Here is a 60,948-nt window from a genome sequence, read left to right as displayed (position 1 = left end):
CTCAAGAGAGTTTTACAAGGCAGCCCAGGTTAGCCTTGAACTTGTGAACCCTTGCCTTACTTGCCTGAGTGCTGTGGCTAAAGGCTTGTGTCCCACACTTGGCTCACCTTACCTCTTGTTTTATTTACCCTTTCTTAAACATTTATATTTCTTTTTTTAAAAAGATTTTTATTTTTATGTATACAGGGTTCTTCCTGCATGTATCCTACAGTACAGAAGAGGGCACCAGATCTTAATACAGATGGTTGTGAGCCACCATGTGTTGCTGGGAATTGAACTCAGGACCTCTGGAAGAGTAGCCAGTGTTCTTTACCTCTGAGCCATCTCTCCAGCTGCCAACATTTATATTTCTAACCTAAGTACTAAACCATATACAACGAGGGGTGTTGTGGGTTAGTCTTAGATGTGTAACTTCTTAGTTAAAATTGACTGGCTGGGACACTTGAAATGGTCCACTGACTGACCTCCTGAGTCCTCAGACAACCCTGCAGGGCATGTGACATTAAGTGACCTCATTTTTGAGATAAGAAACCAAGTTCAGGAGAGTCGTTTGCCTGAGTGATAACAGGGAGTGTGGCAGATGCTGCTGGTGTCAGTGCCCCCATGGTGGCGGACTGCCCTGAGTAGGTTGAGATGTTGCCACTGTCCCCACAGCCTGCGCTGTGCTCATGTCTTTGTCTCACTCTGAACCATCTCTAAGGCTACAGGAGCCAGTGTGACTTTTTTGTAACTGCAACCCGGAAGTGTGGGAGAGTCAGTGCCTACAGTCGTGACCCTCAAGACTAGGTGGAGCTGTGGGACAGTTTACAGCATCCTCCCCTTCAGTAAGACATATTTAGATGTGTTCAGTCTTTAGAGCTATGATTGGAGTTAGTTGCCTGCAGCACTGTCTTCATTTGGTGCCGTGAATGGTCATTCTCACCTGTGTCTTTCTTCCTGCTTTTGAGATCATTTCTGAGAGCCATCACTAGGTTCCAGTAGGACTGTCCAGTCACTGGTCAGATGGCAGTGAAAGGGGTAAGTGGATGGTGACAGCCTCTGGCAGGCTGTGTTAGGATGGTTTCCAAGAATCACACTTGCATTGAATTGGGATGATGGGGGAAAATCCAGAACAGTCGGATTCTAGAATAGCTTTGAATTTGACTGGTTGGGACAAATGTATTGCTGTGCCCTGACCTGTATTCCAAAGTTGGCTCCTTTTTTAATAACTGTCTCAGAAACCTTAAAGAAAAAGAATTCGGGCGAGACCAGCCAACTACTGGGACGTGCCACGAAGCCAGAGAGGTTCCAAGGCATACCTAGAGTCATGTGTTTCAGATTGTGTTTAAAATAAAACGTGTCCTGCAAGCCTGTAAGTGGCAGGGCTGCGAAAGGATACTTTACAGGTCGCTCACTCATGCTAAGCCCAGAACTAGGAAATGAAAGAGTCCCTTGGACCCAGGCTCGGGTCTCTTTTGAGAGTATCTCAGCAATGTAAACCTTCAGATTGTCCAGAAGGAGCTCTCCCCCACCAGAGAACAGCTGACCTTTGACAAGCAGCTCATCTGAGACAGCTCCATGGGCTAAGGCTTGTCCTCCAGAGAGGACCTTCTGTCCCATCCTCTCATTGCCTCTAGAGCAGAGGTTTTCAACCTGTGGGTCACCATCATCAGAAAATACATATTTCTGAAGGTCTTAGGAACAGAGACACTGCTCAGTAGCAAAATTCTGGTTATGAAGTAGCAGCTAAAGAAATTTATGGTTGGGGTTTCCTAAGACCATCAGAAACATGTGTTTTCTAATGGTCATGACCCACAGGTTGAGAACCACTAATTAAGGCCAATAATTAAGAGAAAGCCTTACCAGACAGCATCCCAGCAGGGAAAGTCAGTGTCTGTCCTGGAAAGAAACAGGCTAGTCCCTCAGCTTGGAGGACCTGAGTAATGCATACCTATATGATGGTCTAGGGAAAGATATGTAGAAGCAGGCTTTATTTTTCGAATATATTTATTTTTATGCGTATGAATGTTTTGCCTGCATTTATATCTGTGTATCACATCCATAGCGCCTACAGAGGTTGGCTTTTGTTCCCCTGGGACTGGAGTTATAGACCACCACTAACCATCATGTGGATGTAGGGAACTGAACCTGGGTCCTCTGGAAGTAGAGCCAGCGCTCTTAACTGGTGAGCTCCAGTTCAAAGAAAGATCTTTCTCAAAGGAGGTGGACAATGTTCCTGGTGGCGTTCTAAGTGGCACCTGACTGACCAATGAGCTCCAGAGGTTCTCCTGTCTGTGCCTCTCCAACGCTGGGATCATGAACACATGCCACCATGCTCAACACTTTACATGAACTTTGGGGACTGAGCTTACGCTTACAGGTCAAACACTTTTACCAACTGAACCATCCCCTTTTAGCTCCTCTTTCTAGTTTTAAGGTGAAGAATCTAACTTGTTCGCCTAGACCAGCTTTGTGCCCTTAGAGAATGTGGGAAGTTCCTTACTAGTGTTCTTAAGCTACAATCATTTACTGCACCTTGACCTGAGTTAAAGAGAGGATGGTACCAGAGAATGAATGTGCCTGTTCTCTTCTGGAAAGTCATGTGCATTAGCAAAATGATCTAAGCACGCTCTTAAAATGCGAGCATAATTGTCATGTATGCCTTTTGGATGAGTGCAGTGGTTAGGAGTCTCAACTGAGCTAACTGGGTTGAACTTTGGCATGAGAATTCAGTTACCTTAAAGAGATACTGAACTTCAGAGAGTTTGCGTCAGAGTTCCTACTTCCTTCTACTTTCCTTTCGGCTGATATCTCTGGGATGAGGTGCACCTATGTATGCTCTTTGCATTAGCAACATTACAACACCAGATAAGATTGTCAAGATGTTTTAAATAACTTTATTCTTAAATTTAACAAGCTCTTATTAGAAATGCTTTGGTATCAATACAATAAAAATATACTGGTTCCCCCAACCCACTGAGTCATGTCAAGTAACTGGAAAAGTTAGCATTTGTTTTCCCCAGTTTTGGGAGGATTTTTTCCATGAATAAAGACTTCTATTTATTTATGTGGCTTACTATGGGAATAATTATATATATTTGGACTTTGGGAAAAAGAAATAAAAGTATCCAGAAGAGAAATTTTCAGGCATTTCTTGGCTTCTCCAAAGGTTCTTCAGGTGGGCACTAAGGCTCTCAGATGACCTTTTTCCCCAGCTTTGCCATTCTTATCCTTAAAGCTGTAAATTAAAGTAAGAAATAAAGCAAGTTATAAAAGAATCACAATTTTTATTCCCTAAATGACCATTTCATAGAAGGCAGGAAAGTCGAGAACATACCTCAGATGGTTTTATCCAACAGCGTGAGCATTGTTATAGTAGCATAAAAAGATAGAAATAATGAGCTGTGGTTAACTTAGGGCAGGAGTAGGTTGAGAGCTAGGAGGAGCCTATGTCTACAAAGGTCAGAGGATGAGCAGAGCACACACAGTACAAGATGGATGTCACGTGTTTCCACCGTCAGCCTCGATATCTATTCCTTTACATCAATGCTGTGCACATTCTTAACTATGTACCACTGAACAAAAGAAGATACTAATACTTAAACTATATCTAGTGATTAAGTCTTGTAAAAAAAAATCTCATTAAGCTTGGTTGGCCAAAGGATAAGCAATGACAAGCCTAAGTGTCTGTATGAAACAGTGTGAACTAATAACTGGGCAGCAATGTGTGATTATGCTTTCGAGGGGCAGGTGTCTCTCTGAGTATGTCCTACCGCTGATGAAGTGTTGGCTGTAGAAAACATCATCAAAAACGTGGGTGTAGAATTTATAAGACTCCTTTGGCGTCCTGGTATCATGCCTTAATATTTAGGGCCTTTGAGGATAGCTGCCTCAGTCGTGTTCCAAAAGTTAAAAGATGCTTTCAAGGCACTGAGCAAATGATTATATTAATTATGTAATATTACATTCATGTGTAAAATGGCCCAAGAAGCAGCCATTTAGCTAATTGTACAATTTTGTTTTAATGAAACAATAAAAGGGAAGACCTGCTTTCCCCCCCATCTCTACGCCACACGTTATTATCTTTTAACCGAATAAATGATTCTATCTCCAAAAGGCCTTTTATAAAAATCTAAGAAGAGATGGGGACCTGCTTCTGTCCTGAGGCCATCTTCATTGCCATGCTAGCTAGTTCTGTGAGATCATTGCATTTCAAGGAAGGTAAAAGGCATGATTTCCCTTTGAAAGCAAAGAGAAATGATCACTTCTACCCACAAGACCAAGAATATTCCTTTGACTTCAGGATGTGTTGAGAGATTTTCCTTTGCTCAGTCAGCCGGCTTGGCTCTGGTGCTGGGAGCTGCTAGGTGGAGACCTCTGAGGAACAGCCTGCAATCCCACAGCAGCAGAAGAGGCAGCAGGCAAGGCTTCATGAAGGGCCGCTCTTGGGTTTTGTGGCCCCTTGCATTACCAGTGCCGAGAGAGAGCAGGAATAAGGGATTGTTTAAAGGTCTGTTTATGGCAGGGACAAGATCCTGTTCCCTACAGTTATGTCTGTAGACAGAGCCCACCCTGTGTCCCAGGACATGCAGTGAAGTCAGCTAGCACCAGTATTCCTTTTCCCAAGGCTGTGGCAATAGCCCTAATTCCAGAGAGGGGATGTGGAGACAGAGCAGACCCAGGTGATGCAGGGAGCATCTCCCTAAACAATGTGGCATGAGTTCTCTTGACCCTTCTGCGCTTCTCTTATCCCATTCCCATTCCCCTATAACCACTCAGATAGATAGTTTTAGCTGCTTAAACTTCGTGGATGAGAGATTGGTGTTCCACCCTCGGTCTTCCTTGACCCTTGCTAGCAGTTCCTGTCCTAAATCAGGTTTTTCTACCTCTTCACCCCAAAACACCATTGACGTTTTAATGGTCCACAGAATATTGATCTGGGACAAGAATAGGTGTGTGAGGTCTACCAAAGAAAGACAGTTGTGTAGTTGTTGTTGGGGGTAGTGGAATCTCATGGAAAGCTTGCGGAAGCTGCACTATAGTGGGTGTGTCTGGACCATATCAAGCAGATAGACATAAGATTACCGAAGTTTTTCTGTCATGTTTTACAGTGTTCAAATTTTTACTGAAATATACTGTCTTTAGACTATCCACACTGGACTAGTTTTCATTTTTCTTCCACCTACAAATGGTCTTTCAAGTTGAAAACTCAGTGTGTGTGTGTGTGTGTGTGTGTGTGTGTGTGTGTGTGTTTGTGATGCATGCACTGGTTTGCACAGGAGGCCACAGCAGAACATCAGGTGTTTTCCTCTAATAATTACTTCATGCCTTGTTGCCTTGAGACAGGGTCTCTCCCTGAACCAGAAGCTCACTGTTCTGGCTAGGCTGGGTAGTCTCTGCTTCTGCAATGATGGGGTTACAGGTATGCACACCCATGACTGGCTTTTTATATGGGTGAATGGAATCAAACTCAAGCCCTTATTTTATCAACCAAGTGCTCTTACCCATTGAGCTATCTCCCACATCCCTACGAATTGCTCTTGAGATATGATTTTGATAGTTATATGTATAACAAACAAAAAGAGACTTACAATTCTTAATTATTGTGTCTATCAGAGCCATTAGTATTTAATAGGATATTTGTACTTTAATAAAGAAATTGACTTAAATTGTGGTTTTTTAAAAAAATACTGTAGCATTTTTCTCTCTCTGTGTCTCTCTCTCTCCGTATGTGTGTGTGTGTGTGCAATGCCGAAAGCACAGTGTAAAATGTACTTATGAAATTGAAATTGAAGTACATAGGTAGTAGTTATGTTCTTAAAGTACATAGATGGCCCCTGAAAGCATAATATGATTAACTTATTTTTTAAAAGTCATTCATACTAAACACCTCCACTCTAATCTATGTGATGAATTGGAAGGCAGAGATGTAAAACAACATCACAATGAAACGTAAGAAATTTGGAGCGTTCTCTTTACAAGATATTTAGTTCGATAGTTCAAGACTTTGCATTGTTACTTGTCTGGAACAGGTTTTCCTGTTTTCACAATTTTAGTTCTGTAGCATGGTTAATGTTGTGTGGAAATGTTAGTCACTTCCTGCCATTTTTCTTGGGGGTAAATGTTAACGTGGTTAGGGGGAGAAAGAGTGAGGGTGTTTGGGAGGAGCTGGCTAACATCCCAGATCAAAAAGGGAGCGTTTGCTTTTGTTTTTTACAGTGGTTCACGTCAATGCAACTGCCCATAAATATGGCGTTCTTTTTCTCTGAGCCTCATGTGTTGTTTTAAGAGCCAATTTCAGAGGAAACGATTGACTGCAGACAAAGCTCACTCTCCAAATGGAAAGGAACTTAGTATCTGCAGCTGTCCATTGAGGGGGAACATTACTCCAGAGTCTGAGGAATATCCGTGAGTGAACATTTCTCAAGAGGATAGAAATTCTCCAGATGATTCAACTTACAATGGGTTCATCTAACTCAAGGACTTAGAAGAATGGAAGAATGTCCCCATTATGGGTCTATGAGCAACACAAGATTGGGCTTATGGTTCGACGAGGAAGAAACAGCTTGAATTTATAGGTTCTGCCACACTTCTATAAAACTATCAGGTTATACTTGCTGGGCTGTCTGCTACTGAGTAGTTATTGCTTTTCAATGTGCATTCTTCAATTAGCAACATTTAAAATGACCTTCCATTTCTAACATTTAGAGCCTGTGCATTTGTATAATTTGACTTAGATTTTTTTCCTAGGGTTTGTTCAGTTATTCTAATTGTTTTTGTCAGGTCCTTATTTATTTTGCCACAAGTGACAACCATTTGCTATGTTTGAGTGATAACAAGGAACTTAAAATTGAGGAGCTGTCAGTTTGTAGAAAAAGTTACAGTTACTTTCCATTCAGTGTTAAGATAGCTAGGGAGATAGATAGAAAGCCATAAAAACTTCATAGAGAATGAGAAATGTAGCTATATAGAAAATAGAAAAAATTAAATATGCCAAGTTGGAGAAGACTATGAAAGTTGAATCATAGATGATGCAAGATAAAATGACATTCTATGCTTAAAGTGTAGAAAATTGAAGAACCAAAGTTAATATAAGTATAAAAGTATAGAGAAAGGAGATCTAGCAAAGTAATAAAATGAGAGGAAAATAGTCCGTGTTTTCTATTTCCTTGCAAAATTAAGGCTACTTGTTAATTTATGAGTGAAGTGTAAGTCATGGGGAGGCACAGGCAAGTAGTTGTCATTGGATTCTGTGGGGGAAAGTCTGCTTCTGATGACCAGGACATGACATGCATTAACAACCCCAATTGTTCACACTTGGAATAGCTCCCTCATAGAAGACACATTTCCAGTAGCTAAGGGCACTCAATGTGATATTGAAACCTCATGACGGAGTTTTCACTTTCATTATCGCTTGAAGTGACTTACTCTGGCCTGATGATAATAATTTGGATCGGCGTTAAGAAAGGCTGTCAGTGAGCATTAGTTTATGAGGTGGTCATAGGAGCTGAAAGTCAGAACGTTCATTAACACAGAGAAGACGATCACATAAGTAAACAGCAGTAGCATGCCTTGTCATTTTTATTACCTGTTAAGGACGGATCCTCAGTCCCATCTCCAGCCATTGGGACACCCGGGGGAGAGTGGTGGGCAGGGCTGCCTAAGCGTTCCTCTTGCTCTTTCAGAGATATGGAATTTTTGTGGGGAGATTTATGGTTTGTGTTTTCATGAGGTCTAACTTCTGATCTCTTTCTAGGAAGCGGGGTTGGTTTGGTTGGCTGGTAAACCTGACTACAGGGAGCTACAGGATGGTAGGATGGCGTCTCGGCTTGTCCTTCATCCTCCTCCCCGTCGTCATCGATCACGACCAGCTCGGCATGGATGACCCCGTCGTACCCCGTCAGAAGCTTCTTTTCTTCCTCATTGTCGTCTGCCTGCTGATACCCCATGAAAATCATCGTCACCGGTTCTGCGTCATCCACATCAGAAGGCAGAGAATGAACGATGTTGTATCTTACATCTTCAGCCTCCTCCTGGCAAGTGGGTGAAGAACCCTGAGGTCCTGATTTCTCAGGACTCGCTCTGCGGGGACTCAGTCCTGTCCTTGGAGAAACCTCATGTTCGTTCTGCCAGGTGTTCGATTCTTCCCAGGGAGTCCCCACCCTCTTTTGCTGGGTGTGGACCACCTCTTCTGCTTGCTGAACCGTTGATCGGGGCTGAGGGGTTGGCCGAGTAGGGCTGGTGTGAGAGGGACCATTGCTTCTCCCCTCTGAGAGCCCATCGTTCAGATTGTGCATGGATTCCAATCCATGGTTGCCCAGTCCATTAGCTCTCATCATTATCCTTTCTTGAAAGTTTGGTCCAGGGCTTACTCTTTCTCTCTGTGGGGTCAGAGGCCTGCAAAACGGATTGGCATACACGGGCTCATGGTACTCTGTGGGTGACTTAGAGTTCCTCTCTGAGGCTTGTCTCAGGAGATCCTCCACTTCGACAGGGGCAAGGCCATCGGTGCCATTGTAGGTTGTGTTCTGATTGGAGCTGACGGCGTAGACTGACTTCTGCCCATCATCGTACACCTTTATTCCCGTGCTTTTAAAGTCATCTGATGGGAGGGGTATTGAAGACAGAACAACACTTTCCCCAGTCTTCAAATCTTTTTCAACTTTAATTTCCATGGCATACAAAGCTGTTAAAAGACAAATTTAATGCAAGATTTAGCACCCCCTTTCTCTTATAAACTAGTTTGTTGGCTTTTATACCCTTTGATGGTCTTTTAAATGACACTTAAAAACTTTTAATTCAGCAGTGGTGGCACACACCTTTAATCCCAGCACTCGGAAGGCAGAGGCAGGTGAATCTCTGTGAGTTCGCCGTCAGGCTGGTCTACTAAGTTCTAGGACAGCCAAAGCTACACAGAGAAACCCTGTCTCGAACAAAACAAAGCAGAGCAAAGCAAAGCAAAGTAAATCATAGCAACAACAACCCCCCAAAACCACCTTTGTGATTTGAATGCTGGAGAGATGACTCTACAAGGACAGAGTTACAGTCCTAGCACCCTTGTTAGGAGGCTCACAACCTCCTATAACTCTATCTCTGGGGGATCGGATGCCCCCTGGCCCCCACATGCCCCTACATGAATGTGGTGCAGGCATATACATATACACATAAAAATACATCAGTAATTCCCCCCCTGGGTTTACCAGTTTGTTCTAAAACAACCATCCATATAGCAACATGGTGTCTGAGGAAGTGTAGAATTTTGGAAAAGTAGTATGGAGGAGCGAGGAAGAGAAACAGGCCTACGTAGCTGCTATTTTACAGAGAACCAAAACATACCCTTTTCCAGTGACTAAAAGTGGCCAGCCAGACCTAGACACTTTTGTTTCCTTATTAAGAAGAATCTCTGCCTTCTTCTTTGGAAGACCAGCCACACTGTGGGCTGTGGCAGGTAAAACAGGCAGTAGCGGAACCTGTTGTCACATCCCTGTGGCGAGCCCAGCTGCCGACTGCAACTGCAAAGCGCTCTAAGGTCTTCACAGTGTGGAAAGTGGTTAGATGCATCCTTGTACCCAAAGAAGTTGGAAGCCTGGAGTTCCCTTTCTCTCTCTCTTTCAAAATACAGAAATACTTTATCTTACGTATTATGGCTGTTTTACCACATGCATGTCTATGTACCATGTGTATGCCTGGTGCACAACAACATCAGAACAGGGCACCAGACCACCTGGAACTGAAGTTACAGATGTTTGTGAGCTGCCATGTGGCTGCTGGGACTTGAACCCGGGTCATCTGCAAGAGTAGCAGGTGCTCTTAATCGCTGCTACTTCTCTCTAGACATTCCCTTTTATCCTCCCAATTTAACACCATTTTCAAGCTGATGAAGGGCTGAAAATAGAGCAGCAGCAACTGTACTGGACAACTGAACTGGAGGTGACTGGTGAACAGGGGGGAAGCTGACGTCTGTCTCCTGACTTAGGCAAGAGCCCGGGGATGGAATTTTAACAGGTGACAGGAACATCATTCATAGAGTTAGAATGTGTCGGCACTTGCTTTTGGTATATCTTCCGATTTCCCTTTAGCTCATCTTATACTTCTTGTGTCCCCTATTGCCTGCTGTGGCATGCCTTTCCCTGGGTACCCAGTTAAACCTGCACAGTCTCTATCCATCTTCCCTCTGCTTCACATCTCTTCCTCTTTCTTCTGCATTGTACTCCTTGAATGCTTGATAAACACCTGCCATGTGCCTAAGTGAGCTTGGTATATAGTAGTTAGTTATTAAATACCTGCTACCTGAATAAGGGACTGCTACCTGCGGATGGAGACTAGCTCCTCCTTCAATTTCAAAATTCAAATTCTTCCTCTTTGGCCAAACCTTCATTTCCCAGAGACTTTAAAGTATTAGCTTTATGAAAATCATTATCCCATGAAGTTAAATAATGCCTGATCTTTCCAAGGGGACATTTTCACTTTAAAAATATTTTATAACTCCATGTCTCCTGGATGAAAATTTTGAGCAGAGAAAGTGTTTTTTTTGCCTGTTTCAGGCCTTATCTTATCGTTCCTGCCTATTTTGGAAGGGAACAAAATGCACGGAATAAATACTTTACCCTTGTTATTCCTAACTGTGCAAGCCCTGGGAACTGTCCCATAGCCCTGGGAACTTTGTAAAATGGTCCTTTGCCTAAACTGGAAACACAGGCAAGCTGTGAAAATTAAATATAAACTCTGAAATTGAGGGGCCAGGGATACGGCTCAGTGGGCAAAAATTTGCTACCTGATGACTTTAGTTCAATACCTGGAACCAAACATTAAAATAAAAAGGCAGATGTGATGGTGTGCACCTGTCCTTAGGTGAGGCGGGATGCAGACCGGAGAACTGACTGGAAACTCATGCGTCAGCTAGCCTGCAGTATGCTGTACATTGGCAGACACAAGAGAAACCCTGCCTCAGACAAGGGAGGAAGAGGGACCAGACTCCCGAAAACTGTCCTCTGACCTCTATGTGAGCTTCCACACTCACACGCACTATACATACGTGTACCAATCTTAGAAGAGACCTGAGATAGAAAGCACGTCATTGAGAGCAGGCTCTCAAATACCTTTTCTGTTTTGTTCATCATCATCTTGGCCTTCATGTCTTTCCTTTCTTAATCTGGAAGGTACGTAGGAACTTGGAAGGTCAGGGATGTTAGCATAGATGTCCTCAATTGACTCTGGAAAGTTGATAGGAATTCAAAGTACACGTAAGATATTTCTAATATTAAAACAAGGCCAACGATCTTATGAAAATGATCTAGCTTCGACATGGAACAGGTTGCTTCCAAAACATACCTTCTGGGATTGCTTCCTTTTCCACCTTCACAGACTGTAAGATAAAAGATTTCCCTGATGAGCTTAGTTTAAAAAGTAAAGATCTAAATATAGCAATACTTTGAAGAAATAACATTTGTGGATTCTTTTCAGGGGGAATCATAGCTTACAACCGAGTTACACTCACTCTTATTATGTCTTCTGTCGTCCTCTCGATCGATTTTAGCTTCTTTAGAATTGCCTCCTCATTGGCTGAGATTTGCAGTTCAGCCTTTTCAAGGTCTTGGATCTCTTTCTCAAGCCTGAAGATAAGAAGGACACATTTCTTAATACTTAATGTGATGAACATGCAGGGGTCTCAGATGCATCTTTTTCACATAAGGATTCAGGAGCCAGACATCTTCCCAGTATACTACATCCCAGTGAGCGTCATGGCTTCACACCAACTATCACATCTAATACATAGAAGGTTCCAGACACTTAAGCAACTCTCAACCCAAGGCTGCTTACTTTTATTTTATTATTTTTAACATAAAGACTTTTCAGGTGTAAAGTTTAGTTTTGATTGCCAGTTGAAGAGTTAATGCAACACACCTTTGAGTGTGTCTGTGAGGAATCATCTTCCAGGGAGTTTAACTGAGATGAGGAGACTCATCATACCAAGGACTGAGAACCCCAGACCGAACAGAGACGGAAATAGGAAAGCTAACTGGGCACCAACATTCCTCTCTGTCTGTTTTCAGTGTGAACAGTTCCTCTATGCTGCCCCTGCTGCTGTGCCCTCCCTGCCATGACGGACTGCGTCTCCTCAAATCATGAGTTCCAATAAATCTCCCCCGTTTTAAGTTGCCCGTTGTCACCGTGATGAGAAAACTAACCAGCCCATTACTGAAGCATTTGGCTTTGGCCTTATTTTCTTCGCTGCAATGATTAATGTTGCTTCCATAGAAACCAGCATGATTTATTTTATAAAGAGACTTTTAAAGCCACATGTGGTGGTACAGCACTCAGGAGGCCAAAGGAGAAAGAATGAGGGCTTGAGGCTAGCCTGAGCTAGGAAGGTAGGAAGGTAGGAAGGTAGGAAGGAGGGAGGGAGAGAGAGATTAATTAAAAGAAGTGATACATTAGTAGTTACATTGTCATTTAAACTTTTTTTTTTTTTACTAAAGTCTCCATAGATTTAGAAAAATATTATTGTTAAATTTCACATAATAATCATAGATATTTAATGAGTAAATTCCTCGCCTTTTTTATTTTTTTAGACAGAGTCTCACTATGTAGCTGTCACTGTACCGCTGCACTGGACTCACTCTGTACACCAGGCTGGTCTTGAACTCACAGAGATCTCCCTGCCTCAGCTTCCCGAGTCCTGGGATTAAAGGAGTGTGCTGCCACACCTGGTCCTGCCATATTCTAACATCAAAAATTACATTGCTTTAAGCTCCTTGAGCACGGTGCTATTTTCTGAGTAGGGTGAAGAGATGGAGAAATGGACAAAATCCCATTTCTGTCACAGAGACCACATTTTCTGTGGAGTGATCACGGATTGGGGAGAGTTACAGGGGGTGGGCAGGGGGTAGGTATGTACAGCCTGATCATGCATCAGGGAATTAGATGAAGTTGCGTTTGAAGATGGACATTTACACACACACACACACACACACACACTCACACACACACTGAACTCATAACCAGCATTTGGATGCGACCAGGGTGTGTCACCATGGCCTCTTCTCGGCAGGATGCCATGGACCCTGGCAGTTGCAGTGGCTAAGGCTGCCCTGCAAGCTATGAGACACGTGTAGTCTTAGCCAGACACCCTGAACTCGAAAGGCAGCTGCCTCAGAGGATGACTGATTTCATGCAGCAGCTGGCCCAAGACATGACAGCTGTGGCTTTTCATGCCAGCTAACATAATCGTCAGTTCTCTTGGTTTCTTTCTTAAAGGTGGCCATGGGCCTGGCGGCTCCAGAATCTTGGGCTACTGTTATACCAATAAAAATCCCAGGATGTGATTGTCTTACCCATTCTATTCATTGCTTTAATTGTAGGTTCTGATATTGATGCTGCCTCTGGCCACCTTAGGCCATTTGTAGCTGGGGAGGTTTTCCTGTGCCTTGTAGAACTTCAAGTGCGTTATAGCACCCCTACTTTCTTAGGGGTTGCTGGGAGAGTTCCGCCATTACAAAAATTCCTCCAGGTCTCTGGTAACATTTTCCCCATCAGCAGAATTATGAACTGTGTGCTGAATTATGAAATGTGTGTTGGCCCAGTTTGGAGTCGATAATTTTTGCTACATTTTATAGTCAATTGCTTATACCTCCTCAAAACTCAGTTCTGCAATGTGCATAGTGAGAACAGAATGCTGGCCTTGTTTTGTTCAGATGCTAGGCGCAGGTAGAAGAGACAAAGGCATCGAGAGCCAGTTGAGCATGGCAGAGGCAGGCGTAAGCTGACTCGTGAGAGAGCTCTCAAGGCTTTCCACAACACATCCTAACTTTGTCTCTTTCCATCACCCACCTAACAGTGCTCTTCCTAATATTTAGACATGGTGTATAAAGGGGAACCTGGGCAGACATGAAGGAAGTTCGAATGACTGCAGCTCCTGAATTTCAGGACCAATTGTGGAATGAAAGACAAACAGGTCTGAATTCTGCTTCATCTGCCAACTTCCCATGTAACCTAACTGTCGTCATCATTTACACATCCATCTAAAAATGTTTATTTAGCATCTTCATTGTGCCAGGGACTATTCTATATGGCATGGATATGATTGTGAAAAATGAAGAAGCTGGCAATTCTAGCAAGGAACAATACATCAATACACAGGCTGGCAGGGTTGTTCTGTAAAAGACCTGATGCAAAATATTTTAGGTTGATAGTCCACAGTTTGTGTTATTCATTCATCCATTTCCCCCTTATTTTTGCTGTACAACACTTTAACTTGATAAATATACATGTGTGTGTCTCTCTGTGTGTGTTTGTTTATACCATTCCTATTTTGTGTCCATAAAAGTACAGGCCAGAGTTAGATGGGTTCTAGGCCATAGTTTGCCAGCCCCTACATTAACAAGTGTATGTATGTGTGTGTTTGTTTATGGATACACACCTACTTTCATATATATATATATACATATAATAAATAAATGTGTACATAAGCACATATAATTTATGTATGAAGAAAAATATTTCCATGAAGAAAAGCAGAATAATTGATTTACCAGGATTAATGGCACATAGTATCATTCAGGAAAATCTCTTTAAACAAATGTTATTTGTGAAACTAGAGTAGGGCATAAAAATATACTTTTCAGAGAGCAGGGTACCTAAAAATCTTGAGGTAAGAGCAGAAAGAGTAAGGAAGAAAGAGCTTATAAATGAGGGGAGACTACAGGACCTTGGACATAGGTAGGTGTGTGGACCAGAGGGTCAATTGCCTATCACTCTCAGGAGCTAAGCAAGGTCAGGCCTGGTTACTACTTGGATGGGAAACTACACTGGAGTGGCAAGCATAAAAATCAGTTGTTAATAGTCTGAATGAAGATGGCCTAATCTACGGTGTTTGCTGTTAGGAGGGTGAGAAATGATGATGTTCTGGAAATATTTAAAAGAGAGAGGTTCCAGAATAGATGTGTGTGTGTGTGTGTGTGTGTGTGTGTGTGTGTGTGTGTGTGTGTAGGGAGGGGGCACGAGAAGAAGGATGCCTTTGTTAGGACCTGAGTCACGGGAAACCTGCAAATGTGAAAGTTTGGGAGAGGAAGGCGGGAGGCTCCTGGGCTTAGCTAAATCTCATACAGTCAAGTGTGATATGGAGGTGACAGATTTAGAAGGAGTAAGTATGTATATCCATATGCCTGGGCAAGATCTCCTAGAAAGTAAAAGTGATAGATAAAAATTCCAAGCTTGAGACCTGCAGGACAGCACAGAGCATAAAGATGCTGCCAAACCTGTCAACTGAATTCAATCCTTATACCTGTACCGTGGAAGGGGAGACCTGACTCCTGCAGGTTGCCCTCTGACCTCCACAGGCACACGGCAGCACCTGTAGATCACCTACCACTTCCTCGCAAGCAAATAAATATGTATTTTTTTTTAATTATTAGAAGTCTGGTCAATGTTAAATATTCATCAAGACTTAACTGAGAAAAAAAAGAAGTAGAGAACACGGAAGATGATGTTTTCTTCTGTCTCTGCCTCTATCTGATTCAGTTCTTCGTCTGCCTGGCCAGTGTCATCTTGGTAAATTATGATGTGCACTGGTATTAGGTATTGTCTATCCCCACCCCCCACGAAGAAAAGACACTGGATAAGGTATTTCTGTATGAGTCACACGAATGGTTTTAAATAAGATGATAAGAATGGGCTTGCTAACCCCATAAGGTCTTTCTAATAAATGTTTGTGAAACTTCTCAAGTCTCGGGTGAAAGCCGCATTACTAGGAGACGTCATTCTAAGGACACATCACGACATGTTAGGAAACGAAACAAAAGCGAATGCTTCCCTCCCAGGCCTCATTCCTTGGTTTCAACCAGAACAGTAAGAAAGTGTCTTGGTGGTAATTACTTAGAAGTCTCTGGCGAGAGGAGCTTATTGATGGAGAATTTCTTTTGTAATTTTCACTGGGTGCAAACTCAGCTTTTTATTATTGTACCGTGATTTCTCATTTACATCTTTTATTTATGGATTTTACCATGAAGAGATAAATGGTCAAGATTTGTTTTTTTCCCCCCTCTGGAATCCTCCTAAAAGATCAGGAAGTTTGCTTAATGGTGGAAATCTAAATAACAGTGACCAAGAATAAAGAACTAGAAATTCTCGGAGTCCCTGCCCTTGCTTAGGACTCACCAGTATCCAAGAAGGCAGACTCCCTGTGTAGCAGGATGGTTGAGGGCAGTGTGGGAACACAGTCCCTGCTCCATCCCTTGCCACCTGGAGGGCAAAGACGGCTTGCATGCTGTCATATTGCCCATGCCACACATCACCATGAGCCCGACTCTCATCATATTCAAAGAAGAATGTCCCTTGTATGACCAGCTTCCTTACCTCAATCGCAGTTGCATAGATTACATATTAACTAAGCCTGCTTCCTCTTGGTGAAAGACCTTCTCTTTCCCTGAAAACCTTTAAGAGTAGATACCTTGTCTGGTGGGACTGAAACCTCTTGCTTTTGACATCTTCTCAATTGTTTGCTTTGTTGTTAGTAAATCATTCACCTGAAAGACAACCTGACTCAGCAGTTCCTTCTCTTGACCTCTGCTCTCTCTCCCTATAAGTCTAACAAGAGAAGGCCAACAGCAGAAAGGGAGGCAGTCACAAGGGAACCCACAGAGACAGCTAACCTGGACTCACGGGAGCTCACAGACACTGGAACCCACACGGGACCGACCTAGGCCCTTTGCATATGTGAGACAGTTATATAGCTTGGTCTACTTGTGGGACTCCTAGCAGTAGGAGCAGGACCTAATGCTGATGCTTTGGCAGGCTTTTGAGAACCTCTTCCTCATACTAGGTTGCCTTACCAGGCCTTAATAGGAGGGGAGGACCTTAGTCTTACCTCAACTTGATATGTCATGCTTTGTTGACACCCATGGGAGGCCTGTCCCTTTCTGAGCAGAAATAGAGGAGGAGTGGATTTGGGGGAGGGGGCAGAGAGAATGGGAGGAAAGGAGGGGGCGAAACCAGTCAGGATGGTTTAATTAATAAATTTAATTAAAAAAAGAAATAGAAGTAGTCTGCTATTGCTACACTTGAGAAGGTATTAGGAGCTTGAGAACCATTAAGGTGTATAACATCATTGCAACCAGAAGAGAAGAACTCTTTTTGAATATCCCGGTAGAGTCTGGAGATTCATTTTGGTTGTCATGGTTGGAGTACTGGAATGCTGTTGGAATCTACTAAAGCAGAGGCTGGGGATGCTGCTAAATGTACGGTTTCTGCACAATGTACAGAAACAGTCTTAAGAAAATGTCTGGAATAGTGTGGACTTCCTGTTACATGTCTTATGAAGGCTGTGTTCATTATTTTGCTTGGTGTTTAAAAATTTTCATCATTGCCTCTTCCTTCTCCATTTTTTTCTCTTTCCAATATACATATGAGTGCATCTGTCTGCCGCTTCCCCAATTCAATGGCCATATAAGAACATATTTATTTCTGCTTTAAAGGTTAAATAATGTAGTGCTTACCTTAGGGACTCAGGCCAAATCTCTTCCAAATATATATTTTGGAAAGAGAAAGAAATTAGCTATTCTAAATGAGGTATTGAGGGACTAGATGATGAGATGAGTTGGTGGTTAAGAGCACTTGTTGCTCTTGCAGAGGACCTGGGTTAGCTTTCTTAAGCCACATGGTGGTTCATAACCATCTGTAACTCGAGTTCCAGAGAATCTGATGACCGCTTCTAACCTCTGTGAGTAGTAGGCATGTACTTGGCACACATCTATATGTGCAAGCTAAATGCACATATACATAAAATAATCTAAAACAATAACTGAGGAGCTATATACATGTGCATATGCATACATTTATAAGCACAGATTTGTGTATAGTTATATATTCCTGTATCTGTACATATGTTTATATACATATTAGTATATATGCATAATGCACATAAGAGTTAATGTTTTTTAATAAGAAAAGCATATAGGGATGCTGCTGGGACTAAGTTTAGCTTTCCCTGACTAAGTTTCAGTAGATGGCTTAGAATTTCCTTAAGTGCTGTCTTCTAGTCTTTAGAAAGTATAACCTTTCAGAATAGGAACTGAGCTCTTTGAATTGCTGATTTGGTTTAGTGAGAGGCAGGCAGTATAGAGAAAACCCTTTCCTTTTTGGTGCTCTGGGCTGTGAGGTGGACACTGATGAGCCAGTATCTCTTGTAACCTCTGAGAGATGGTGGGCAGGCATCACGAGCCAATTTAGATAAATGGAGGACACAAGAAAGCATTCTCAATGCCACCCATTATTGGAATCTTCCTTCTCCTCGCCTATTTACTCAGGGGGAAAAGAGGGCTTTTTCCAAGAGCTCCCTATGTGAAAACAGGTGGCTTTCATTTTGGGCTCTGTGGTGGTAATAACCTCCCTTAATGATTGGGAGATAATATCCTCAATCCAATTCCAACAACTTTCTTCTTTTTTTGTCTTAGAGAAAAGGACTCCTGCACTTAAATTCTGGATATGTCAAGAAGAGGTAATTTCAGAAAGCATTTTTTTCTGCAGTTAAGGGTCCATTTACCTCTTTTAGGCTTTGGTGGTTTTAACAAGGACTAACAGTCTAAAGAAGTTCACCATTAGGGGCCAATCAGACTGGAACTCATGAGGAAAAAATAACCATCAATCCAATTCAAAAGTTTACAGTCAGAACCTTTCAGGACTGGACATGTTAGTGGTTAGAAAAATGTTCAACAAGTGCTCCATATTGACACAGTACTAACTGTGGCATAGTGAGTTCTCACAGCTACCTGTGAGTAGCTTCTTAGTTCTATTGAACATATGAGCAAGCAGGTCACCTAAATGGGCAATTGATCCTGAGGTTCATACGCAGTCTGAGGCTAGATAGAATTTAAAAGCAGATCTCCATTTAGTCTTCCTCAGTTAACCACTGTGGGAATAAGTCTTAAAATTGAAAATTTATTTCTGTGAACTCAGATCTAACATTAATTTTGATTGGCAGTATAAAAGGGATGTGTTATTGTTCATGGTAACAAAGTGAAGGTAGCCCCAGCTATCTCAATCACTGGGATTGTCATAGATGGCCCACCCTGGCTCAGCAGACAGAGGAAGAAAAAGTGGTAATTTGTCCCTGTTAAGGAATTCCTTCACCTCAACCTTTGTCCTTAAAAAAAATACTGTTCTAGGCAGAAAACTGTGATACTTCTCCAGCATCAACTTTGCTGTAATATTTGTGGTGGAGTATTTTAATAAATTTTAGCAGAAAGAACATCCAAGTTTAAGTTTTCCATTTCATTTATTTTTGAGACAGGCTCTTGCTATGTATCTCTGCCTGACATGAACTTGCACATAGACCAAGTTGGCCTTGAACTTTCTACAGTCCAGTGCTGGGATTACAGGTACACAACACCATCCCTGTTTTGACTCTTTTATGAGAAACTTATTCCCTCTGTTGCCACATCATTCCTCTTTTCTTTTTAGTAAAATATGTCACCAAGTTTCATCTGCCTTAATGGACATCTGAAGGTAGGCTAGATGCCCCATTCTCTGTTGTATTTAAATGGTGTGGCTATCTGGAGGTAGACCAGATGTCCCATTCTCTTGTGTTTTTAAATAGTGCAGGATACTAGAATATGCCTGTAGCCTTAATATCATATTCTTAAAATAGAGAAGCTTGTCCTCCATTTATCTCTCCTGCTTAATTTTGAATGCTATGGTGAGCTGGTTTTGAGCATACTGCCAAGCATATACAGTGAAACAAATGGGAAGGAGCATGCTCTCTCTGACCTCTCAAAACACTGGCATCCTCTCCTCTTGAATGTTTACCATTTCAGATTTTTCTATGTGAGATAAATGAGACTTTTAATCTGATTTTTAAAGGATTTAGATAGACTCCTTTAAATCAACAGGACTAAGGGTATACTAACTATTGTATAACTTCATGGGACAGAAGTTGAGAGGTGACAGATTTTGAGTTTCTTTTATTATGTTGAAGAATTCTTCAGTAGTATTTTCCATTTTGGGTAACGAACTAGCAGAAAAAAGAAAAACAAGTCGCTTCTTCTAGTGATGAAAAGACTTGCTAGGTTTTTTAATGATATACAAAATATGACGTGGTTTATATTGACAGTTCATATATTTTTGCTTAACTATATTTTTAATTAGAAAACAGTTAGCAACAGCTTAATTTTAAATGACTAAAACCTGATGAAAAAGACAATATTTTAATTTATTTTTTTTAAATCATAGCTTATGAGTGAATCCCTCAGGAAACTCAGTGGATATTATTGATTATACACAATTAATAATCTTAGCCAGATGGTCTTCACTGGGAACATTAGTTAATACTAGTAAAGCAATGGTTAAAGGTATTATGATGCTGGCCAAACTAAATTTTTCCAATAAAATTGAGAATATGATCTGGTACACTGGCTCATGCTGGTAATCCTAGTATCCCCAAGGAGAGGTAGGAATATAATTATGAATTCAAGGCTAGCCTGGACTATAATGTGAGACCCCATCACCAAAAGAAGGAAACAAAAATAAAATTGAGGCTGTGTTATCTAACTGAGGAGATTAAAAAAAATATTTTATTTAAAAAATCTAAGCACTAATAACATGTTTACTAAGAATGTGATTATATGCCAAATTTATTTGTTTTGCTCACTTGAGTATTTCGAAAAGATGTTGCACATTGCATACACAGGTAGTTAAAGCCACGAATTGCTGTCCATTGTGAGGAGGCATGTGTATAACAAAGAAGACTCACCTACCAGGATAATAGTCACATGCTATGGGTGTCTGAAAGCCAGAAAGAAAGGGCACTCGTAATAGCAAACATGCAGTTTGCCCTGAGCTAGACCTGTTGACTCTAATTCTGAGCGTTTAAGAACAGGGCAAGGAAAACAATGCAGCTTTCAGATGAGGACAAGCGGGGAGGCAGTACAAAGGCGTGGAAACAAGTTATCAGTCTGTGCTGAGGACGGGAACAGCAGGTGTTTAGGAGAGCTAAATAATTTATAATCATATGCAGACAGCTTGTGCAGAGGTGAGACTGGTCTCCCAACAGAACTCTGTAAACACTCTTCACTGTTGCTTAGGCTGACGCAATGGCATGGTTTCCCACTGATGTACAGAGAAGTGACATTAGAATACAGTGAGTTCACAGAGAAGCCTACTTGCTCAGTCAGAGTCAGGTTTCGTAGATTAAGAACGTCAATTGTCATAGAACCTAAGAAGCAAGACTGGCTTCTATAGAGTCATCCGTACCATGTGCAAGTTATTAGAAAAGTCATTTTCAAAGGAATGCCAATAGACGCAAACTGCTGTGGCAAAAGGGAATTGGTTAGGTGGGGGCTTCTCAAATGATCTGGCAGGACAGAAGTGGACTGGCTAGATTTTAATTAGGGCATGTGGAGAATCCAGTAGTACTTGCCAAACACTTAACAAGAGCAAAATCATGGCAATAAGAGTTAGATTTGATCTCTGCCTAGGTGTCTGGAGTTTCTGAGTGACTTTCAAGTACTGTTGCAGACAGAATACTGTTGAGCTAACTCAAGATTGCCCGGCTGAGATTCATCTACCCTAATTGTTAGAAACGTAGAGGAGGATCAGGCATGGTGGCCTTTAATCTCAGCACTAGGGAAAGAGGGGTGGGGTGGATCTCTGAGGTTTCAAGGCCAGAATAGTTTGCATAGTTAGTTCTAGCAACACCTACTTGGTAAGATCCTTTCTCAAGAACTTTTCTGAGGGGAGATGGAGGGGAAATGGATATGGCGGAGAGAGGAGTTGAGGGAGAGACTGGGAGGAGGGGAGACGGGAAACTTTGGTCAGAATGTAATATATGAGAGAATAATAATAATAAATAATCTGAGGAGAAAAGATGCTGAAAATAGTTTGAGGACAGATATCTGTTGCTCTCACAGTTTCACTTCCCCCACTTTATCTGCTTTCTTCTCTGGTTTGTTTCTTCCACAAGTTAAATTTACATAATGTTTATGCCAATAACGAAGGAGGACCTTATCACTCCGTTAAAGGTTTCTCAAAGGTATTTATTTCTTTTTAATTTATCATTCATTCATTCATTCATTCATTCATTCATTCATTCCTGAGACGAAGTCTTAATGTAGCCCTGGCTGGCTGAGTCCTGAATCTGATCCTCCTGCCTCCATCTCCAGAGACTGGCATTGCAAGAGGGTATTACCCTGCTCAGAACTTTGTTCAAATTGTAAGGACAGTGCTTCATTCTGCAAGCCCTAAAAACAATTTTTTTTTTTTTTGGTTTTTCAAGACAGGGTTTCTCTGTGGCTTTGGAGCCTGTCCTGGAACTAACTCTGTAGACTAGGCTGGTCTCGAACTCACAGAGATCTGCCTGCCTCTGCCTGGGATTAAAGGCGTGTGCCACCATAGCTCGGCCCTAAAAACAATTTTTATAGGCAACGTAAGTAGGTGTTTCATATTATATGTCAAAATTATGTATTTTGTATAACAATTTAACTACTTTTAAATATTTCAAATCATTTTAGATATTTAAATTTAAAAAAAGGGTGGAGTGGGGAGGAGGAGAAAATCCTTTTTAGTAAACAAGCCATTTGAAACCATGCAGTGATGTTGAAAAGGATACAGAGATCTACACAGCCTTTGAGTTTCTTCATTCAGAAATGACCATTGACTTTGAGCTGCTTAACCCTTAATATTTGTCTCCAATGGTGTCACAGAGTAGCTTCAGTATTTTGTGCACTTCAGTTTTACTTTGTTTCTTAGTGTTATTGTTCTTACTTGATTTCAAGAAGAGGGTTTTATTATTTGAAGACCAACAAGTAAAAATTCCAATCCTAATATAACATCTGATAGTCGGGTGTGGGCAGTCCTCTGTGGGTGGTCTAAACTGACTCAGCAATAGTTGTCTGATGGCAGACAAAAGATGCTGTTGCAAGGAGAGGGCGTGGTTCATCTTGGAGTCGGTAAATATTCACTGGAAATAGAAAAGCCTGGTCTCCATGGCAGCACAGATCCTTCCTCTGATACAATGTCTCTGCTTTTGAAGATCTTTTTTTTTCTTTCTGTAACCAAGACTTAGAGGATGGACCTTGAAATTCATTTCCTGCTTTTTTTTCTGTGTTTTCTTACATCATCAGAGCCAAAGATCCACACATTCTTGCAAAGGCTCTTAAATTTGCATTTAAAGGCATGGAATGCTATTTGGAATGAGAATGTAAATGTAAAAATACTTTGAAAAGTCAAGGGATCTAAAGAGAGGCAATTACAGATATTCTTGTTTTCTGGGAGGTGTGTGGGTCTGGAATCACCTTCAGAATTGTGGACGGCAAATTCAATGAAATGTCTCAAGAACACGTGGGTCTAAAATCAGCTTTCTAAAGCCTGGCGGTTTTGTTCCTTCCTGCTTTATGTGTAAAACTAGGTTGGGACTGCCTTTGGAGGATGACTTAGAGTAGTGCTTGGGATGCTGGCGTCATTAAGTCAAAGCAGTTCATTGAGGGTCAGAGGTTGTTCTCTCTACCACGGTGGTGGGTATTTATTCTGGGCCTGCTAGCTTTCAAACTCTGTTTTTGATTACACGAGATGAGATTGTTAGGTCTGAGCGAGAGAGAAGGCATGGGGATGGGCTGAGAAAATAAAAGAGCATGAAAGAAGAAAAGAATGCTAAAAACATGCCACCAACAACTCAGAACCCTGGGTACTGCTATCATACAACTTTCTCTTGACCCAAAGATTATTGTGTGCTTATTCTTTTCATTTTTGGAAGATACCTAAGGAGGTTTTCCTTCCCAGCTCATTACTACTCAAGTTATTTACTAGTCTATTTTTAAGTCTACTCATTTGCCCATCCATTGACCCATCTGTCAGCTACAACTCTTATCACAACCTATATATTCAGAGCTATTCTTAGTACATGGAAGACTCTGCGTATATTTGGTGGAACGGGCAGCCTTTGTTCCCTTTTCGGTTGGAAGTTGGGTTTTTACTTTGCTTATTTGGCTAAGTTGAAACCGAGGCTCCTGAATTAAAAATAATCGGTCTATCTGGGAAATTAAAAACAACAGCAGATGAACTATTACAAATCTGGTAAACCAATTAGTCAAAGACGGAGAGTGAAAAACAAGCTTGGAACAAACTTGACTCATGTAATTGCCTCAGAATGACTTCTTAAAGGTTTCTAGGCAACAGACTTTAATAAGAGACAAGTGGTGGGTTTCTCACCCCCCTCCTTTTCTTTCTCTTCTCTCTCATGTTGTCACAGAGAACAGCTTGACTATGTCCCTGGTATACGATGTTAGATAGACTTAGCTGGGTCAAAATAGGAAGGCAGAAACATTAAGAATGTGCTATTTTCATCCCAATCACTCTCTTATTTGATGAGGCACTAGTTTCAGGCAGGACAAGGGCTTTGCATTAGGTAAATAAGATCACAAAGAAGAGCTGAACTTTATATTTTGGGTTTCAATTTGTAATTGAATCTTGCCCGCTGTCTTCTGAGCTAACCAAGTGGATTCTTGTTATATGATATTGAGCAGAGTGTATTGTCTCATATTCTATCTCCCTTTGTGGAGGCATTTTTTTTTTTTGTTCTGTGGGACGTGGCTTCAGCTGTTGTCACAGCCCAGCTCTTGGCATTTCTTATGAGGCATAGTCACACAGAAATCCAAGACCTCACATGTACCTTTGCCCAACTTTACTATATGGAGAAAGCAGCTTCTAACTATTTGGGCACCAATGAAAGCTTTATTAAGAGAAGGCAAAAGGTCAGAACGGTCCTTGGGAATGTGAAAAAAAAAACCCTAGAGAACCTTTAATCGTAAGTAGCTTAGCTTATCCTTCTCCGAGGGAATGCAGAGCGTTTGCATCATTCTCCCTGGCACTTAACCTTTTACATTTTATGCTTATGACATTTCTGTCAGACACTCTGCATGTGCCAATTAAAGTCAGAGGTCCTTGGCCACAGTTCAAGAAGTAAAAAGTATCTGGGGGAGGAGCTTGAGTGAAGGCAATTTTGGTTATGGAGAGCTATAGGACAGGTGCAGGAGAGGACCTGGGACAGTAATGACAGTTGGCTGGGAACAAGCTCCTTTGCAGACTTCTTGAGTGTGTATGGGGAACCCTGGATGCCTTATGAAGTCTGGGGGTGCGGGACAGCAGTGAAGTATTAGAGGTGATGTCTGTACCAGCCCACATGTTTGTATGCATGGCGGTCTGGACCAAGATGTCGAAGTAGCTGTGCTGGCAATCATGATGTGAAAGGTTCAGAGGTCACAAGACAAGCAGGGATCCTTTAAGAGGCAAACCAAAGCTCTGAGTAAAGTAGTTTAGAAGATGCCTAATATGACTTTCTCCTGGGAATGTTGCCTCCTCAGGTATTAATCAGGGAATCAGGCAAAATACTTAGTAATATGTTCCTGGGCTACAATTGTGATTCAGGGACAGAAACCATGGAAACGCACTTAGTTTGTGCAATGTTATTTTTCTCTGGAAGAAGGAAAGACACAAGGCTGAGTAAAGGTTGTATGTGAGTCTGGGGTGCCTGGAGCCCTTTCAGCTTTGCTAAGTGCTCAGACCAATGTCTAACTAAATAGCAACATGCCTTCAAGGGTGAATCAGCTGCTTGTATTGGAATTTAAAAAACAAGAAAAAAAACTAAAACAGCCAAAATGCTGTCAGAGTGTTCGGGCCTTAACTTTTGTAGAATATTTCTGGAGAATTGGAGACACAGTTTCATGATTAGGAATTTGAATTCAGATTAAAACCCAAGCAATTTAACCTTTTAGCCGTACCAGGAAGGGTGAGCTAACCCTTATGAATGCTAATTCTTCTATTTGTTAACTGCCTCCCAGGTGGTTGTGAGATTTAATGACTTATATGTATAAAGTGTATGTATGTACGAATATGTACATAGTGCTTGGTGCATAATAAGTGTCCAAGAGTAATTCAGTTCTATTAACATTTTAGCCTTTAAGCTACAGGGAATATATACCAGTCACTTCCAAATGGAAAGTGTTACTTCCTAGATCAGTGAGACTTTGTTACACACACACACACACACACACACACACACACACACACACACACACACACACTTTTTGTATTCAAAGAAGTGAGAGAGAATGAGGGCAAATAATAAGCCCACCTGGATAAGGCTCCTAGCAATATTCTAATTTTGCCGAATTTTTCTTAATTAAAAAAATATATTTTTTTCTGAGATAGGGTCTTATGTAGCCAAGACTGGCTTCCAATTCGCTGTATAGCTGAGACTGGCTATAAACTGTACTCCTCTGCTGAGTACTAGCTCAAGTAAGGCTCAGTCTTAGGTAGACCTTTTTTTTTGTAATGAATGTATTCTCTCTTCTCTATTTTCTCTCCCCTCTCCCTACCCCCCCACCCCCGCCACACACACACGTCTACATGTGCATGAGACCTTATGAACACCAGAGGCTGGTGTTGAGATGTTTTCCTTAGATGTTCCTTTACTTTTTGCAGTCTTCTAGACTGGTTGGCCAGCACAAAGGCCCCTCCCCCACACCCCCCACGGCAGCCCCTACTGCTAGGGTTATAGCCATGGGCTTCCATCCCTGGCTTATTGCATGAATGCTGAGGATGTGAACACAGGCCATCATATTTGCTGTGATGGATTTTCTTGGTTGTCAACTTGACACACTTGGGAAGAGGGACCCTCGGCTGAGGAATTTCCTCTATCAGACTGATCTGTGGGAAATTCTATTTTCTGTTAATGGATGGGAAGTGTCCTTGGGCTGTGTGAGAAAGTTAGCTGAGCAAGCTAGGGTAAGCAGGCCAGCAAGCAGCATTCTTCCATAGTCTCTGCTTCATTTCCTACCTCTAGGTTTCTGCCTAGACCTGTAACTTCCAAGCCAAAAAAAGCCCTTTTCTTCCTCAAGTTGCTGTTGGTCGTGGCATTACACTAGAACACTTGCACAGCAACGGCTTTAGCCAGCTCACTAGTCCTATGATTTATGCTTTCAGTGAGGAATAGTATTATCTTTCTCTAATATATTTATATTAATCACCTACTGGGCATCAGGGAAATCACTGTATTCTCAAGAGTCCTGTGATGTGGCTCCAATTGTCCCAACATAAAAGTGAGGGAGCTGAGAGCGGTGAACGCAGACTAGCTGAGCTCACAGACTGTGGGCAGGAGGAGAGCAAGATGCTAAAGGCGAACTATCACAAAACCATGAACATAGAAGGAACAAACACTTCACAGGCAGGGTCTGGCCTTGTTGCGAACTCTGAGGTAATGGCATCATTTCTATTTTGATGTCCCTATTTAACTCTTATCCTTTCGCCGAGGGGCCTGGCAGAGCAGCAAATGTCACTCCGGAGCAGGCACCTCAGTGATAAATCACAGGCAGCCCTTGGACTCTCTCTGCTCCGGGAAGGAGGCGTGGCTTTGCTCTGTTTCACTGTTGTTCACAGTTGGCTGTGGGGAACCAGCAGGAGCCTACTGAGTTCATTGGTACTAAAAGCCTCTTAAGCACCGCGGTCGTTACTTAGGCATGTGGGCGAATTGGAAAACATGAGCTTGATTATTTAGCAGCTTCAGAAACAGCTGAGAAAAAGCTGCTCAGAGGGCAGGTAAAGCTGCTCGGCCATGCGATTGTACAGTGCAGAGCACCCGCGGAGCTGCGGAAAGACAGACAAGGCGCACGTACTATTCACGCTCATATTTCGTTTCAGAACGTTCTGTTCTTGCACATATTTAAAAAAAAACAAGATAAGCACACCTCTAAAGGCCAGCAAAGATGTGGATTCTTTACTAATGCCTTGCAAATACAGCTCTTTAGGATAGTTGCTTGAAAAAAAAGCTCGGATGCTCAACTTACTATAGACCTGGATGGAGGTGGGGGTTCCTTGGACTTCCCACAGGACAGAGAACCCTGATTGCTTTTCGGGCTGAGGGGGGGGGGACTTAATTGAGGGAGGGGGAGAGAAATGGGAGGCGGTGGCGGGGAAGAGACAGAAATCTTTAATAAATAAATAAAAAAAATTAAAAAAAATTATTATTCTAGATACTTGCCCATATCAGCTGTATGTTAGCTTCCAAAAACATTTACACTTAAAGCTCTCTTTTTCTTTTCTAGCTGCAGAGCTCTGACTTTAGAGTTCAGCCTGTTCCTTGTGAGCCCCGTGGCTGGGCACAAAGTCCCCTGCCTTCTTTGAGTCCATTTCCTCATCCATGATATGGAGTTGTTCGTGTTTTATTTTTAGGGTTGCCGTGACTGTTTAAAGAGTCTCGGCAAATGCTTTATAAATTTATTACTTATATCTGTGGATTAAATTTACCTGGTGCTCATGAAGGAGTCCTGATGGCTTAACAGCATCCTCAAAGTCCAAAATGAAGTTACAGGGGGATGCTGGAAACAGGGCATATGAGTGACAGTTTGGTAAAAGGACAGAACACGGTTAAAGACTTCCTATGAGAGATAACACCTTCCTGTGAGAGGCCTTTTGAGTCCCCAGTGGTTGCTGTGTCACTGAGACAGCTGGATAAGGGAATACCTGTCTGTCCGCTTGTTTTTCAGGTCTCTCTCCAAAAGGTGATGGATGTCTTTCTCTAAAGGTTATTAACACTGAATGGGGACAGCATATTCTCTATACCTCATTAAACATCTACTCCTGCTTTAAAATTCTGGCTCAGCCAGGAGCTCTGTCTAGACAGCCACTATCAGTATGGCTAGAAGCTCTGTGCTTCTTGGAGCGTTCAGGCAAGGCTGAAAGGCAATCAGAGGATCCTAGTAAATACTCCGGGATTAAAGACTCGTTCCGTAGCCCTGCCCCTGTGGCCTGACTGTCCATAGCCATTTATTTATGACCAGGCGCAGTGAGAGTTGTTGGTGTTCAATATGAGGAAAGGCTGGAAAGGGGGGTTCTGAGGTGCCAGCATAGTGGGGAGGCTTACAGGGATTAGCCCGGGAGTCATTAGAGATAAGGATTTTGTGTTGGGGAATGGAGAAGGGACATCATCAGCTTAGGCTTGATGGACTCTGGGTATGGAACCTGATCTAAAGGGAGGCCTCATAAGGGAAGGAGTGTCCAACTGCGGAGGCAGTTGGTCTTTGCCATGTCTTGGTTTTAAAGAAAATGTTTGTTATCTACTATTTGGAGACATACTGAGCAAACAACTAGTGTTGGAGGGGGGTAATAGAATTAAAAATCCCAATTATGTTATCTGTTCATTTAAAGCTATTGAAACAAGGTAGTGAAGCCAAAAGTCTAACCTATTAAAATATCAGATACGTGTAAGTGAGCAAGAGCAGTGGAAGCCATCAAGAAAAAAGAAAAAAAAAAGAAAGAAAGGCTTTTCTCCCGAATTGTTCATTTTAGGACTAATGAGATCTGTTTTTCTTCTCTGGTGAGCACGGAGAGAATGCGGTCACAGCAGGCCTGCCGAAGACCCTGCCGCCACACCTGCCCAGTCCTTCCCCACAATTCTCATGTTAGTGAGATCCTGGAAGTTCCTTCTATTTCAAAGAAGAGTAGACTTTAAATCATTGTCATGATTAGGCCACAAGACATTTCATCTTTTGGGGGCTGGGGAGGGGAGGGGAGGGCTTATTGAATAAAATGCTTGCTGCACTAGGCTGAGGACCTGAGTTCAAGTCCCCAGCATCTATTCAAATCTGTTCAGAAGTCTGAGGACCCGAGTTCAAGTCCCCAGCATCTATTCAAATCTATTCAAAAGCAGGGCATGATGGGGCCACACTCTTCATCCCTGCAGCTTGCTGCTCAGTGGCCTAGCTGCTGCTGTGAGACATCCTGACTCCTAAATTCTGTGAGACATCTTGTCTCATAAAATAGGAGTGGACCAATGACCTTCTGATTGGATTTAAGACCTGTTCCACAGGGGAAATTCATGCTTGGTACTGTAAATCTGGCCAAGGACCCATGGTTGGGGAGCTCTCAGGTCCCAGGGTTGAACCAGCTACTATTATTCTGCTAAAATCAACAGCATCAAAATGTGTGTCTCTCTACCCATAGATGAGTGCAGATCTCAGACTGTGTCAGAGAAATTTCTTTGTATAGCAGACAGTGGTTAATGCAGACACTCAGAACTGGTCATAGTGCAGAGAATAAGTGTCCAAGGAGAGGTAAGCCACAAATACCACATCTATATTAGATCCTCTTCCCAAGAATCAGGGTCCATCAAGGAAGAGAATTCATTTGACACCAGCTAAAACCATCTGAGAGGCGGGAACCTCAATTAAGAAAATGCCTCCATAAGATCAGGCTGCAGGCAAGCCTGTACAGCATTTTCTTAATTAGTGATTGATGGGGAAGGGCCCAGCCTCCGTGGACTAATGGTCCTGGGTTCTATAAGAAAGTAGGCTGAGTAAGTCATTGGGAGCAAGGCAGTAAACAGCACCCATCCATGGCTTCTGCATCAGCTCCTGCCTCCAGAATCCTTCTCTGTTTGAGTTCTTATTCTGACTTCCTTTGATGCTGAATACTGTTGTGGACGTGTAAGCCAATTAAACCCTTTCCTCTCCAGGTTGTTTTGGTTGTGGGGCTTTATCACAACCACAGAAAGACTGGCCAAGAAAGGGCTTGGAAATATTGCAAGTGTCAGACATGAGGGAAGATTGGAGTTAAATAGCATCTTCTGGACATGACAGGATGATGTGTTCATGAGCACACGGCAGCCTTTGGGGAGCCAAAAAACCCAGACTAAATATATAAAGAGCAGATGAAGTCCTGAGTGAATGTGATTGTTGACATGGACACAACCATGTCAAGGACCAATGCCTCAGACCCTTGGAGATTTGGTAAAGCCTTGTCTATACAGGTCAGGCTTAGAATGGCAAAGCTTTCTTGTGGTGCAAGTTGATGTGTTTGATCAGTGTGTGCAAAAACTAGCAACTGTAACTTCCTGCCCTTGGATGTTTACAGCCCTGAGACTGCTCCCCTACAGACACCTCCTATCAAGACCAGCTAACTCCTCCCTTGTGTCATGGACATGTTGAGGTTTTGGACTGCTGTGGCAGATGATCCAGCTCCTCCAGAACATGTATAACCCTCGGGATCCCAGCCTTTCTGTTCGTGTGTCTGTCCTTTCTCCATTACTGCCTGCCCCTAGTCAGATTCCATGGACCAAGGTATGTTGCACACAGCAGTTGAGGCACAAGACTACATAAGGTCAAGGCAGTAACATTCTAGTATGAGTGGGAAAGGGTCTATGAGCCCACACCCCTGAGTGAGAAGCTGCGGACCATTTGTGGCTTCTGTGAGAAGGAGATTCAGTTTTCTCTGAAGGCGTAGCTTCTGGCAGACTGACCAGGCTTCCGTGGAGGTCCCCACACCCAGGTCAACACACACTGGAGCCCATGACTTATTTAAAACAACAACAGCAGCAACAACAAAGAGGACATGAAGTTCTGGGGGTAGGAAGGAAGGGATTCATCTGGGGGGATTAGGGGGTGAGTATGATCAAAATACATTGTATAAAATTCTCAAAAAATTAACAAAAATATTTTTAAAAAATAGGGGAAGAAGCAGCTGAGAAAGATATGCTAGCATCAACCTTTGGCTTCTATCATGTACAGGGTATCTATGTGTGAGCATACCTGTACATACACATACACACATGCACATATACACACACACAAAAGGAAAAGATAGCATCTACATTCTGTGTATAGGTTAGAAAATGACTTTTGATCCCCTCCCCTACATCTTTCTTCCATGATATCTATGTTTGTGGCATTACTAATAATCCCATCTTATATTTACCCTTCCCAATTTTCTTCACGACCACCACCTTCACTTTTGGGGGAGGAGATTTGAAAAATACCTCAGAAAAAGCATACCTGAGGATACTTTGCTCTAGAACCTGGGTCTGGTGTTGGTCTTGTTGATTTTGCTTCTTCATCTCTTCCTGTTCTTTCCCACTGCTGATTCCGTCGAGGAGCCATTTCTCCCTCAAGGCTTTTTTCTGATGTCAGGAAACATAGACATATGTTTTTATATTTGCCGACAACTCCCCAAATCTCTTATCGCCTGCAAATCTTAGGAATGGGAACAGTGGGCATATGAAAAAGAGAGGGATTATTTTTCCCACTGATTTAACTCAACAAATCTGGCATTTTTCCTTCTTTGTAAGCTTCTTGGCTCTTTTCTTCTTTAAGAAGAAACCAAATCAGTATTACAATAACTACAAATAACTATTGAGATCATGTAAAAAATTTGTCAAAGTAAGAAGGTATGAAGGCTGCAGACAGATGCTGTAGAACCTGGGTTACAGACCACTGTATAAAGGAAGAGACCTATATCATCGTGTTTTGTTAACCCTTTCAGAATCTGCAATCATTTCTGGGACTAACACCCAATACAAGAGCAGTTTGTGTTATTCTGTTCTGGGGCCAGACAGTCTTCCCCAGCTAATCAAGACATTTATAATAATAGCTGATGAGCTGCTTACAAAACTGTTCCCTTCCCAGACCCAGTGAACAACAATAATATAGGCTCATATTTGACTCCTGGGGTTTAGGACACCAAGAAAATGGATCAGCATTTTAAGATTTTATTTGGATTTTAATCTATTTTTTATTGATGGAATTGGAGGATAGTTAATGTGTAGTCAAGAAGACATTTATTTCTTTATATCTGTCAATAATTTCACAAACCTCCTGTTGCCCACAAATTTCATGAATTGTAGTCTTGGGCATAGTAAAGAGATTCATTTTCTCCTGTTATCCTGCCTCTATAAAGTTGATGTTTTCCTTCTGTGAAACCTCTAGACTCTTCTGAAGCTAGCTTTTAGACATTGAAATCTCGTGTGTGTGTGTGTGTGTGTGTGTGTGGTCTGAGTGTATACAAGTTTGTGTGTGTATATACTTGTGCATGTGACTGCATATGCACATGTATGCTAGTACATGTGGAGGTCAGAGGTCACTGCTGGTGTCTTCCTCTCTCACACTCTACCTTGGTATTCTTCAAATGACATTTGACTTACTTAATTTGTGTACAGGGGTGGTGCTCATGCCTTGTGTGCTGAGGCGCATGGAGGTCAGAGGACAACCTGCCGGAGCTGGTTTGCTCCCCCAACTATATCCCAGGGTTGCATGTAGGTCACCGGGCTTGGCAGTAAGCAGCTTTACCCAGTACGTCATCTTGCTGGCTCTCTACCTTATTTTTGAGACAGGATTTGGCCAGACTGGTTGACAGCAAGCCCATCTCTACCTCCTGAGACCTATAATTATAGGTGCTTGCGTTTTTATATGTGTACTGGGATCTCGACTTAGGTCTCTGTGTTTCTATGGCAAGCACTTAACCAAGTGAGTCATCTTCTTTGCCCTTTAAGTCTTATTTACATGCAAATCCATTCTCACACGTCAGTAAGTCTGAGTCTTTCTGAATCATCCCAAAGGACAGTGCCACTTGCTTGCCTGTTGACCTAAGGAGCACTCAGATGGCACAGTCCGCTGATACTAAACTGGATGGGCCAGACAGGAATCTGTGATGCCACCAGATTAACCATTTCATGACAGTGAAGTTCAGAATCAAAAGCTGTATGGGCTGCTGAGGTTGCTCCCTGGAGACTGTCTGCCTGGTGTGTACTGGGCCCTGGGTTTAATCACCATCACCACAAAGGCAGATAGTAGAACCAAAAGCTCTAGTAACTAAACGAAAATACAAGGGCTACAGTGACATACAAGCCATCTCTCTCAGTTTTTATAAAAAGGTCTCCCAAGGTGTTACTACACAGTACTTAGCAATTACAGCAGACTTGGAATCAGTTGGTTTTTCTTACTAGGAGTTGAATGGACTTATAGCAAAGAAAAAAAGTTCTTTATCGACTACAATTTGTTTTTCCTGATAAATGCTATTACAGGCAAAGGGGTCCACAGTATACACATTATATGTATTTCAGAATCATTAGATTGGAATGTTAATAAATGTCTATGGAAGTGCAATGCATTTGTGGGTCCAAGCATCAGGAGTTAAGGATCACAGTGTGTGTGTGTGTGTGTGTGTGTGTGTGTGTGTGTGTGTGTGTGTGTGTGAGACAGGAGAGGAAGCTTGCAATGTCTAAGTGTACCATCGTGGTGTAATATAAACTAGCTTGCAATCAGTGAAGCTGCGAAGAATCATGGGAGCCAGGACAACTCCCTGGATGGATGGAAAAGAAAATAGATAATAGAACTTTCAAAACTTGGCAAAATATCATAAAATCGATTTAAAAAATACTTTTGCACATTTGTGAGCCTGCTTTTGGAGTTGGGCCTGGTTTCTGTGGGACTAGCTGGCAATTTCTGCACACTTGGAAGAATGGTGAAATATCCACTCTTTGTCCTGTATTTCCTCTGTGGTCGTTGCTCCTGTCTAGTGTCCATGGCAGGACAAATGCCATTGCGAGTCACGTGTCAGTTATTTTAAAAGGCACAGGGCAAGATTTGTCATATTTTTGAGTCTTGTATAATACCTTGAAACTAATAGGCACTATGCTCACCTACGTTCACTGCGAGGCCCTACGTGTAGCACAGTAAATTCCACTCACCATCTAAGGCTCTACTTAAAACCCACATTTTCATGAACATTCTCTGACCTCAGAATGTACAGTTAATGTTTATTGTCTAAATAAAAACACCGCCATTTAACATGTCTTGTTAACTTTAATCATTAATTTCTCAAATTAGAACACGTTATTTCCCCCTTCTCCTCATCTCCTCCCTTTTGGGTCCTTGAAGGAAAGAGGAGAACACCTTGGGACCAGAAAAAATGAAAATCTCTTGCTTCAGGTACAGGCAGGCCCGAGCAGAGGGCACAGCTGGCAAGGGGGCATGAGTAGGTTTCCAGCAGCTCATTTGTATGGTGCAGTATACAATCTACACAACAGTAAACAGCCATCCAAAGTTTGGTGCACACATTGATTGGACTGGAAGATGCTCCTTGCCTCTGGAAAACATATCAATAGGAAATAGTATATATTCTTGCTGGGACTGTTTTGACACGTACTGCCACCAAGGCCACCTCGGACATGAATCTTGGAGTGAGTCCGCCTTTTCCTGTGGGAACCTTACTTTCTCAAAAGAGCTAAGGGAATATTTAAACGCTTTTTGTTACGTTGAGCTCAGCAGTTACACAGTCTTCCATACTGCAGGGGTAGCGGTCCTTGAGTGCCAGAGATGAACAGGTTTTCTCTGAAGTAAGAAACTCTTTGTAGCATGACTCAAATCATGTATGTGTATGTTTGGGAGGGAAAAGGGGACCACCAATTATTCTGGATCTGTCTCAAATGTTTGAGATTTGACTGACTTCCCTTGGATTGCTAAGTCTGTTTTTATTTCACTGATTTTCCTGGGTGTACAAGTTGTATCTCTTGAGCGTGTCCACCACTCAACATAAATTCAGTGTGCTACTTTGTAAGGAGAGCAGGTTCACCATGGCTTTTAGCCATCCATCAAACAGTGGAAATGTCATTTTCAATAGGAGCACAGCGGCCAACAGGATCCAGAGGATAGAGGCTAACCGGAGTCCTGAATGATGTGCCTTCTCAGAGTCAATATTTTTTTTTCATTAGAAAAATGGATTTAGCGGAATCTGGCAAGTTTAAATTGGGAGACTTTCTGACTGTGGGGCATTGTTCATTGAGAGAATTCATTCGATCTATTGATAGCGCCCCTGCCAGATAAGGACAGTTTCCTGCTTGGGCCTATTCACAAGGAGCTCGTGTTTGCCCTTTCCTTGGATCCTCTGACCAAACTACGTAACAAAATGTCGAAACCCTATGTGCTTTAATTACAAAAGGACCACACCCTGTGCAAGATGTAAAGTCTGAGTTTTCAAATGGAGATTTATTTATAGTTATGATCTCATGTTCTGTCAAAACAAAATAAAATAGAAACCCAACCATATGCAAACAACATTGGACTCACTGCAGGGAGCTTTGGAACACAGGCATCCTTGACCAGGCAGGCGAGACACTACTGTCTGCTCTGCAGCCCCTGGGGAAGGGCTGGTCTTTCATTGGTTTCAAAAGGAACTTCCTAGCTGGATCAACTCCCCCCCGCCAGGATGTTAAGCAAGGCTTCGCCAGGGTCAAATTCTCAAGGCTGATTTCTCAAGGTTACTGAGGAAGATCTGGAAACTCTGCTCTCAAATCATAGAGGCAATAAAACCGTGTTCCCAACTTTCCTCAAGTTTGCCAAAAGGTATTAATCTCAGACGCAATTATCAGTGGCTTACTGGCTTCCTCCTGGGTGATTAGACTGGAGGGTGGGCTAACCTGGCATGCCTCTCTCTCCTAAAGCATCTTTGGTGGCGGTGGGCTGGTAAATGCTGTCAGGCTGTTTGAACACAAAACGGTGGAGGGGAAAGGGAAGTCAGATGTGGTACCTTGAGATGTTGGTGTTTCGATTTTTCTTCTTCTATTTTCAGACGTTTCTGTGAGATTTCTTCCTGTATTTTTCTTTTATCCTGTAATTAAAGAAAAGTTGAAGCATAATTAATTTTCAAAGTTTATACGGGAATGAAATCTGGCTGATTGTCATTGTCCCAAAGGGTAGCCAGCGCCACATGGCTGGCCTTGATAAGAAGCCACCCTGGAAATGTGTGTTTTGCAACAAAGAAGATACAAGTTGGTGATGAAGGGGGCAGTAACCGAAGAGATTCAACTTAAGGAAAATAACCCAGAAATGTCTTTTAATGGGGAGGGAAGCTTTCACTGTCTTTCTTTCTCTTTGCCCTGTTTCTTCCTTCCCCATCAGGCTGCTGATACAGACTTCGGAGTGAAGCAATGGAAAAAGGTGAGTTGTCAGGAGGGAGTTTTGAAACAGGTGGGAGGAGACTGCTCCTGGCACAGGCTGAAGATGTTGCTGGGTAAAAGGCCTACACATGTGGAAAACAGGAAAGACCGCCAGGGGCGGGATCCTCAGAGAGCAAGGAAGCTAGAAAGTGGAGCAGCTTCCTCCTGGTGCAACAGGCCAGACAATGAAGAAATAGAGCTTCGATAACGTTACTTTCCATCTGCTGAGGTAAAAAAAGAATAATTCATGGCAAGATATATTTTCCACCAAATTTAAACACAGTACCTCAATGAATGGGTCAACCAAGCAAGCAAGCAAACAACTTTACAACCTATTCCAGAAGAGAAGAGAAGAGCAGAATCATTACTGCTGTTAGGTTCTGTTTTTTAGAAGAGTATACGCGCTAACCAGGCAGCCTGTGTTTGGTTTCTGACTCTCCCATTTATCTGTTCCTTGACATTAGCTCAAATTCCAGGGCACCTCAGTGACCTTGACTGTGAAATGGGGAAGCTGAAAGTATCTTCCTGGTAAGACTCGAACACAGGATAAGCTAGCACTTGTCAAAGTTCTCAGTGCTCAAGAGGCGTCTGTTTGGTAAAATTCAACAAATAACTACATAACAGTGTGCATACAGAAAGCAGCCGGCTCATGCTGATAGCGCTTCTGTTGATCCTAAATGCCCTAGAGATACACTAGCTGGAATCGATATATTTGACTATCCAAGTTAAAAGAAAAAAAAAGCCTTATCTCTCATTAAAAACCAAACCAAATCAAACCAAAACAAGAAGAACAACACCCGTCCCCCAAACCCAACCTCCCCCAAACCTAAGGAAATATTATTCTCCATCTTATCCATGAGTTTTTCTTAAATCCGATTCAAAACTGAAATTCTCAGAGCAGAAAATTTTGTTGCCAACTAAAGCACCTGAAAGAATGTGAGGCAAAGCCAGGAGCTAATGCAGAAGGGAGACTCTGACAATCTTTGGCAGCGCTATTGAAAGTACACAGCTTCCTGAGGTGATCCCTTTGAAGATTAAGACTCTTCTTTTTTGATGTGTAAGTTCAGGTACATTTGTTGAAGAAAAACAACACGTTGTTTGTTTGCCAGCTGGTGTGCTGGGCTTCCCTTTGTGCGTAGGAAGAATACATGACTTCATCAACATTGCTCTTTTAACTTTTATAAATAGTTCTTTCAGGAAAAAGCAACTAGGCAACAAACAAATTTGGGTCTTTAGAATCACTTTTTTAACTTCTAGTTTTTTTTTTTTTGGTAGGGTGGGGAATGTAATCTAGTCATTGGTCATAAAATTTTCTAAACTTCTGTGAATCAATTCTCTTTTGTCCTTGAGCAAATATTAGTAGCATTTTGTTTGTGCCAAATATTTTGTTAAGTGTCCCAGAGGCACTCTTTCACTTAATAATTTATAATAACTAAGACATACCATAATAATTTTCTTTTTACAGAAGGGGGAATGGATGTTTAGGGAGATTAACTACTCAGATTCTCAAAACTACTAAGTGATCATACCAGGATTTGAACCCAGACAACTTGAGATCAGCCACTTCACTCTTAACCAAACCACTGTAGCTTTTTCTCAAGTAGGAAATTCCTTAAGCAAGCTCTTTGTTCTCTGCATTCTGAAGCTCTGAGGTTTGGAGGCAGCCTCAGGACAGATAGCCAGAAATGGGACCTGTCATTAGTGTGGTTTCCCGGGGGTGATGGCTCCCCTCTTCTCCAGGAGTAGCTCCCAGAGAAGTTCACAGGAGACTGAGTGTCCGCCAAACCCAGCAATCCCTCCCTATTCTCACTGGCTACCAGTCTGTGCTGATTTTCTCTTGGAGTTAGTAACAAGTAGTGGAAGGTATGGGTATAGGCGGGACTTCTGAAGTGTTTTGACAACACAGGGATTATACAAGTGTTGCTTAGGAATACCAGTGTTTTGTCACTTGGAGGCAATGCGATGCCTCTCTCCCATCAGTCAGGGCAGGTGGGAACGTAATTTTATAATGTTACAGGCATGATCTTATTTTAAGATAGGAGTGTTTTTTTTTCTTACAAGGCATTAATTAGCAGTAGATTATTATTCCTTTGCTAAGTCTGAGAGTAATACAAGCATCACTAAAAAATATTCTGGGGATAATTTAGTCTCCGTATCATCAAATAAACTCTGAGTTGATCTTAAGACTTTTCTGGAACTCTACTGCTGCTGTACAGAGGTGACCAGCCAGATAGACCCTCTCCAACCTAGTGTGAAGCAAACAGACGTGAAATGCCACCTGCTTCCCCCAATTGCCCTGGCAGGAGACTTGGCAAGCTGAGCATTTATTAATTTGACTCTTTCGAGTGACTTTCATTGTTGATTCCTTCGTCAATGCACAATTAGACTTTTTGCTCAATTAGACTTTCGTTCAATGAGCAACTGCCTGGGTTCTTGGTTGCTTTACTTAGCTCATTTCAATAGTTGAAAGCCACAAATTCCAATTCTGTAAAAGATGACCTCTTATTTTGAAAATTAAGCTATTCACTTTGTACAATTGAAAGTCAAGATGAACAGGTAGTGTGCAATGATATTGCCCTCATCTTATTCCTCACAAAAGTAAGCTCAATACTTAAGAATGTATTGTGGAGATGTTGATTAATTATTGATCGGTAATATTCACATATGATTGATTCTTTTAAGCAGGATTTATATTAAGTTATTTTATTATTAATTTATCCAAATCTTAGATACTTTTGTACAAATGTAATATTTATATCAGTAGTTTTGCAGTATTTCAAAACTATTGAGGTTTTGGCAAGATGGTTTAGTGGGTAAAAGTGCTTGGTACGCAAGCCTGGTGACCTGAGTTTTATCTTCAGAACCCACATTTAAAAAAGAAAAAAAAAACGTAGGCAGGGTATAGTGATGTATGATTTCAATCCCAGCACTCAGGAGGCAGAGGCAGGCAGATCTCTGTGGGTTTGAGGCCAGCCTGGTCTACATAAGTGAGTTCCAGGACAGCCAGGACCACACAGAGAAACCCTGTTTTAAAAGAAAAAGAAAAGAAAAGAGAAACAAACAACAACAAAACAAAACAAACAACAAGCCAACAAAAAGTCTACTAGACCAGATATAATGGCATATGTCTTTAATCCTAGTATTTGGGAGGCAGAGACCAACAGATCCCTGTGAATTTGAGCACAGCTTGGTCAGCAGAGTGCATTACTTGGTAGCCAGGGCTACAGAGTGAGACTCTGCCTTAAAAGAAAATAAAAACCAAAAAACAGATGCCGTGGCACTCATTTGTAATTCCATCGCTCCTATGGGGAGATGGGGAACAGAGACAGGCAGAGACAAGGGAGACCCCTGCCTTAATGAAGCAGAAGCAGATGAGTGAATCTTGAAGATTGCCCTTTGACCTCCACAAGTGCCAGCATGCACAAGTACACAGCACAAATATGCTGTAATAAATAAATATATGCTTCTGAAATACTTTCTCTAAGCCGCTTACATTCTCATGAAGAAGAAGAATAATTTCTGCGAGAAACTGCAGTCTGAGAAACACTGTGTCAGTTCTTGCTCAGGCAAAAGGAAGGTGCCACGAGGCCCAGGAGAGACAGGGAGAGGTTGCTTCTAGCTGGCGGTATTAGGAGAGGTTCTGGGACGGCATCTGAGTGGCTGAGGTCAGTAGTGACTGGAGACTCAAGAATGGGGAGAGAGAGAGCATCAAGTGAAAGCCCAGTGTGACCCAGAGTCTGAAATGGGAACACTGTACAGGATTTGAAACAGCAGATAGGGAATCTAAATTGTTCTGAAGAGTAGCACGCAATCAGCTAAGAGGAACAGGAAAAGGATAGGTTGCTGACAGAGACCCCTGGATTGCTATGACAAGGGCCTTGGCAGTTGTTTATGTGTGAGATAGTAGACAATGGAACGTTTTCAGGGAGAAAAGGGCTGTTAAAAATCCCGTTGTTAAAATCTCATTGTGTAGTGGGGAAGTTGAAAGGGAAGCCTGGTTAGATTATTGCAACAATACAAAAGGCCGTGAGTGTTTGGACTGCAGCAGCAGAGTGAAGGGGTTCTGAGAAATATGGAGGAGGGGGAAGCAAAGATCAAGTGGTTACAGTGCTAAGGAACAGAGAAGAGCAGATTCGGTCACAGAAACAGGACATTCAGGATAGAAGACTCTGGGACTCATATTGAGTTGGAAAAGCCTTTGGGACCACTTGGTGGAGGGAGGACGTAGATGCTTGGAATAAGGATGGAGGGAGCTGAAAAGAAGATTCTGAGCTAGAAATAAAAGCTGGGACATTTGTGTAATCAGACTGATGACCACCTTAATTGTCATATAGAACCTTTAACCAGCAACTGATGGGAACAGATACGGAGATCTACAGTGAAGCACTGGGCGGAGCTATCTGAGATCAGACCAAGAGAGGGAGGAGCGATAATATGAGCAAAGGTGTGAAGACCATGAAGGTGACACCCAGAGAAACAGCTGACCTGAGCTAGTGACAGCTCACTGATTCTGGACTGATAGCAAGTGAGCCTACATAGGACCAAACTAGGCCCACTGTATGTGGGGGACAGTTGTGAGGCTTGGACAATCTGTGGGGTCACTGGCAGTGGGACTACAATTTATCCCTAGTACTTGAGCTGGTTTCTAAGAGCACATTCTTTTTGGAGGATACCTTGCTAGATGTAGAGGGGAGGGCCTTGGTCTTGCCTTGAAGTGAAATGTCAGACTTGGTTGACTCCCCATGAAAAGGCTTACCCTTTCTGGGGAGCAGATGGGGAGGTAGGGGGTAGGAGGGAAGGTGGAGAAAGTGGGAGGAGGGGGAGGGAGTGAGAATGGCGATATCTGTATAAAACGACAAAAGATTGTATTAAAAAACTCTTAATTAAAAAGAGAAGAAAAAAGATATACAAAATAAATCTTTAAAAAAAAACCAGTAACTGGGCTTTGGTTGTGTAAGACATAAGAGATTTATTGCTCACATGGTCCAAATACTTCATTTTACAAGTAAGAGTTTACCTTAAGCAGTAAAGCAACTTGCCTCATAGGCTTTTCTTAGGAAGTAGGAAGAACTCATGAGTTCTCAGTCCTGGCCTCCACTAACTTCTCACTGTCTCCACAAAAGAAGCGAGAAGCTTAGCTGGGAGCACGGAGGCACGTTTAGGTGGAAGACAGGAAAAAGAGAGGCATCTTGTGATCGCACTAGAACCGACTTGGACAAAAAGAGAGCGCCAGTGGTGACTTCCTGAACCCACTGAAGCAACTGGAAGAGGCAGGCCAGAGCAGGGGGAGGACTTGGTCAGTTACATGCTTAGATTCATTCTGTTAGAAGCTGAGTAGCTTAGTCATCAGAGAAATGCAAATCAAAACAACTCTGAGAGTCCATCTTACACCTCTAAGAATGGCCAAGATCAAAAACATGGATGACAACTTGTGCTGGAGAGGTTGTGGGGTAAAGGAAATACACTTGCATTGCTGGTGGGAGTGCAAACTGGTACAACTTCTTTGGATGTCAGTGTGGTGATTTCTCAGAAAATTAGGAAACAACCTTCCTCAAGACCAAGTAATACCACTTTTGGGTATATATCCAAAGGATGCTCAATTGTGCCACAAGGACATGTGCTCAACTATGTTGATAGCAGCTTTGCTTGTCATAGCCAGAACCTGGAAACAACCTAAATGTCCTTTGACCGAAGAATCGATAAGGAAAATGTGGTAAATTTACACAATGGAGTATTACACAGCAGAAAATAAAATAACAACATATTGAATTTTGCAGGCAAATGGATGGAGCTAGAAAACATCATTTTGAGTGAGGTAAACCAGACCCAGAAAAACAATTATCACATGTACTCACTCATAAGTGGTTTTTAAACACGAAGAAAACTAGTCTACAATTCACAATTCCAGAGAACCTAGACAACAATGAGGACCCTAAGAGAGACAGACATGGATCTAATCTACATGGGAAGTAGAAAAAGACAAGATCTCCTGAGTAAATTGGGAGCATGGGGAACTTGGGAGAGGGTTGAAGGGGAGGGGAGAGGCAGGGAGGGGAGCAGAGAAAAATGTAGAGCTCAATAAAAATCAATAAAAATTAAAAAAAAAAGAAGCTGAGTAGCTTGTGATGTCATGACCAGTTTGCTGTTATTTTCATCCTTAGAATCAGGAGAATGAAGGTGGAGGTAGCTTGTTTGAGTTTAGATACTACCAGTGCAGAGCTGGTTGAAGATGTGTAAGAAGTGACAGCTCTGAGAGCAAGGCATGTGCACACACTCCTTCCTTCCTTCCTTCCTTCCTTCCTTCCTTCCTTCCTTCCTTCCTTCCTTCCTTCCCTCCCTCCCTCCCTCCCTCCCTCCCTCCCTCCCTCCCTCTTTCTTTCTTTCTTTCTTTCTTTCTTTCTTTCTTTCTTTCTTTCTTTCTTTCTGTTTTTTTGAGACAGGGGTTTCTCTGTGAAGCTTTGGAGCCTGTCTTGGAACTCTCTCTATAAACCTGGCTGGCCTCAAACTCACAGAGATCCTCCTGTCTCTGCCTTCCAAGTGCTGGGTTTAAAGGCACGTGCCACCCCTGTCTGGCAGCGAACAGACATTTCTTAAAGACAATTCTGACTCCATGAAGAAGTTTACTAGATTTTAGTGAAAGTAGACTTAACAAATTCTCGAGGCGGGTGGAGGACTAGCACAGGGGCAGAGCACTTGCCCAGCCTGCAGGAAGGCTTGATCTCAATACTGGAAATGAATGCTTGAAAGGGAACAAATATGTCAATAGCGAAGACAGATCACAAGACAAGGGCAATTAGTGAATGGAAATATCTAAACACAATGAAAAAATCATCTCAGAAAGGAAGAGAAGAAGGAGAGAAAACAAACAAACAAGCTAGATTAAGAAGTTTAATATCTAACTGGGATCTTCCCAATGACCCCACATAGCAAAAAACAAAAAACCCAAAACTAACCAACCAACCAACCAACCAACAACAACAACAACAAAAAGATAAGGTAGGGACAACCATTTTTAGTAGCATAAATACTGCAAAAATTCAGCATGACGTGTAGCTGGGAAACATGGAACAACCGTGTGTGTGTGTATGTATGAGTGAGCAGTACATTATGCTGATGGCAAAATGATGGAGGTAGTAAAACTACTGAAGATACATTGTACATGTATTAAGATGACAGATAAAATGAGACTGTTCTATTCGTATTTTGTTTTCATATTTTTAATGTAGGAGAAAAATCTTGTTCCTAGAAAGGGCAGGACAGGAGCACCTAAAGAGTTGATGCTTGAGAGGGAGCGGAACCTACAACAGCCACAACTGGGTTTCAGTCTCTGGTGGTCTTCATTTTGAGGGAAGAAAAGTTTATAAACAAACTTTAAAATTTGTGTGATGTAAACTCCATGGAATCTTGGACGAAGTGAAAGGTATCAAAAGACATAAAATGGCAAATGTCCCAATTTTTGGGAGAGGTATAAAGATGTATTATGAGTATTTAAAGACTGATAAATTCACTGACTATTTCTTGGCAACATTGCAGAATGAGTTGTGTTTAGACGAGGGATGCTGTATTTAGATAGGAATGTCTGGAAGGCAGGGTTTGGTTCTGAAAATTAAGACAGGGTGAGGATGTAGCTTAATGTTACTCTTTGCCTATTATATGTGAAGCCTTGGTTCATCCTCAGCACTTCAAAACAACAAATCCAATATTTGAAACTCACCCCCACCCCCAGATCCTGTGTGGTTTAATTATTTCCAGACCCAGAGACGAGGGCTATGACAACCCAAATAATGGCTAACACTGATGAAGTGTTTGCTTCTGGTTCCACTTAATGCACATAAACACATTAACTTACTTTGTCCTCCTCAGATCTCTGTGAGGTTGGGACCATTTTATTTCTATAATATATGTGAAAGAACCCAGGAATACCTGGATCACAGGAATGCAGTATTTTGTGGTTTCCCTGTGCCCTTAAACAAAGCTTCACTGTAGGGTATGAATATGAAATGTTCCTCACGAATTCCTGTGGTGATTGCTTGGTCCTCAGCTGATGATGCTAATGTAGGAGATGGCGTGAGTTCCAGGAGATCAGGATTAGCTAGAGAGAGGCAGGCTGCTGGTGAAAGGCCTGTGAAGACTTATACCTCTGTTATCATGATGCTCTGCCCAAGGGTAGGAGGCCAAGCAAAAGAGGACCACACTCCTGAAACTCTGAGCTGTAATGAACCTTTTGTCTTTTTGTTGTCCTCTCAGGTATCACAGCTTGAAAAAAAAATCAAATACACTTGCTGTGTGAAAGAAAATGGCCCCCATAGACTCATAGGGAGGGGCTCTATTAGTAGGTGTAGCCTTGTTGGAGTAGAGTGTGCCACTAGGGGGCCAGGCCTTGAGGTCTCAAATGCTCAAGCCAGGTCTAGTGAGATATTCACTTCCTGCTGCCTGCCCATCCAGATGACAGATAGATGGAACTCTCAGCTCCTTCTCCAGCACCATGTCTGCCTGAATGCTGCCATGCTTCCCACCATGACGATAAGGGACTAAACCTCTGAAACTACGAACCAGCCCCAATTAAATGTTTTCTTTTATAAGAGTTGCCATGGTCATGGTGTCTCTTCATAGCAATGAAACCTTAATTCAGACAACACTGTTTTGTAAGTTTGTAAATGTTAACAAGAGAAGGATATTAATTTGAAATTGACTGTTGTGTGTGTGTGTACATATGAAGGTCAGTGGCCAACTGGTTTAGAGCTGACTAGCCATGAAGCTCCAGGATCTGTCTGTTTCTAACTTCCTAAGATTATAAACATACCCTATTACAACAGAGATTTTTAAATGTGGGTTCTAGGAGTTAAAAATCAACAATGTCTATTTGGAGACAACCCACTACCCGAGCTACCTCCCTGAAATCAGCTCATTTAGTGTTCTCTGTAAGAAGATGGAAAACTGAACCCAAATGCAACCAAGCATATAGAAGAAACCATCCAGATAGAGTTCTGTATCAAGTTTTCAAGAATGAGTAAGAGTGGACTGGCATTTTGTTGTTAAAAATGTTCTCAGGAAACTTGGAAGATCACAAAGTGAAATTGTGACCTCAGTGTCTGGAGTCAAGGTGAACGAATAAAAGAAACAAACCCCGAGAATTGTTCTCATGTGGAAGAGCATTCAGGAGAGCCCCCACACACCAGAAGCACTGGATACAGAAGCATAAAGAGGGTGAGAGTGTGGAGAAAGAAATCTCTGTTTTCTGGGTCCTATGATGATTTCTACATGTGGTTAAGGAGCATCTTAATTTCTCTTATTTAAACAAATAACATAGGCTGATTTTTATTTATTTATTTTTTGTATCTTTTAAAAAATGTGTGTTGGTGTTTTGCTTGCATTCATGTCTGTGTTTCATGTGTATAGTGCCTGCAGGGTCTAGAAGAGGGTTTCGGATTCTCTGGAAAGGGAGTTAAGGATGGTTGTGAATCACCATGTGGATGCTGCGAATCTAACCCAAGTCCTCTAGAAGAGCAGTCAGTGCTCTGAACTGCTGACCTGTCTCTCCAGCCCCAGTACCTTCATCTTTACATCGGCCATGGCAGTAGGACTTTGGGTTGTCACTACTCCTTACAGAATAAGCTCAAAAGCTCCAGTTTTCTAAATCTCATTTCATGCTGCAAAGTTAATCTTGTTTCCTAACCTTACAGGACGTTCTAGCAGTTTCGGCTCTGTTCTTTGACTCCTCTGTCTAACAATGACCACACAAATATGGACGACTAACAAACACAAGTTATGGCTGGGTCTTGAGTGGAAAAAAAACATGTATTAGTGGGTCACATGATCATTAGCTTGCTTCTCCCCCCTCAGAGCTTGAACAGTATTTGCTCACTCAGTCACTCATTGTTATTATTATTTTTATTATTATTATTGTTGCTGTTATTGTTATTACTATTTTGGTATATCAGCTACTGTTGAGTTCATTGCTGGGGTAGCTGAAAGATACAAAACTATCCTGGATTTACTAAGTTCTGGAAGGCAGGAAATGATGCAATGGATGTGGGATGGGGCGGAGGTAATGGATGTCTACCTTGAGAGTTGACTTTGAGTCCTTCACACCAAGTGCTCTTGAAATGGCACCAGGCCCTCTCTGCCCACTCTCGTTATAGCGGACCAAGGAAGGTGGGAGGACCCTACAGGTGGTAGGGGAATCATGTGTGTTGGAAAGCGAGGTTCAGTGAAGAATCCACCAAGGATGCTTCTTGCCCCACTTGAAACACACATGGTGAGTAAGGGTTGAGACTTAGAGATGGGGAAGTGGAAATTCGGTTTCAATATTAGCACTGAGATGGGCGACATTTGTTGAGTCTGTGGTTAAACATTGGAGACTAGAGTTTATCCTAATCACCGTTTTCTAAAGAAGCATATTTTTCTTTTAGACCGTCCAGTTGAGAGCCAGAAAATCCTGTCAGTAGAGCATCTAGCAGAGTGGTTTTATCATTCGGTAGCACATTGGAAAAACCTTCCCACTATCAGAAAGCAGTTTCCTTAATGAGCTATCAGAATTATTGTACCTCATCACACAACCTCCTGGATGGGTGGGCCGTTATGTTTGGCAAAGAAGCACGGCCTTCTCTGGAAGGAACATGTAATCTTGGTACAGGACCTTGGAAAACAGCAGAGCTTCATTGTTTGAACATTCTGGCTCAAGGGCTCTTTAGGAGATTGCGGTGTCTTCACACTCCTGACAAAACAGAAGCTGTTTTTATAGCTATGTCTTAACTCGGAGGTGTGCTGGTTCACAGTGTATATGCATTACACACTTGAAGTCTTTGGACTTCTACGCAATACAGCGGCCCAAATACAATTAAGAGGTACACAGTTAGTCGATCACCGGGCTTGCTTGCTCCGGGGCTCACTGTTTCTTTTGTACATGTAGAATGAGCAGAGAAGGTGGATATGCTGGGCCTGGAACAAACAAAAGGAATGGCTTTTGGGGGCATGTGGCCTTTGACGTCACAAGAGACAGTGTGCCCAGAAGGGGCCAGCTCTGATTCTAACATTCTGATGTCACTACCTTGAAATCTCAAATATTGGGTCCTTGCGTTTCGGTTGTGTACTGGGGCCCTCACGTTTCAACAGGACGTCCTGGTTCTGGGTGATCAGTCACTTTACTGACTGCTAGACAGTCACAAATATTGACAAAATGAGAACACGGTGAGTGGGCATGTCCAGGGATAGGTACTGTGAACTAAAGAACTATCGAAACTTAGTATTAGGTTATGATTTTATATGCATTTCTAAGATGGGGAGATTTCCTCGGTTTTACACAAGAACTTCTTGCCTCCCAAGTTCCTGTATTTACAAGTCAAGAAAATATTCACTGGGAGTGGGAAGAACTAGGGAGTGGATCCAGGCCATGTGAGAGAGTTGTGTTCTGTGTTATTTTGCGTCATGGGCAGCTTTGGCCTGCAAATCTGGCTCCGTTGCTCAGATTGCAATGTCAGGACTTTCTGTGGCCCCCTGCCAGATGGAGGGAGGCCTAGGCAGGTGCTTTGGCTTAGGATTCCTGCTGGGGTTTAACTTTTGACAGAGCTCACCTCTTTCATGACTGTGCCCAGGTGTCGCCCCCCCCTCAGGAGGCCCCCCCCAAACCATTCCACTCACAGCTGCAGCGCTTTTCCATCTTCCTACCTGATGCCCCCAATTTCTCCTCATAAAGCTTGCAAATTCAATGCATAAGACTCAATATATGATCAGACTTTGAAGAAAGGTGTGAGTGGATGAGTTGACAGGCACATCCTTAACCATCAAAGTTAAGCCTTCAAGAGAGAATAAGCATACCGGCTAACTCATCACCTCTCATGTCCTGGTTGGGTCTCTGCAAATGGACAACAGTTTTCAGAATTCATCAGAACATTGCCCAGAAACACCCTGTGTTCCCACGTGTATAATCTCCATATGTTTAAGATCCAGTATTTCAGCCAGGCGGTACAGAACCAAAAAAAGCTACGGAGAAACCCTGTCTTGAAAAAAAAAATCCAGTACTTCCATTTGAGCAGTACTACGTTAGGTGCTGTGTGTCCCAGTATACACAGAGGAAATAAGATACGACAATATGTTCCCCATGGAAGGGGATGTGGACTGACTGGATGTTACTCAGCTAAGGGGGATCTCTCTGTTCTCCAGGAGCTGGACTGTGTTTACTTCCAGAGAGTAACTTTGTAGAGTTCTCTCTGTCAGTGTGACATGCCATCCTGCACACCTCTCAAAGTCCTAGAGAAATTGGTATCGCCATTTCCAGTAACACTAAATATGCATTTCTAGCTGAGTGTGGTGGCGCATGCCTTTAATCCCAGCACTTGGGAGGCAGAAGCAGGCAGATCTCTGTGAGTTCAAGGTCTGCCTTGTCCACGTGGTGACTTCCAAGTCACCCAGGGCTACCTAGTGGAACCTCATTTAAAAAAAAGGGGGGGGGAATTAAAGGTCTATTTCAACTGTGTTTTGTTTGTATAAAAATCAATCAATAGCTAAATGTATACTAATAAGAAACTTTTGAGGTTCAAAGCATAGTATTTAGTCAGTGTAAAGTTTTCAGATCACAGTTGGAAATGGAACTCATTGTCTAAAGAGTAATTTGCTCATCAATTTAGCAATGAGGAGGTGCTATGGGGTGGAGCGATGGAAGCAGAATGCGAAGATAATGAAATAAAAAAGTCTATTTGGAGCATTCAGATCCAAATGCCCTCTTTTACATTATTTTTCCTGAGGAGTCTCAAAATTCAGTCTTTATTGTTTTTAAATCTTTGAGAAAATTTAGGAATAATCTTAAAATTAAATTTGCTGGTGTGAGAAAGGAATGGCATCATCACAGGCTTAAAATATTTTTACAGTAATATTGTCACTTGGTTCAGCCAAATTATGTGCAGATGAATTTTTTTCAATTATTCACAGTACAAAGAATACCTTTTTAGTCAGTTGAAACCCTGCGGAGTGAGTATAATAATGGAGTTTATTTTATTTTATTGCTAGGAGTTATACGATTACAATTTAATAAAAAATACCAAACTCTTCTCGCAGAGTCAAAGTTTGTTTTTGCTTTCTTTCTTTACCCAATAAAGTCTGTGTGTTGCCGTGTCTCTGTGCCCTAGGAAAACGCTCCTGGTGCGGTCTTTGAAGTATCTAGAAAGTATTTTACTGTAGGAGAATGGCCAAATGATTTGGTCTGGATTGGGGTCCCATAATTTTGATGCCGTTTAGAAACGAGATAACCCTTGACAGTTAGTTCCCTGTGTACTGCGTGTTTTCTTTTCCTAAGTAGAAAGAATAGCTGGGGCGGCTTCCTGGGCAAGGCCAGGGTGGAGAAAGCTGGCATTTCCCAGGGTGCCCGGGAGGAGAGCGGTTGTGTTGTTTCCATGGACACAGCACTGCTTCACTTCCCCTCTAGGTGGTGACAAATACGCTGAGCCCCGTGAGGTGTGGGCTAATGGAAACTCGTTCCTATAAACTTCTGCCAGTTTTTGCCCTGCAGGCTTTAAGCAAGAATTTTACTTTCAAGCTAAATTTTGGGACCTTACTTCAAAGACTTAATTAACTCTAATGGAATGCGTTTGGGCTCATAGGATCATCACACAAAAAAAATAAGTTTATTATTTCTAATCATTAAAAATATCTCTGTATTCAGGAACCAACCCACTCAATCCCTTTCAAGGCATTTCAATCTGCCTTCTATCTCTGTTGCGTTTGAACCCTCAGTGAGAACTCCCAGGCTCTCTGGGTAACTGTATCAGTCATCTGTTTGGACCTTGCTCTTCTTCACTAAATGGTCTGAGCTGCTAACCATACCTAACAAGACTTTAAAGTAAGATGTTCCCCACTTGAGTAGCAGAAACAGGGGAGAAGCGAGCTTCGATGAGTGCGTGGTTTCATCTGGCTATCTTTGGGGTGGGGGAAAGGAGCCTAGTTCTGAACAACTCCGGGCAGTGAAGTAACCTTTAGACGACAGCTGTAATGTGCAAAGACCATGCCAAGAACAACAGAGCGCAGAGGAGTTCCTGTCCCTTCAAGAAGGACAGCTGAAACTGGGGTTGGATTTAACAACAAAACAAAACAAACAAAAATCCAGCCCAAGGTTTTTTTTTTTTTCTTTTTAAGGGAAAATACAGTAATTCAATTCTGAAATTAAAAAGTACTTTCTATAGAAAAGTGCCAATCTTATCTCTGGACTCTTGGCTTCTTTTCACTGCTGAAGAAAATATTTTTATTAATTGAATTCTTTTCTGTGTAGAAAAACAACCCCACTGTATTCACTGAATTAGAAAAAATTCCCAAATTAGAATTAGTTTAATTAACACGAGACTTTAAAGAGCACAGAGGAATAGCCTCCTGCCTCCCAGGATTTCGTATCAGCTCTGAGGAAAGGATTTACTTCTTTTTTGACAGTTGATTTCAGTGGCAGAAAAGGTGACACATTGGGGTGTGGACTTGCGAAGTTGCTTCTCCTCAAAACATGCTATCGCAAGTTACAGCTAACGATGACGGATGATTGGGCCAGGGACTTCCAGGTAACTAACTGCCAGATACAACATTTTGGAAGCAAAACGCAAAAGAATGGTATCAGTTAAGAAAAGTAATTCATTTCTTGCTTTGACTCTTTCCCAGAACAAACATAAAATGTACTAATTTTCTTCCTGGCATTAGGAAAGTATTTTCCAATCCATCTCATGCATGGCATTCCTTTATCGAGATCTTATTCAGGCCATGTCTGCCCTGGAAAACTGATCTCTGAGAATTACGCTGGCCCGTGCCTTCCCCACCTTCCTCCCGTTTAACACTTCGCTTGAGTGGATACAGAGCTTTGCTTTAATTCGGTTAGGTTTTCTGGAGTATACTCTAACACTAAGAATGAAAAAGTTTCACATTTTCTTCCTTTTGGTCTCCTTCTTAAGAAGATTAACTTCTGGGGGTTATAGTCATTGCTTTGAAAAGTTTCATGATTGGGTAGCTATTAAAAATTTTTGTCAGGCGAAAGGACCTGAAGGAAAAAACTACGTTTCTAATCTCCACAGAAGGTGAGGGAGATTTACAAAGTCCTTTAGAAAAACCTCTTGATGGCTGTTTAAAACACAAACACCAACCGTAAAATCCAGAAGCATCTCCCTTGATCTCAGGTTCCGAAGCCCCAGTGTCACAGGGGGTCACAAGGGTTAAGAGAAACAGAGAGGAGTCCACAAAGGCTGACAGTTCTGTTTTTCCACTTAGGAGGACTGGGAGACAAGGACAGCTAGCAACGGTGCCGCTCATCTAAGCAACCACCTTAATGACTTAAAACTACACAGACTTACTGTGATAGCCTGGAGTCTTCCCTTCACCAGCTCAGCTTCTTCCATTCTAGAAGTCAAGGACAGGCAGATGCTGAAGGAAGTCCCAAGCTACCATAAATCAAGGTGCCTCCTTGGAGAGAGGAGGGAGAGGTGACAGAAGATACGTGGAGAGAAATCCGCTCTTTGCACCAGGGAGAAAGGAAGAGAGCCCCGGCTTGTCAGGAGCGTCTCTGAGCTGAGGCACAGACGAGGCCAGACAGACACATGTAATGAGGGTGTGCTGGGAAGGCAGACGCTGAGGCTGTTGGCAGGAGTTGACTGACAAGTTTGAACGGCAGCCGCACAAGCCCTTTTCCTTCAGGGGCTGCCAGCTCTTTGTTGTTCTGTGCACGGTTAGCGAGGCACATTTTCTTATTAACTGTTCCTTACCCAAGTCATTATTTTCCCGGAGTAGCACAGGGAACTGCCGTGCAGAGTATCAGAGCAGCCGGGGTTTCTGCAGCACGCACTGTGTGTTGAGTCTGTATGCTTAAAGTTACCTCACTTAGTTTGCCTCACGCTGGCCTCAGAGCTTATGAGAGAGAGAGAGAGAGAGAGAGAGAGAGAGAGAGAGAGAGAGAGAGAGAGAGAGAGAGAGAGAGAAGGAGAGAGAGAAACACACACACACACTGGGGCAGAAGTGCCAAGCCAATCGTTTGTCATGCTCCGTCTGCTTGTCTTTAGGTAATAATAATGGCTTCTGTAGTCTGCGGTTACTTAAGAACCCTTACAGGAGAATATTTACATTAAGCTCCCCTCCCCTCCCTAAGTCCCACTTTTAGCCTTCTGTCACGACCTTGGAATCTTAGGTCTCCACAAAAATCAAAGGTGTTAAGGTGCCGATTTTGAAACGCTAGGTCCCCGGGGAGCTCTTGGTGCCATCCTTGGACGTCTGGGGGATGCAGCTCCTGTTTTGGAACCCATTCAGAAATGACACTATTTAATTTCAGGAAGGTGTCCATTTTGACCTCAGCAGTTATGCAAGAGAAAGGAGGGCGCCTGTGAAAGTGTGACCAGGCGTTCTGTGACCCTGGGTGGACAGTCCTTATTCTTTAGAGGAAGGCAGGGAAGCCCGGTGAAACTCGGGTCAAAGCAGAGACCAGGAAGCGCTGCAATTGACTTTGTTTTCTTTTCCGTACCTATTCTTTAGGTGCAGTTTGATGCCGTGAACCCCAATTACTGTCCACCACGTTATTATGTGTTCGGATGCTATCAGCCCCTTAATGTCACCATTCAGTCGGAGAGCTTAAGTAGACAAGCCTGGCACTGAGCACATGGCTTACATTTCTTTGTCTTTCTGATCATTGTATTAGCAGTAGCTAATATTTGTTCATAGACAAAAGCATTTCATCTTATTTATCTGAGAGGTGTTGAGTGATAGGTGCTATTATTCCTATTTTAAAATGAGGCTCCAGGCTCAGGGAGATCACTTGCCACATGGCTAATGAGTGGCAAAGCCGGGATGGGAACGTCAGCTGTCTGACTTTGTGACAGACATTCATTAAGCAATGTCCAAGGACACAGGGCAAAGAGAGACACGGGCTGAAGGTTAAATCGATCTTTATGAGGGAGTAGGACCCCAGCATTCTCCTCTACCAAGCAAGCACTCAGGATGCCTAAGGGCTGGATGGGAAGCTTTAGGCAGAACCCTATGTTATTCTATTCTGGAGGAATTTTATAGGGCTTAGTGAAATAAGATTGCGTCATGCTTTTATTCCGATCTCCCCACCCACAGAGGCCACACCCTGAGTCAGTCATCTGCACAGGAAGCTCATCCCTTTCAGGAATCTGAAATCACAAGGGGATTAATATCTAGAATATATAAAGAGCAGCAAAAATTAGACACCAAACAAATCAATGGGCCAATGATCTAAGCAGAAGAAATACAAATATAAAAAAAAGAAATATACATGGCCAACAAGTATTTGAGAAGTGTTCTACATCTTTTGCCATCAGAAATACAAATTAAAGCAGTGAGGATGGCCGCCATCCAGGGAACAGGTGACAAGAAGTCTGATAAAGATGTGGGGAAGGGGGGCTGGAGAGATGGCTCAGCGGTTAAGAGCATTGCGTGCTCTTCCAAAGGACCCGAGTTCGATTCCCAGCAACCACATGGTGGCTCACAACTATCTGTAATGACGTCTGGTGTCCTCTTCTGGCCTACAGACATATATGCAAACAGAACAGTGTGTCCATAATAAATAAATAAATATTTTTAAAAAAAGATGTGGGGAAGAAGAGCATGTACACCGTTGGTAGGGGCATCAACTAATGTAGCCACTGTAGAAACCAGTGTGGAGGTTTGTAAAATAAATAAATAAATAAAATAGAGCTGCCATATGATCCAGCCATCACTTCTGGGGATATACCCAGAGGATGTTATGTCCTCCTGTTAAGACACTTGTGTATCCATGCTAAGTGCAATTCCTTTCACAGTAGAAAGGAAATGGAATGAGTCCTCATGTCTGTCAGCAGCTGAACGGATAAAGAAAATGTATTTTTCTCATCCATAAAGAAAACCAAAGTCATGAAATTTGTAGGAGAATGGATGGGACTGGAAAACATTATTTTATGTCAAGTAACCTAGGCTCAGAAAGATAAGTACTGAATGTTCTTTCTTTGCCACGGGAATCATCGTGGCCTCTGTTAACTACGTGAATACAGATGGGAGTTAATATGGGTAAACATAAGAATCTATAAAGGGTTCTGTTATAGGGACCGCTCTAAAGCTGAGAAGAGACACCATGGCAACTTATAAACAATTTAACTGGGGGCTGGCTTACAGTTGCAGAGAGTGAACTCGTGACCATCATGGTGGGGAGCATGGCAGCAGGCAGGCCTGGCGCTGGAGAAGCAGCTGAGAGCATTCAAACGCTTGATCTGAAGTTAGTGAACTGTTTTAAGAAGGACTAGAAGGCGTGTCCCTGACGGAAGAGGTGTGACACTGGCGTGGGCTTTGAGATCTGTCTGGGAATAAAATGGAAGAGAGCCCATAATCCCCTGTAACCTCAGATCCAGGAGGTCTGACACCAGGGCCTCTGCAGCACCTGCACACATGGGGGCCACCTACACACATGATTAAAAATATACTTCAAAAAGAGTCTGAGGTCATGCTTGAGAAAAGTTGATCTTTGTTCTCTTGTTCTTCAGAGATATTTAGGAAAAGACAATAAGAGCCTGAATTAGGCAGGGATCAAATTTGATTATTCTTAGATGAATATTTAAACAAAAAGAAAAAAGATTAAACCTTCAAAGTTTTTGATTTTGCTTATTTAACTGTAGATCCAGACAGATGTTAAGGGCAAGAGAACAGCCATGATGAATATCTCAGTCAGTTCTGCATTTGCTTGCCAAAACTAATGGGCAGTCACCCAATCAATAATGTGGATCTTTTCCTAAAATCAATTTATCCCCCAAATCTCATTTCTTTATTTTTTTTTTAATCCAAATCTCATTTCTGCTGTAGGAAAATGCAAAGAATTTTCTACTGGGGCAGGGGAGGCAAGCAAGAGGAATTTATGATGGGACAGAATTGTGGGAGCTGGTAAGTATTGTGTGTTTTTTTCATTTACATAATTAACATTGTTAAAGCTGATAATATTTTTCAAACACTTTCAGGCATTCTCCCTTTTATTCACTTACTGGTTACCCATCAGGCACCAATGTGCTAGGTGTTTGTGATGCTTAAATAAGCAAACTCTTGTTCTCTAGAAATTCATATTCTAGCAAACAATAAAAGACAAATATAAAATGCAATATATAAGGTGATTGTATTATACTGGGCTCTCTGAGAAACAAATGCTAAGAAAGGCTACGTGGGCAAAAGTTTATTACGAGACATGAATACAAGACGGAAAATTGGGAGGTAAGTAAAAAAGGCTGAAACTGGAGCAGTTTGAGAATCTGAAGGGAAAGGGAAAGTTGTGTGGGAGCAGCTGATTGTACAGTGCTGTCTAAGGGACATGGGTCATAACCCTTGGGAGTCCTGGGCTCCAGGGTAGCTATCAGAGTGCTTCTGTGTCCTGTAGGAATGAGCTCATGCTAGTATTCTTGTCATATTCAATGACTGGCTGGGAGTAGCTCCTGGAAAACAGAGCTTAGATGCAAACACAGAGATGGAGTTCAGAGAACCAGCAAACGAGATCCTTGCTCAGTCATGCATTCTGTACTTGATGACCAAGAGAGATGCTTTCTCAGGAAACAGGGATATTGCCATAGAGAAAGAAGTATGGAGGAGAATGAAGATTTCAGTTTAGAACTGGGTAGTTGTGATAGCTTAGATAAGAAAGTCACATTTGAATAAGGCCTTATGGGGAAGTGGAAGTTAGCCATGAAGGCACCAAGGGCAAGAACATACCAGGAAAAGCCCTTGGAAAGACCTACAGCTGTAGGATCAGTCTAATGCTATTAGAGGTGGGCACCAAGGGAAGGACAATGGCAGGAGATGTATCTGGGAAGATGATAGATCTCAATCCCGTGGTACCCTGTAAACCACTGTTAGGGCCACCAATAATTTTTAGTACAGGAGCCTTTCAAAGATGGGAGAAGCGACAACAGGATGGAATTGGATGGTTGATGACAGTGGCTTGGTCTAAAGTGGTAACAGTAGCTGCGGTGGGAACTGTTAGAGCTGTGTTTTAATATTTTTGGTAGAATCAAAAAGATTCTAGAGACATAGGATGAGAGAGAAAAAACATTCTGGATATCTGGGTGTTTTGGTGTGAGGAAAGAATATCATCCATCATCTGAAGCAGAGAAATTTGTTTTTGGGGGAGAAGCTGGGTTAGGTTGGGTGTTGAATATGACTATTGAGAGCTTATGTAATGTGGGAGTGTCATATATCAATCTGTTGATTTCATTGTTTAAGCAATAAAGAAACTGCTAGGCCCATTTGATAGGCCCACCCTTAGGTGGGTGGAGTAAACAGAAGGGAAGGCTGGGAGGAAGAGGAAGTGAGGTCAGACTCCAGAGCTCTTCTCTCGGGAGCAGACGCAAGAGAGACGCCATGCTACCCGCTCCAGGGAAGACGCACGCCATGCCCCAGCTCCGACCCAGGATGGACTTAGGCTAGAATCTTCCCGGTAAGCGCACCTAGGGGCGCTACACAGATGATTAGAAATGGGCCAGAGCAGTGTTTAAAAGAATACAGTGTCTGTGTAATTATTTGGGGCATAAGCTAGCCGGGCAGAGCCGGGCAAGCGGCTGGGGTTTTGGGGACACAGCCCCGCCGCCGCCCTTATTACTACAAATGACGCCCAGACGTGTGGCTAACTAAACCCACTTAAAAAAACCTGAGAAGGCTTAAAAATAAGGGAGAGAGAGTTTAACACAGATTTTTGCTGTTTGTTGGTGGTGTGCTGTAGAGAGATTTCCTGATTCAGCAACAGCAGCAGAAAAAAAGCTGCGTTATTTTTTTTAAAGTGTGGCTTCCTGGGGCTTTGCCGCCAGTGCAAACTCTGGCTTTATGTTTGTGTTCCCGCTTGGGATCGGAAGGAGAGTGCTCTGAGACCTTGACGATGACTCAGAGCTCCCCGCCTGCTCCTGGGCAGAAGGCAGAATCAGGCTTAGGCAGGCGGAAGAGCATGGCGGATTCCTGCCGCCATACAGAGACGTGTTTTCAGACTGCCTAGTGCTCTGCATGTCAGATTTGGATGTAACTTGGATGAAAAGAATTTCTGTGCTGCACGCTCAGACTCAGAATTAAAGTGCTGAGTGCTGCTCCTAACTGGTGGCCCCAGAGCTAGCACAAAATGGTACGTCCTCCATTTTGAAATTTTCCTGACTCAGCAGCAGGAACAAACCTGTGTTGTTTTAAAATGCCGGCTTTCTGGGCCAGCCTGCCAGGGCAAACTCTGACTGTTTGAGGCAGGAGGGCCGGCTACTGAGAGAGGACTTGAGTGTTGTCTGTTGTAGCTTGCTGGCTGGCAGGGACCTTGAAATGCTATAAACATGGCTACAGCCAGTACCTCAGCCAAGAGGCTGAAAAGCTAAGGAATGGACTGGATCTAGCTGGCAAAGCCACGCCTTTAGTCCTACTGATATTGCTTGGCAAATTAAAGACTCACGTGGTCAGAAAAAGAGAGATATACAGTAAAGAGAGATTCAAAGACAGAGAAAACTTCTGAATGGTTTAAAGTGTGTTAAAAATATATGCAAGCTGAAAGTTGAAGTTCTTAAAGCAAAAAACAAAGGAAGAGAGTTGTTGTGTGTACACACCTTTAATCCCAACACTTGGGAGGCAGAGGGAGATAGACCTCTGTGACTTCAAGGTGTGGTAGCACACGCCTTTAATCCCAGTGCCTAGAAGGCAGAGACGAACAGATCTCTGTGAGTTCAAGGTGTAGTTGCAAACACCTTTAATCCCAATGCCTGGGAGGCAGAGACAGGCGGATCTCTGAGAGTTCAAAGACAGCCTGGTCTACAGACATACGCTCAAAAAGCAAAAAGTTAACCTAGAAATGTCACAGCTTAGATTCTTAAGCGCCTAGTGATTTAAAGGCGCAAATCAAAAGTGCTCCTGGATAGTAAAAAATTGCAGATTCACAATAGGACAGATTCAGACCACTGAATGAGTCACACTGTTGGATGAATGTACGTAGGCTTGGGAGAGAGAAGGAAAAGAATATAGAGAATAAAGTTAATGGTTTTTTAAAAAAAAAGGTAAAGTCTTTAAAGAGACAGAATAAAGTAAAGTGATAGAGTAAAAATAAGCCGCGTAAAGATGAAAAATTCACAGCGAGTCTGGATTCTTTGTATTATTGTGTTTTCTTTAAAATTTTTGACTGTGAAGGAGCTAAGTACAGAGAGACATTTCATTACATGGGCTGCCAAGCTAAACCAGAATGGATATAAGGGTATTACGATTTCAGAATTTGGGTCTAAGGATATGATGCTTTGGAGAGAGTCTTCTTTTGTTTTCACAGAGGATGAGACTCTATGGATTTCTTCTATTCCGATTTGGTATGATGGACCACGTCCTCCTGAAGGGTTGCTGTGAACATCTTCAGAAAATTGCCTTGCTCAACTGCCAACTGAGATAAACCTGGCACACAGGTTACACCCTAAAATCATTAACGACGCCCCCATTCAGCAGGAAGCAGTTTGGAGAGAAAAAACTGCGCCCATGTTCCCAAATATAGTTTATAAATGTTCTTTTACATTTAAAGGGGGATATGATATAGACATGAATAATTTGTATTAGTATAGATTTTGCTTTATTGAGAGAGATTTACGGTCAATTTTGTTATATGTATAAATGTTTCTGATGTAACTTTTACTTGATAACTGTTTTGTTATATGTAATTTTGCTATGTTAAGGTTAAAGCCTTCCTTTTTTTGTTTAAACAGAAAAAGGGGAAGTAATGTGGGAGTGTCATATATCAATCTGTTGATTTCATTGTTTAAGCAATAAAGAAACTGCTAGGCCCATTTGATAGGCCCACCCTTAGGTGGGTGGAGTAAACAGAAGGGAAGGCTGGGAGGAAGAGGAAGTGAGGTCAGACTCCAGAGCTCTTCTCTCGGGAGCAGACGCAAGAGAGACGCCATGCTACCCGCTCCAGGGAAGACGCACGCCATGCCCCAGCTCCGACCCAGGATGGACTTAGGCTAGAATCTTCCCGGTAAGCGCACCTAGGGGCGCTACACAGATGATTAGAAATGGGCCAGAGCAGTGTTTAAAAGAATACAGTGTCTGTGTAATTATTTCGGGGCATAAGCTAGCCGAGCCGGGCAGGCGGCTGGGGTGTTTGGGGATGCAGCCCTGCCACCGCTCCATATTACTACACTTATGTTTTTGCCAAGTCAATTAATTGTCCATTATCTAATAAGCAATTGGCTATGGAATTTGGAATTAATGAACAATGTCTCAGATGGATTTATAAAATTTATGATACCTCTAGAAGTGTAAGATGGATCACAAACTATCTAGAGTTATAAATGTAACTCACAAAACAGTGTAGCCTAGGGAGCTAGCTTTCATTAAGTATTAATTATGAAGTTATGACTAGAGAGCTTCGTAGAATAGCAGTAGGGCTCTACCTGCTCTCAATGCTTTTATTAAAACCGTTCAGCTACATCTCCTGTGTCTGTTAACCAATATAAATGAGGATGAGGAGACCAAAGTTATTTTTTATTACCTATATTTCTCACCTTCCTCATCACCATGACAGATGCCATGACAGGAAAGCTCGCAGTTCAAGGGATAGAGACTGTGGTAGGGATGACATGGAGGCTGATGTGGCTTGGTCTGGTGTGGCAGAACTTGTGGTCCAGATGCAGGAAAAAAAAGAGTGCGGGCCGGAGACAGGGATGAAGGTCTAACTCTAAAAGTTAGTCCCCACTGACTCACCATTGCTAGCCTTGCCACTTGTTTCAAAGAGTCCACAATTTTCCCAAACAAGACTATCAACTGGGGATCAAATGCTCAAACACTTGTCTGTGGGGAACACTGTACATTTCAACTATAGCATTTCCTGATTTTCACTGGGAGTCAGTGGGGTCTAAGAGATTTGAAACAGTTCCTCTTCTTGCAAAGAATTTCACTGGATGGATGGAGAGGTAAGATATGTGTTTGACAAAAATCAGCAAACAAACAAAATAAAACATACCAATAAGCCAACCACCATTGAATCTTGCTGTAATGAAATGTTAACTATCACACTGTTGGAGACCTTGGCAATATCCTGTGGTGTTTGGGGCTTGCCTCTAGGCCCCTTTCATAGAGCATATGATTGACAGTCACAGGCGGCACAAACAGTAAGTGCAAAGTCAATGGAGGGGAACACAGATTGTGAACGCGAGGTGCGAGCAAGTTACCTCAAGGAGAAAGTTGGACTTGAAAGCAGAACAGACATTTTCTAAGGTCAGCGGACTGAAATGTCATCCAAATAG

At 42.4% G+C, this 60,948-nt stretch overlaps 1 protein-coding gene across 2 annotated transcripts; it reads right to left on the bottom strand.

Annotated features, from left to right (window-relative positions):
- Positions 1-2,859: 2,859 nt before the first annotated feature.
- On the bottom strand, positions 2,860-52,595 carry Palmd (palmdelphin). 2 transcript variants are annotated; one of them, XM_075981510.1, is made up of 8 exons: positions 52,042-52,595; positions 36,316-36,396; positions 31,788-31,912; positions 11,477-11,591; positions 11,311-11,344; positions 11,079-11,192; positions 7,568-8,665; positions 2,860-3,217 (listed from the first exon to the last, which is right to left on the bottom strand). In XM_075981510.1, exons 1-8 carry the CDS (start codon positions 52,084-52,086, stop codon positions 3,174-3,176), a joined length of 1,656 nt encoding a protein of 551 aa, XP_075837625.1. In that variant the 5' UTR covers positions 52,087-52,595; the 3' UTR covers positions 2,860-3,173. The 2 variants fall into 2 exon arrangements, with proteins under 2 accessions (XP_075837625.1, XP_075837626.1); XM_075981511.1 differs by lacking the exon at positions 52,042-52,595 and adding an exon at positions 36,657-36,720.
- Between the last annotated feature and the right edge of the window lie 8,353 nt (positions 52,596-60,948).

This window comes from Microtus pennsylvanicus, chromosome 7 (assembly GCF_037038515.1).
Source record: "Microtus pennsylvanicus isolate mMicPen1 chromosome 7, mMicPen1.hap1, whole genome shotgun sequence".
Lineage (NCBI taxonomy): Eukaryota > Metazoa > Chordata > Mammalia > Rodentia > Cricetidae > Microtus > Microtus pennsylvanicus.
Note: the sequence above shows the minus strand (reverse complement) of the source record. Positions and strands in the feature narration are given on the sequence as shown.

Coding starts and splice junctions, on each gene's coding strand:
- Palmd (XM_075981510.1), bottom strand. CDS start 52,086: ATGGAAGAAGCTGAGCTGGTGAAGGGAAGACTCCAGGCTATCACA. Junction 11,345..11,476: donor CGACAGAAGACATAATAAGA/GTGAGTGTAACT, acceptor TTTATCTTACAG/TCTGTGAAGGTGGAAAAGGA. Junction 8,666..11,078: donor TGATGAACAAAACAGAAAAG/GTATTTGAGAGC, acceptor GTCTTTTAACAG/CTTTGTATGCCATGGAAATT.